Source organism: Heterocephalus glaber, unplaced genomic scaffold (assembly GCF_053883595.1).
Source record: "Heterocephalus glaber isolate CG9 unplaced genomic scaffold, H.glaber_assembly_v1.0 deba00000896, whole genome shotgun sequence".
Taxonomy (NCBI): Eukaryota; Metazoa; Chordata; class Mammalia; order Rodentia; family Bathyergidae; genus Heterocephalus; species Heterocephalus glaber.
In genome coordinates, this window is record NW_028258170.1 from 2471070 (window position 1) to 2543158 (window position 72089).

At 35.0% G+C, this 72089-nt stretch overlaps 3 protein-coding genes and 5 pseudogenes across 3 annotated transcripts; 1 reads left to right on the forward strand and 7 right to left on the reverse strand.

Moving 5' to 3' along the window:
* Nucleotides 1-7230: 7230 nt before the first annotated feature.
* LOC101719722 (olfactory receptor 8J3-like) lies at nucleotides 7231-8177 on the reverse strand (annotated as a pseudogene).
* Nucleotides 8178-24209: 16032 nt separating this feature from the next.
* Or8k5 (olfactory receptor family 8 subfamily K member 5) lies at nucleotides 24210-25136 on the reverse strand. The gene is given in 1 exon segment (XM_013067479.2): nucleotides 24210-25136. A coding segment is annotated over 1 exon segment (927 nt).
* Nucleotides 25137-30263: 5127 nt separating this feature from the next.
* LOC101725276 (olfactory receptor 5J3) lies at nucleotides 30264-31195 on the forward strand. Its single transcript, XM_004869898.2, is given in 4 exon segments — nucleotides 30264-30614; nucleotides 30616-30892; nucleotides 30895-31167; nucleotides 31170-31195. Coding segments are annotated over 4 exon segments (927 nt in total).
* A 1547-nt stretch (nucleotides 31196-32742) lies between these two features.
* Nucleotides 32743-33690, reverse strand: LOC147828878 (olfactory receptor 8K3-like; annotated as a pseudogene).
* A 3025-nt stretch (nucleotides 33691-36715) lies between these two features.
* Nucleotides 36716-37666, reverse strand: LOC101701004 (olfactory receptor 8K3-like; annotated as a pseudogene).
* An 11522-nt stretch (nucleotides 37667-49188) lies between these two features.
* On the reverse strand, nucleotides 49189-50130 carry LOC101700648 (olfactory receptor 8K3). Its single transcript, XM_004869063.3, has one exon. The coding sequence runs from the start codon at nucleotides 50128-50130 to the stop codon at nucleotides 49189-49191; it is 942 nt and encodes a 313-aa protein (XP_004869120.2).
* A 9393-nt stretch (nucleotides 50131-59523) lies between these two features.
* Nucleotides 59524-62929, reverse strand: LOC101718679 (olfactory receptor 8K3-like; annotated as a pseudogene).
* A 6953-nt stretch (nucleotides 62930-69882) lies between these two features.
* LOC101700286 (olfactory receptor 8K3-like) lies at nucleotides 69883-70814 on the reverse strand (annotated as a pseudogene).
* Between the last annotated feature and the right edge of the window lie 1275 nt (nucleotides 70815-72089).

Sequence of the window (72089 nt, forward strand, 5' to 3'; positions counted from 1 at the left end):
AGAGTATTGCCTCAATGTGCATCCATTTAGCAATAAATGTCTCTAGTTTCTTATTTTTGATGGCTGAGTAGTACTCCATTTTATAAAAAACCACATTTTCTTGATCCAGTCTCCAGTTGATGTAACTTTGGGCTCTTTCCAAGTTTTAGCTGTTACAAACTGTGCTTCTATGAACATGGGCACACATATATCACTGCGGTATGATTCTTTTAATTCTTTGGGGAAGATACCCAGCAGGGGAATAGCTAGGTCAAATGGGACTTCCAGTCCTAGTTCTTTGAGGTATCTTCATACTGATTTCCACAGTGGTTGAACCAGTCTGCACACCCACCACAAGTGGAGCAGGGTTCCTCTTTCCCCACAGCCCCACCGGCATTTGTTATTGGTTGATTTCATGATAGCAGCCATTCTTTCTGGAGTGAGGTGGAATCTCAGCATTGTTTTCATTTGCATCTCTTGAATGAACAGTGATGTTGAACATTTTTTCATATATTTGCCATGTCTACTTCTTTTTGTAAGAAAAATCTGTTCATTTCAGATGCCCATTTTTGGATGAGGTCTTTAAATTTGAGAGGTCTGATTTTTTAAAGTTCTTTATAGATTTGAGATAGTAGACCTTTGTCTGAAGGACCACTGTTGAAAATTTTTTCCCACATTGTATGCTGTCTCTTCACACTGCTGGTGGTTTCTCTTGTTTTGCAGAGGCTTTTTATTAAAAAGAGATCCCACTTGTTGATTGTGCTAGTTCACGGGCAACTGAGGTTTTGTTCATAAAGTCTTTTATTACACCAATGTCTTCAAGAGTTTTACCTAACCATTATTCCAGGAGGTTCAGCATTTCTGTTTTTATATTTATGTCTTTAATCCATTTAGATTTTAGTTTAGTGCATGGTGAGAGATATAGTTCTAGTTTTAGTCTTTGGCAAGTTGAAACCCAATTTCTCCAGCACCATTTATTAAAGAGACTATCTTTCCTCCAGTGAGGGTATTTGGATCCTTTGTCAAAGATGAGGTGGCTGAGTGTGTCTGGAGTTGTTTCTGCATCTTCTAATCTGTTCCACTGGTCTTCAGGTGTCTTTCTTTGCCAGTACCATGCTGTTTTTATCACAGTAGCTTGGTAGTATAGTTTCAAGTTGGGGTTTGTAATACTCCCTGCCATGTCTCTCTTACCTAGAATTGCTTTAGCTATTCTGGGTCTCTTCTTGTTCCAAATGAATTTTTGGATTGTTTTCTCAAGGTCCGTGAAGTATGCTGCTGGGATTTCAATTGGGATTGCATTTAATCTATATAGCAATTTTGGAAATACAGTCATTTTCACTATGTTGATCCTTCCTACCCAGGAGCAAGGGATATCTTTCCATTTTCTGATATCCCCTTCCATATCTTTATACAAAGTGTTATAGTTTGCAGAGAAGATGTCTTTGATTTCTTTTGTTAAGTTGATTCCTAGGTATTTCAGTTTTTGGGATGCTATTGTGAAAGGAATTTTTTGCCCTATTTCACTCTTGGTGAGTCTGTTGTTGGTGTAGAGGGACACTATTGATTTTTGTGTGTTGATCTTTTATCCAGATATTTACTGAATTCAATTATTAAGACTAGAAGAGTTTTGGTGGAGTGCTTGGGGTATTCTATGTAGAGTATCATGTCATCTGCAAATAATGACAATTTTACTTCTTCATTTCCTATCTTTATTCCATTTATTTCTTTCTCTTGTTTAATTGCCATGGTTAATGTTTCCAAAACTATAGGAGTGGTGGTAGTGGACATCCCTGTCTTGTTCCTGATTTTAGTGTGAAGGATTTCAGTTTTTTACCATTTAGGATGATATTGGCTGTTGGTTTTCATTGATGGCTTTTATCAGATTAAGGTAGAGATCATCTATTCCAATTTTTGCAGGGTTTTTTATCATAAATGCATGTTGGGTTTTGTCAAATGCTTTTGCTGCATCTATTGAGATGATCATATGTATTTTGTCCCTAGTTCTATTGATATAGTGTATTACATTGATTGATTTTCATATGTTGAACCATCTCTGCATCCCTGGAATGAATCCCACTTGGTCAGGGTGTATGATCTTCTTAATGATCTGCATTGTGTTTGTCATTATCTTAAGGACTTTTTCATCTATGTTCATTAGTGAGATTGGCCTATAGTTTTCTTTTTTGGTTGGGTCTTTCTCTGGTTTGAGGATCAAGGTGATATTTGCTTCCCAGAATGATTTTGGAAGTATTGCATCCCTTTCAATTTCATTGAAGAGTTTAAACAGTAGTGGCAGTAGTTCCTCTCTAAATGTCTTATACAATTCTGCGTTGAAGCCATCAGGACCCGGGCTTTTCTTAGTTGGTAAGTTTCTAATAATGTTTTCAATTTCGTTGATTGGTATTAGGCTGTTTAGAATTTTTAGGTCTTCTTCATTCAACTTTGGTAATTCATATGTGTCTAGGAATCTGTCCATTTCTTGTTTTCCATCTTATTGGTGTATAGGCTCTGGAAGTAGGTATTGATGATCCTCTGGATTTCTGCTGGGTCTGTTGTCATTTCACCCTTTTAATGCCTAATTGCGTGGATTTCGGCCTTTCTTTCCCTTTTCTGATAAGGTTAGCTAAGGGTTTGTCAATTTTATTTATTCTTTCATAGAACCAACTCTTGGCTTCATTGATTTTTTTGTATTGTTTTCTTAAACTCCATTGCATTGATTTCTGCCTTGATCTTTATAATATCCTCCCTTTGGGTTTGTCCTGCTCTTTTCATTCTAGAACTGTGAGGTTCAGCATCAGGTTGTTTAATTAGGCTCGCTCTGTTTTTCTAATATGATTATTCACTGCTATGAATTTCCATCATAAGACTGCTTTCGTTGTGTCCCATAATTTCAGATATGTTTTATTGTCATTGTCATTTATTTGAAGGAACTGTCTGATAGTTCTTTAATTTCCTCTGTAACCTATTGGTTATTCAGAAATGTGTTGTTCAATTTTCATATATTTATGAAGTTTTTGCAATTTATTTTGCTTTTGATGTCCAATTTCATTGCACTATGGTCTGATAATATACAGGGGATAACTTCAATTCCTTTGCATTTACCCAAATATGTTCTATGAGCGTGCATGTGGCCTATTTTGGAGAATCATCTGTGTGGAGCTGAAAAGAGTGTGTATTCTGATTTTGTTGGGTGGAACACTCTGTAAACATCTGTTAAGTTCATACGTTCAAGAGTTTGACTGAGTTCTAGTATTTCCTTGCTTGTTTTTTGTCTAGTTGTTCTATTTGTGACAATGGGGTATTGAGGTCCCCCACTACTATTGTATTAGTTCTCATATGGGTTTTCATGTCCATTAGTATTTGTTTTATATAGTTGGGTGCACTCATGTTTAGTGCATAGATATTTATGATTTCCATCTCTTCCTCTTAAATTGTTCACTTTACAAGGATATAGTGTCCTTTTTGTCTCTCTTAATCAGCGTGGGTTTGAAATCCACTTGGTCTGCAAAGAGGATAGCTATTTCTTTTTTGGGGATTCTTGTCACATGGAGTATTGTTTTCTACCCTTTAATTTTCAGTCTATGAGTTTCTTTTTGAATTAATTGTATTTCTTGTATGCAGCATATTGTAGGATCTTGCTTCTTTACCCATTCTGCCTATTTCTTTTGATTGGTGAGTTGAGACCATTAACATTGATGTTTATAACTGATACGTATTGAGTTATCATTGTCATGACTTTTTCTTTTTGTTGGATCCTCCTCCTTTGCTTTTAATTTCTTGTCTTGGCTGGTGGATTCATTCTGATGGGCTTCCTGTGGTTCTGATCCTTGTTGTCTTTTCCTAGGATTTTGTCTAAAATTTTTTGAAGTGCTGGTTTGGTATTCATGAAGTTCCTAAGGTGTTCTTTGCAATGAAAGTATTTTATTTCACTATGAATTTTGAAAGATAGTTTTGCAAGGTACATCAATCTGGGTTGGAGGTTGTTTTCCTTTAGGGCTTGAAACACATCACTCCAAGCTCTTCTTGCCTTGAGGGTTTGCACTGAGAAGTCTGCTGTGATTCAGGTGGGCTTTCTTTTGTATGTGATTTGTTTCTTTTCTCTAACTACTTGTAGAATTTTGTTCTTCTGTTGGCTTTCTGCAATCTTAACAATTATATGCCTATGTGTAGATTTTTTTCTGATCAAAGCTAGTTGGAGTCCTATATACCTCGCTTATCTGTATGTCAAATTCTTTTATTCTTTTCCCCAGCTTGGGAAGTTTCCTGCCATCACTTTTGTTTTCAGTTTTTTTACGTCATCTGCACTCTCTCCTGTTTCTTCATTGACTCCAATCAGTCTTATGTTATTTTTCTTTGCATCATCTAGCAGCTGCTGGATTGACTTCACATGGTCCCTTAAAATTTTAAAGAATTTTTTTCTTTTCCTGGTCACTAATTGCAATCTTATCTTCTATATCTGAAATTCTGTCTTCACATTGGCTCATTCTGCTGCATAGACTTTCAATAGAGTTTTTAATCTCCTGGAATTCTGTTTATATCTGTTTTATGGATTCCAATTGTTTCCTATGTGGGCATTCTATCATGTTCCTCAGCTCCTCTATTTTTTTATCTGTATCCTCTCTAGATTTATTAATCATGTCTTGCACTATGGGCACAATCTTTGCTCTTATGTGAGAAATTATCTCTGATTTCATTTTTTCCAGGTCCTCTTTTGTTGCTTGTTCGGGACATCCAGGTGGTTGAGTATCAGAGTGTTCCATCTTGTTTTCCTTTGGGGTTGCTGTAGGTGATCTGGAAGTCTGGATCTGTGGCTTGTTTACCTTTCTTCTCATTTTGACATGGGTGGAGCATGTTCCTGGTGCCCACGTGGCTCACCTCCTCTGTGCTTGGAGCCACAGCATGCCTACCCAGAAGCCTTGTCATGCCTGGGCACCATAGCATGCTGATTGCACTAATTTTATTAATAGGGAGAAAAACAGATTGAAAACTAAGCATGCTTTGTCTTTGTTTACTGAAGTAATTTCTTTTTTCATGAACAAGAAACCCTGGATTTTATGGATGATGATGTCCCTCAGAGCCTCTTCCCTGCCCTTTTCCTGAAGCTGTAGATCCAGGGGTAGAACCAGGTGCTCAGCATGGGTCAGAATCACTGTGGGGGAGATCGACACCCACTTCCCTTTTTGAGGGTTCAGACAGAGCCTGGTTTTTCTTTGGCATGCTATGGCACCACTGAGCTAAATCCCCAGCCCCAGAGCTTGGTTTTAAGCACAGAGAGGACAGAATGCCATAGAGCATGCTGCTGTTGGAAAGGCAGTAACTGAGGTGAAATGTAAGAAGCAGTATCACAAGTAGGTACAGCTATTAGGGTAGCTACAAGCTGAATGCAGAATTCTAGAGATGTTGCAACCTGCAGCCAGGCTTACAAATGGCCACAGAAGCCAGTAGCTAGCCCCAATCCATCACAAAGGCCAGAAAAGAACTGAGCGTTACATGCTAGAAAAACATTTTCATCATGCAAACTTCGCTCATATTTCATTTGTAATGATAGAAGCGTACCAGAAATGAGCAAGAGCTAGGTGAAGGAAGAAGTGCATTGGTGTGTTCAGTCTTGTATCCATTTTATTGTCCAGGATCAAACCTAGGCTGCCTGGTACCAAACAAAAGTTAACGGATAAGAAAAGCACAGAGAGGAGCACGCTCTTAGTTTTGTATAGTATCCTCCTATCTTAGGGATACTACTACATTTCCATTTCCTGTAATAAATCATGTTTGTACAACCACTTTCTATTTACAGTGAGAAGGGTAGTGTCTAGATATTTATGGATAGAAGAAGATGCCAATGCATTGTTTAGTTACGATAGCCATTAGTTTTAAACATAAACCATATATTTAAAAGTGAGTTAATGGAAATAACAGATGGAATTTAAGTGTAGTGATCTACAAAAAGAGAAAGTACAGACATGCTTAGGAAATATTCTCTGAATGCTTTTAAGAAGGAAATTCTGAAGATTAAGGAAGACAGTAAGAATTTCTTTCACATTTGGCATGGTGTTTGGTTGAATATTGTTCCTCTACTTCCAGGTTGAAATTAAATCAAATATGTTCAAGGATATTCTCCATAATACAGGTACATTGCTAGTTAACAGTTTAGTGAATTAATTTCAAACAAGGATAATTGTTGTTCAGTGGAAATGCCCAGCATAGTTACATCCATCAATATGAAAAGTACTACATCCATTTTTTTATCAAATTGAGTTAGACAGTGATATTTAAATTCAAGAAATGGGTACTGCATTTAAATACTTTGATTTGAAAATTAAAAAGCTACTCCTGTGTATAATAAATCTCATTAAATCCAATCTGTTTCACTTATGAGCCCTGGTTTCACATAATTTCATAGTCAACCTCTCCTCTTAAATACAAAATCTGCTGATTGGGACCACCTTAATTAGCTTAGCATATTCCACATTTTAATGGAAGACATAACTAGAAAATTATTCCATGCTATAAAACTTGGGTCTTTATATTAAAAAGGTACTATTATTGGATATATTTACCTTAAAGCTTCAGAAAACAAAAAAATAGGTACAGATACAGATATAGTGGTACCACAGCTCATAAACTTAATCCTTTCCATGATTCTGGTCCCAAACTGAATTGGAGGAGAACCAACTCAAATTTGCCCATAAGGTAAACATTGAACCTAACAATTGAATTTGATCCTGTTTTCATCCAATTCAGCTTGCGACCAAAATCATGGAAAGAATTAAATTCTTGAACCAAGGCACCAAGATACATATATACTGGTGCCTTGGTTCACAAACACCCCCCCATGTGTGTGTATATATATATATATATATATATATATATATATATATATATATATGGAGAGAGAGAGAGAGAGAAACACCAAAAAATGTATACACACTTCAGTAGTCTGCTGTACTAATGAATGTTTGAGTGCCTCTTGTGACTGTAGAAGCCTAAGACAACCTTTATTGATCTCATGATGTCTCAATAAATTTAGCATTAAACTATTTATGCAAGTTTTTCTTCTGATGTATGCATTTTTGGCATACTATTTAATTAAAAATAAACTGAAGTTCTTTGAATTTATAATGTCCCAAATCCTACCCTCTTTTAATTTGCAAAATGTCTGTAAACCCATAGGCAGCCATCTTACCATTTTTTTCTGTTGCATAAAGACAGCACATCTAAACCATATCTTCACTTATGTGTAAAGCTCTAAATCTACATAAGCTTATAGTGGTTGCAGGGATTTGTCATGAATCTCTTTAAGGCAGCCTGCACGTCCTTGTTGCACAGGCTGTAGATCATGGGGTTCAGCATGGGGATCACCAGTGTGTAAAATACAGAAGCCATTTTATCAGTGTCTAAGGGATAGTTAGTGCGGGGCTGCAAATACATGAACAATAGTGTCCCATAGAAAACCGCAACCACCGTGATATGTGACCCATGAGTAGGAAAGGCTTTTTTCCTTCCTTCTGATGACTTTATCCTTAGAATAGACAGAGCAATGTTGAAATAAGAATTTAGAACTATTGTCATGGAAAATACAATGTTTGAAGCTGTAGCTATAAAGACTATTGTTTCTGGAACAGGTGTATCAAAGCAGGACAATGTCAACAGAGGCATAATACCACAGAAAAAATTATTGATGACATTAGAAGAGCAGTAAGACACGGAGAATACACAAGGTGTAATGACAACTGCCCTACCAAAGCCATAGAGGTAGGTGAAGGACACCAGCAGCAGGCAGACTTATCAAGACACCACCGCCATGTAGTGCAGGTGGATGCACATGGCCACATAGCAGTCATAGGTCATCACGGCCAGCATGAAGACCTCGGCCACATGAAAACCAGGAACCCCCCCAGCTGAGTGGCACAGGCATAATAGTAGATGGTTTTCTTCTGTGCTAACAAATTGCTCAGCATTTTGGGGGCGATGATGGTGGAGTTGCCCAAATTGATGAGAGCCAGATGTTGGAGGAAGAAGTACATGAGGGTCTACAGTCAGGGGTCTACACTGGTGAAGGTGATGATGCCCATGTTCCCCGCCATGGTCAGCACATAGATACCCAGAAAGATGAGGAAGAGGGGCACCTTCAGCTTGGGGCAGTCTGAGACCCCTATGAGGATGAACTCAGTGACCTGGGTCATGTTTCCTGGGGCCATGCAGGTGTTGGAAATTCATCTGTTTAGGGAAGAAAAGAAGGAGTAAGGAATTTAAAGATCTTTTCTATGTACGTTATTAGATGACAACGACAATTCCTTGAGTGAGAGAATAGCTCAAACCTCATCTTAATCTACCTCAGCTAGTAAGCTTGAAGTTCTGGGAGAAATAATTATTGTATAGTTTCCCAAGGTTTCAGAGAGAGAGGGAGAGAGAAAGAGAGAGAGAGAGAGATAGGGAGGGAGGGAGGAAGAAGAAGCAGCGGAAGAAGAAGTATAATAAAATGATGATGGTCCAACTTCATGCAATATTCTGAGGATTTACTCCCTTGGAATTGGATGAAATTTTAATATATTCTTAGCTTTCAAACACATTTGTGGAAAAGACATTTGGATTTGATGGTTGTGGTATTATTGGAGGACAAGACAGATATAATGGGGAACACTGTGATTGGGTTATACTTTAAACTGGAGAATTAATACATTCAGAAACATCATAATAATTATTTAGATTTTATTCTAAGTGAATTATATGCTATTGGGAGAATTCAAGGTCAGGTAGGCAAATAACATGGTCATGTTTAAATTTTATAAAATTGCTCAAGATGTTAAGTAGATAATGGATTACTGAACTGGAAAAAAGTAGAGGTGGAATATTATTAGTAAAAAAATATAAAACAAAAACTGAAGCAATTGTTCTGGAGTTTCTGGTGAAATATAACATTGGCTTGAACCAAAGTGGAGAAACTGTGAGAGAGTTGATGAATTTGATAGCAGGGAGGTTAAATAAGTTGTTCTCCACATCATTCGTACAATACATTTTATGAACAATATATGAGGGATGATTGATAAAGCGTAGATTAAGGCCAACTTTTGTAGTCAATTTTTGCAATTGTGTCAATGCTCTTGACAGTTTTTTAAAAACTAGGGGACATGGCTTAGGATGAAATGATCACAGTGCTGTTTGATTATATTAATATTGAGCTTTAGATGACTCATTTTAAGACCTGCCTTGGCTCCTGAAAGGACAGCATACAAAGATGGAGACACATCTACTGCCAACTGGGCATTGGGGTTCAGTGACAGGCACTGCTGCTCTAGACCCAGAGCTCGAAGCAGAAGAACCTGGTGATGTGCAAATCGCCAGTGACCTTGTAACCAGATTGCACTGGGAACTGATCCTTTAAGAAAGTCTCTTTTCTGGAATTAACCACACAGTTTCAGACTTTGTCTGAGGCTGAATCTGTATAATTGAAGTGAATTCAGTTCTACTACATCTAAGGAACACAGTGATGAATGCATGTCTGTCAAAGTCCTTCAATACCAGTTGAAGGTACATTGTTGCAAAAAGGGAATATTTAAGAGTTATGAACTAAGGGTCTTGCAGTCAAATTAGAAGTTACTAGAGTGAGGTCCCGAGTCACAGGGAATACACCTAATCAGCCCTCTGCAGACTGGCAGGTCTGTGCATGCTCTATGAAGGTCCCAAGTCATGTGGAAGACACTGAATCACCCTACTGCAGACAGGCAGCCACCTGGTTCCACACTACAAAGACGCAAAGGACACCAGACCACCAGACCACAGTACTGAGTCCTGCTGCTCCCGGCCCAGAGGTAGAGGCTTCTGAGCCACCATCCCACTGCTTCTGGTCCAGAGGAAGGGGCTTCCCAGTCACCATCCCTCCCACTGCTCCCAGCCCAGAGGAAAGGGCTTTTGGGTCACCTACTGTCCCGCTGCTCCTGGAACAGAGAAAGGGGCTTCCGGGCCACCATCTCTCCCACTGCTCACGGCCCAGAGGTAAGGGCTTCTGAGCCACCATCCCACTGCTCCTGGTTCAGAGGAAGGGGCTTCCTGGCCAGTATCCCTCCCACTGCTCCCAGCCCACAGGAAAAGGCTATTGGGCCACCATCCCTACCTATGCTCTGGGACCCTATCCCACCTCTCCCACCTCGGAGGAGGTAATCCGTGCAGGCGCTAACAGCCCACCACCCCAGTCGAAATGAGAAAACACATAAATAAGTCTCAAAACCAGACTTCCAGATCACCTACAGCAACCCCAAAGGGAAATGAGATGGAACACTCTAATACTCAACACCTGGACCCACTGAACTGGCAACAAAAGGGGATCTGGAAAAAATGAAATCAGAAATAATTTCTCAGTTAACAGGAGAAATTGTGCTCCTAGTGCAAGACATGATTAATAAATCTAGAGAGGAGCTCAGGAATATGATGGAATCCCAACAGAGGAAACAAATGGAATCCATAAAACAGATACAAATAGATTTCCAGGACATGAAAAACTCCACTGAATGTCTACACAGCAGAATGAGCCAATGTGAGGACAGAATTTCAGATATAGAAGATAAGATTGCAATTAGTGACCAGGAAAAGAAAAATTGCTTCAAAATTATAAGGGAACATGAGAAATCAATCCAGCAGCTGCTACATGATGCAAAGAAGAATAACATAAGACTGATTGGGCTCAATGAAGAAACAGGAGAGAGTGCAGATGACATAAAAAAAATCTCTTCACAGAAATAATGGCAGAAAACTTCCCAAGTAGGGGAAAAGAGCTTGACATACAGATAAGTGAGACATATAGGACTCCAAATAGCCTTGATCAAGAAATATCTACACATAGGCATATAATTGTTAAGATTCCAGAAATACAACAGAAGAACAAAGCTATCCAAGCAGTCAGAGAAAAGAAACAAATCACATACAAAGGAAAGCCCATCAGAATCACAGCAGACTTCTCAACACAAACCATCAAGGCAAGAAGAGCTTGGAATGACATATTCCAAGCCCTAAAAGAAAACAGCCTCCAACCCAGATTGATGTACTCTGAAAAACTATCTTTCAAAATGGATGGAGAAATAAGATACTTTCATGACAAAGAGCACCGTAGGAACTCAGTGAATACCAAACCAGGACTCCAAAGAATTTTACACAATAGCCTCAGAACAGACATTGAGGGTCACAACCCCAGGAAGCAAAGCAGAATGAACCCATCTGGCATGTCAAGAAATTAAATGGAAAGGGGGAGAACCCAACAAAAAGGAAAAGTCATGGCAATGACAAGTCAATACATTTCAGTTATAACCATCAACGTTAATGGTCTCAATTCACCAATCAAAAGAAATAGACTGGCAGAATGGGTCAAGAAGCAAAATCCAACAATATGTTGCATACAAGAAACACACTTAATTCAAAAGGAAACTCATACACTGAAAGTTAAAGTGTGGAAAACAATACTCCATGTGACAGGAACCCGAAAAAAAAGCAGGAGTAGCTATCCTCTTACCAGATCAAGTAGATTTCAAACTAACACTGATTAAGAGAGATGAAGAAGCACACTACATCCTTGTAAAGGGAAGAATCCAAGAGGAAGAGATGACAATCATAAATATCTATGTACCAAACACTAGTGCACCCAACTATATAAAACAAATACTAATGGATATGAAAAGTCATATATGCACTAATACAATTGTAGTGGGGGACCTCAACACCCCACTGTCACAAATAGATAGATCAACTAAACTAAAATTAAGTAATGAAATACTAGAACTCAATCGAACTCTTGAACAAATGAACTTAACAGATGTTCACAGAGTCTTCCACCCCACAAAATCAGAATACACATTCTCCTCAGCTGCACATGGATCATTCTCCAAAACAGACCACATACTCACAAACAGAACATGTTTAAGTAAGTGCAAAGGAACTGAAGTTATCCCCTGTATATTATCAGACCATAGTGCGAAGAAATTGGAGATCATTATCTCTTCTTTTACAAGTCTTGTCTACCTCAGCAACATATCCCTAGCAACCACAACCTTATTGAAGCTAACCATGATTGTCAAGGTCTTGGCTGTTTGTTCAGCACTGGCCATCATACCCCCTGGCTCCCTGTCTTTTTCTCTTCTACTCTGTCTCTAAGTCTTTTTCTCATTATGCATCATAGCACCAAGCAGGAGATCTGTACCCACTCCAGGGATCTCAGATCATCAGTTAATTCACAAAGCAAAATATTTTTGTAAAACCTCCAAAAATAAGACACATAACATTTAATCAATTAAGTCCACTTTTTCTCTGCTTTCTGAGTTGCATTCCTTCTTGCTTTCATTGAAGTTGTCGTGCATTAAGGTCTACACACATTTGTAGAGTCCAAGTAATAGAGAATAGAGGTAAAGATATTTTATTTGGTGATTAGTGTATATGTTTATAATATACAAATGTTCTTGTTTAATAGTATTTATCATAAATTCTGCCTTTTAATATGAAAAAGGTGTTCAGCAATATCTGTAGATATGTCAATTTCATTATCAAAATTAATTAATTTGTAGATTTTATGTTGTTTTCACTATTTACACTTGAAGTTCTTAAATTCTTTCTCATTCTCAATAAATATTTACATTCATTAATCAGATTTTAAGGAAATTTGTTTTAATGAAAGAGAATCCTACACTACATTGGATTTTAAGACACAGATCTATTCTTGCTCATATATGTAGGTTTTTGTCAATGCACATGGATTTTGAGTATTTAATTTTATAGGCTTTATATAATTAAATAACACCAGTAAGATGTCAGATTTTAAATACACTGAAATTTTCTTCGTATAATTTTCATAACATATACTAATAGCATTTAAGTTATTTCTGTAATTTTATAATGGAACAGGGTATGACAGTATGATATTAAAATATTTCAGCAAAGAGTGTTACCCTTCATTTCACAAAGTTACTGTAAGAAGACTATCGATCAAGCAGAATTGAAGAAAGTTGGGGACTCTGTTTAGCCTAACCCCTTTAATTCTCTTCCTGACACATTCAGTATCAGGTCGTTGAAAACCTGGAACTGTGTCAATGTGATTTGCTGTGGAGAAGAAAAGGGATATCACACACTCTGTTCCAGGAATGCAGAATATGAGTGTTTATTGGGACTTCAGGGTCCCCCTGCACAGACACCAAGCATCAGGTTCTTGGAGCCTAGTGCAAAGTGGGCAAGCACAGCTCAGAGCAGCTGCCTTGCAGAGCACAGCAGACCCAGTGGGCAGGAGTTCCAGGAATCTGCTCACATTGGAGCCCATCTGCATTTCTGAGTCAGGAATTGGGGCCGGGCTTGTGTCTCTTCTCCCCAGTGCAGTCCTCATGGCTGCTTCCTTTGAGTGTCTCTCCTCTCAGATCTCTTCACACTCATGGATCATCATCTGTTTCCTTCTGAAACTTTAATTTTGAATTTGCGAGTTGCTGAGATCTGCCATTATAGTGTTTTACTATACGATAGAAGATGCATTTGATTGAGCAAAAGTATCCAGAATTTCAGTACCAATCTTATGAATGTGAAGTGCTTCAATTTTCCCAATAATTCTAGATTTTTTTCAGTCCATTTTAGTTTACATTTTACAAAACTTGAAGCTATATAAATTTCTTCACCCTGTGCAGCTTACATATATGAAAAAGAATATGTCTGGGCTCTTCAGAAATATCTCATTGTACATATTTTAAATATTTCCACTTGGATATCCACTAGAGCAAGCAGAGTACAAAAATTATGCAGAAGATCTGTTTTTCAATCTTTATGCATACTTACTTCAGTTAGCAATTATTCAAGGATCAGGGCTTTCTTCATAACTTCAAAACTCTTAAAAACATTTATATTTTTTCTGTATATTGAATGTTTGTATTATCCAGTATGAAAACAAAGCCAGAAATAACAAAAATGCAGAAAAAATTATCAAAAAGTAAAATATCTGCACATTTATGTTTTTGACCTACTTTAATAAAAAATATTTGCACTTTCTGAAATTTCACCTTCAAAATCTTGCCTTAAAATATTTTTCTAAAATAGTTATTATATATCTTTATTAAAGTGAAATTTCAACAATATAATATTTCATAAAATTTAAGTATGATTTGTCTTATATCTGAGAATCAAATTCAATTGCCTTTTAGTTAATCTGGAAATTCTAATTTTAATAGATTCTAAATGATGCAATCAGTAATTACACTTTATATTTTCTCTACCTCCTTTTTTTCTTGTCTTATCTATATGTCACATTAAATACTAACAAGTCAGGTAGATGTAGGATGTACATTCAGTTCATCAACTTTTATACCTAAAATAAAATACTTATCTGAGAAATACTTATCTGAGGTACAGTAGTTCATGACAGATACTGAATTTTGTAGTGCATTTAAAGGAATCAGCTGTCATTGACTGAGTGTCTGCAGTCAAAATCCAAAGGAAATGAAGACCTGTGAAAAACAAGTGAGCATCAGAAGTCAAGGAAATTCTTACCCATCTCCAAAGAAGAATCAGATTCCCTGCTCTGAAGTTGCTCTTTGAATTTGGATAAGAATTTAAGGATCCCCATCCTTTGTGTGATGTTCCCAGAGGAAATAGCACTTAATTCATTCAGTTCATTATACATGAGAGACTTACAATTTGTGCTGGTGACAACCTGTATGTCCCCCCGTGGGAAGGTGTCAAGTAGACTCAGGGACAGGAACAACATAAATGAGCAGAACATTTCTGTGGAGACTTCAAAGATTTGGAGGCATTTGTTCCCTTACATGGAATCAAACAGCAGAGCAGCAAAGGAGAAACTTTCACCCCACTTTACCCCTGTGATCTAGGACAGTCCAGCATCACCAAGAAATTTTAAATGGTGTCATCCTATCACTTAGGATTATCCTCACTCTTTAGTACAGAGTAGGCACTAAGTTAAAAATATGTAATTTACCTCTTACATGTGAGATAGAGTTTAAGAAGACTCATAAATGATAACTGAAAGATATGAAATTAAAGCCTGAAAGGTAAATGAGTGAGACGTGTTCTTTTTAGACAAAAACTTGACAATTATAATAAAGCAGTAATTTATTACAATGCCGATGCAGCAGTTGTATTTCCTGGGATGAAATCCCACTACTATTAGATACTGTTCAGTGAAATCATATTGAAGGTACAATCTACTATAAATGACATCACTCATCTTTCACATTTTAAGCATGGATTCTTCCTCTTTGACTTCCATTTTTAGAGAAATTAGGGCCATTTACACATTTACAAGTGAAACTTGGAATTTTACAGAGCAAAATATTCAGTTTTGAAAACAGTGAATTTCATGTTTACCTAATAGCTAAATTATGTTATAGATTTTTCTAGACAGTTCCCACTCTTGCTTTTTTATCTCCCACACCACAGGTCTTTCATCTTGAAGACATTTTCCACATATCTTACCTCAAACAATATCTCATCATCCTCAAGCCATTGTTGCTCTGAATTCTTTCCTGCATTATTTTCCCTGATTTGAATTTCATGTCTGAAATCACACAATGTATAACCTCTATTTTGTGTCATCCTTTTTCGAATTTTATCCATGCTGTGTCTGTAATTTTGTGGGTTACTCCTTTGCGTAACTATTTTAAAATTCCTTTATGAGATGTATTTGAGTTTAGGATTATTTTGATATATCTATTATAAACACTTTATGTAGGTATATTTGTTAACAAAATCATTAGTTACTCTTTCTTCTAGAAGATGCTTTGTAATTTCAGGATCATAAAGTAAATCCATATTTAAATTTAGAAGAAACTGACATCTCCAAAATTATTGCAGTAGTTTATATTAATACCAGCTATGTTGAAGTCCTATTTTCTACATCATTGTCAATATTTTATAAATAAAGGAATATTTAATATTAAATTTAGAAATGAGAAATAGCAGGGAATATTAGCTCATTGTTCTTTAAGCTTTCATTTACTTGATGTCTAAGGGTAAGAGAACTTTTCCACAGCCCCGTTGATCATTCATGTACCTGTGTCTTGCTTTACTTGCCCACTTTTGTTTTATTAGATTAATTTTGGGAATTTTTATATGTAATTTAGCTAAATCTAAGTCAATAATTCTACTTTTCAGGTATTTTTTCTAATAACTTTCATAATTTTTATTTTTAGGTCCTTGGCTCAGGTGAGCATAAACCGTTTTCTGGTTGAATGTCTGCTGCAGACTCCTGCGTACCACAGGCTGTGAGCACCCAGAACATTGTTTGACTGAAAGGGAAGTGTGTCCCAGGCAGTCAACACCAATGGGTTCTAGCTTGTGCCCCAAAGTCCCAAGCAATAGCAAGTACCTGGAGGAAAAGTTCCAGTTAAAATGAGTATGGATTTCAATGTGTTGCAGAGCAGTGGAGTATCACGTTACTGATGTGTGGATTGGACTTGCCAGATGGAATAGGAAGGACTAGGCAGAAAGTAAACAAAATCACTACTCAAGATCAGGGGCATGGAACCCTCCTGACTGAGAAGGGAGCAGAAGTAAGAATCAGCTTCTATTTGTACTTCATGTTTTGCTATAATTTCCACCAACATTTCAATGTTAAGAAATTTTGAATTATATTTTGGGCATGGTGACTTGTATAGACATACCTGAATTTTCTAACTACCAATGACAGTGCTGATTCAGTTTGTGCTTTTTTAACGAGAAAATAAACATGGTTTTAGTCACACAGAAAACTGTGTCTTGTGAGTGGCTATACAGCATTACTTCACATTTGTAACATTTCTAGGTTACTGGAATTTACCTCACACTTGTATGATTTGGGGTCATTGAATTGGGCAGAATTTGTTTAGGGAATATATATTTCTTTTCTTTAATGGTATCTTTTCTGTAATGAATCCACATTTTCTTGTGGCTATGGTGGTGATGATTGCATCTTCTTGTTCTTTTGGTCAGAAAGACTGCAGGTTCTGTATGTCATTTCGAACTTCAGGAAGTTAGCTGCACACTGCTTGTCACAATTACTACAATAATCTGCATCCCCCGCCCTGGTAGGATATAAGGGTTTACCATTCTTGACATGCTTGCCAACAGCTATCTATGTCTTTTTCAATAGCTATCCTAACATTTGTGAAGTGATATATCATTTCGATTTTCACTTGTATATCTGTAATTTCTTAGCATTAAGAACTTTTCTGTGTATCTGTTGGCCATTTATACGCGTTGTTTGGAGAAATATTTATTTGGTCCTTTGGCCATTTAAATGATCTGATTATTTGATCATTCCCTTGTTGGATTTTGTGAGTAGTTTATGTATTTTGACTATTGATCAGCTAGATAGTTTGCCTATATTTTATTCACTCAATAGGCGGGCTATTCATTTTGTTTGTTTCATTTGCTGGGGAGAAATTTTTTCATTAGATATAGTACCATTTATTTATGTTTGCTTTTGAAGCCTTAGTTTTTAATGTGATAGCCAAAAAAATTGTTTACAAAGCTAATGTCAATGAGATTTTTCAGTATTTTCTTCTAAGGGTTGTGTGGTTTTAGATATTCTGTTTGGATATTTGTATATATTTTTCTGCATGGGGCAAGATAAGGATTAAATTTTGTTCTTTTTCATGTGGAAATCCAGGTTCCTAGAACCATTTATTGAAAAAGCTGCATTGTTCTTAATTGGTATCGTTGGTGAAAATGAATTTAGTTTATGTTTGCATATATTCATTATTTCTCTATTCTGTTTAGTTCGACTATGTACCTGTTTCATTCCTATGAAACGTTGAAATACTATGTGAAATCAGCAAGTGTGATGTCTATAAATGTTTTTATTTCTCAGAATTTATTTGGCCATTTGGAGCCTTGGTGGCTATATAAATTTTAATATTATTTTCACTATATTAGTAAAGAAAATCAGTGAAATTTTGGTAGGAATTTCTCTAAGTCATTAGATTATTTGAATTTTATAGGCAGTTTAACAAAATGCATTCTAGCAATCCACAAAAAAATTGGATTTCCTCTCATATATGTGTTTTATTCAATTTACTACATTAGACTCTTAAAGATGTAAGTGTACATGTCTTTCACATCCTTGTTTAAATTTAATTACAGTTTTTATTATATTTGAAAACTTAGTACATATGTTGCTTTCTTTGTTTCTTTTTTTGGATACATTATTTAGGAGTACAGAAAATCCAATCTATTCTTCTATGTTGATTTTACCCTGAAACTTTACTAAGTATTATTTACTAAACCTAACAGTTGTTTTAACTTGTATGTTAACTTTTGGGGATTTCTCCATATAGATAATTTTATATTTTCTTTCTGAAATTGTATACTTTTTACTTATTTTTCTTGAATATTAAAAATTATTGTACTGCTGTCCATTTCATTCTTCATGTCTTCATTTATAAATGTGTGATGGGGTTGGGAACATAAAGATTTACAATGTTGTATCTTTTTAATGAATTGGCACTTTTATCACATACTTCTTTTACACCAAAATCAAAAATTAGAAAATAGGTTTACTTTAATTTTACGACTTCTTTTAAATCATGTTTGCTGTGTCTATTCTATCACCTTGATATATTGGTAGAGACTTTAGAGAGAGACTGAAAGATTGAGAACCAAAATTAATTATTCACATATTTTTTATGACATACAACTATAGGCAACATTGATAAAAATAAAATAAAATCCCTAAGATTATTAATGAGGAGACTTAAGTTCAGAAAATAATATGCATTTATCTAAGGACACAGGTCCATAAATCTTTCTATTTGCTTTTAATGAATACCAAATTCTCCCACATTCATTTTATTCATTTTTTTCCCACATTCATTTTAAACCTTCTATGTTTCTCAACCCAGATGTCAAGAAAATAAATTAGTAAATCACTGAGAATTATTTCACAGTTTTTATTGGGTTTCAGGGGGACTGATAGGTGGCAATGAACGTTGTGCTTTTTGGGTTGTTCCTGCTGACTTATGACATTAGCTCGATGGGGAATCATTCTCTTCTTCAGCTCAAATCCAAGTTCAACACGCACATGTACTGTTTCCTCAGTTGCCCTTTATTTAGCACAGCGCAACCCTTGTTTTTCTCTACTTGCATGTACAGCGTTCGTTTTGTGGAGTTTTCATTTACACAGAAGGCTTCTTGCTCTCAGTGAAGGCTTATGACTATTTGGTAACCCCCATTACTCTTTCCATTTAAACGTGTCCTTGTTTGGCAGTGGTACACGTATACACAGTGTGCGGTGCTGTCACTGGCCCTCTGCAGGTGGACAGTTACCTCACTGACACACACAGTGTGTTTGGGACACTGTGCTGTTGTGGACCCAATGTTTTAGGTCACAACTATGATTCCGTGCCATTGCTGATGCTGCCATGTTACCACGAATTTAGTTTTGATTTTAATGTTCCCTGGAATTATTGTCCTGTTACTTTCTAAATTTTGGCCATTTACCTCATGTTTATTAATTTTGTTCTTCTAATATCCACTCAGCAGTAGGCAGAAACTCTTCTCCACTGTACCTCACACACGATGGTGATATCAAAGCCTGTTGGATTTGTTTTCATTCACTCAGTAGCTCAACATTAACAGAGCCAGTATAGTTGACATTATCTTATCCTTCAATTCATGTTACAAATTTGATGAAACTGACACAAAATGGTAGCAATCTAAGAGGGAGAAGTTTATTTCTCTTGCAGACTTCTCTTTTGGGCAACAGAAACATCATCTGTTAAATTTTCCTCAGCAGATTTCCTCCTACAAGTATTATCTAGTAGCTATCTTTACAAAGTTCTTCTTTTCTTCAGTTTTCCTTTCTCAGTGTGGCTAACTTTCCTGGGTATGAAAATATTAAATAGAAAAATCTTTTTCAAAAGAATGCCTTCATTAGCATGGTCTTGACTGCTCAGTGTCAATGCTTGTTCTCTAGGCTCCACAATTTATTGTAACTCTCTTCAAACTTTGACTGCATCCATATGTTTTGTGATGTCTTTCTGTTTGAGCAATGTCATTAATCTAGAATAGTCTAATTAGCTTATATTACTGAATCAATTCCTTTACTGATAAAGTATGCCTTTCTTGAATTCTTTTCTGTGTTGATATATTCTAAATATTCATTGTTCTTTATATATTGTATTTTAAACTGTTAAATGACATTATACTTTATATATTCAGAACAACTAAGATGATTATTAGAGGTACCTACACAATGTACCCCGATTACCACAATCTAATTTACTAACACATTCGTTACCATCCATAGTTAAACTGTGTGTGTTGCAGGGGGAGGACACTTCATATCTGTTCTCTAATCAAATTTCAATTGAACAAAGAACTATGAACCATGGTCACCACACTATACAATAGATTCCATGGAACTTACGCATCATATAATCAATCCTCCTGCCTTTTCTCATCAGGGTGACATTGGTGAAACCAAAAGAGACAATATAAGATAGTTGTTAAGAACACAAAATCTAGAGATAGATCACCTGTTGGTGAAATCTGTTTCTAAAATCTAGTGCTTTGGTAAACTCCATTTATTCACCTTTCCAAATCTTCCCTACTTTATTACCTGTATAATAATGGAACTTTTACAACTTCTTCCAAAGCCTATTTTGATTACTTACCTAATGCATAACTGATGCTTATGATACAGTACTCATACTAAATAAGTGTGAGATAGTACATAACCAATGCTTATGATACAGTACTCACAATCAGTGTGAGATATTAGTACATATCTAATGCTTATTATACAGTACTCACAATAAGTGTGAAGTATTAGTACTGCCTGATAGTTCTGATGTCTACCTAAAAATTAATTGTAGAGACACCAACAATTTGGTAATATTTATTTGCAATTGTCAATGTACTTTATACAAAATAAAATATTTTCACTTAAATTATACTCTCTATCCTTTTGCTACTCAGAAAACGATTGATTTACACAATACAGCAATCGAAGTCAATGTAAATATAGCACATAGCCATATTGATTGAAATTTAGAGCTAGCACCCCTCTGAAAGAAGGGTAAAGAAGTTAATTTATTGCATCATCATGCTCTTACTCAATAACACATACAAAAAACCTGAAATGTATCTCTTAAAGGAGTCATTACCTTTTTGCACATAAAATCCATGAATCAAAGCAGTCAGTTACAAAGTGAGAATAACTGGGAAAACAAACGAGAGGTTTTATAAACATATTAAACATTTTGTCATCTACATTGTATCACCTGATGTCAAAAATTGAGAACATTGAGGAAAACGTTAGGTACAATCAGAACCTATGAATTACTGACATAAAATATACTCCACTGACAGATCTGAAAGGAAAAAAACTGAATGTATTCATTAGAAAAGATGTGTGATCACAATGTTGGGAATAGTTTTCTTTGAGCTTACTCCTATGACTGAGTACATAATGTCTTCACATACCCCGAATATAGCCAGCATCAGGCACAGTTACACAATACATCAGTTAAAAATGTGGAGCTAAAGACAAAATTGATGAACTTACATACACAGGAAGAACACCCCAAGAGAGAGTGCTGCAAATTTTTTGCAGTATGTGATAAACACAGAATTCTTGCTACTCCCTGCTGTGGCTAGCACTGGTCTTCACTTTGACTCAACATATGGACTTTCCTTTTTATTTTTTTTCTGATCTATGTTCATCTTGCAGTTTCTATAGTGCTATAAAATTCACTTATACTACCTCTATTTCTTTGAAGGAAGTTAGAGAATTTTACTGTTTGGTTCATTCATTTATTTTTAGCCAAAAGCCTTCCCTGGTATGTAAAAGACAGTGTATCTTTATGCATTATATTTCCCATGGAGGCAAAATTTGATGCTTACACTCTAATAAGAAATGTATATATATTGAAAGGAAAGAAGGGAAAGGAAAAATGATGAGAAATGGAAAAAATGGAAATAAAGTCTTTGTAAATAGGGAAGGGTGGAGGGGGTGAAGGGAGGGCTAGGAATGGGGAAAAACTAAGAGCCAAGATGCATCATGTAAAGGTACAATTCCCAATGAGAAATGTAATTGTGTTGTATACCTACAATGTACCAATAAAAGAATTTAATAAAAAAAAGAAATATATATATATATATATATATATATATATATATAATTCTACAATTTCATGTAACAGAATATATTTTAGTTTTGGTTCCTGATATTATAGATTAATAAATTCTACATTGAATAGAGTATAAAATACGTAGGCTAATTTATCAATGTCAAAGGAATTAAAGGACTAAGACCGCCTATACCCAAATACCCTTGTCCTGTAGAAAACTGTGACAGCTGCAATCCACAGGGCAGATTTCCGAGTGGAAAAAGGCTTGGAGCTGCCCTGAGGAGATCTCACCCTGAGAATGGCTATGAGGATGAGGAGATAAGACACAAGGACAACTGGAAGAGAAAAATCACACTGAAAACAGATAATGATCAGAATTATCACCTACAAATCATGAGTGTTGAATTACAGGAAACATAAGGGGAGTCTGCCACAGTAGAAATCACAGGTGATATGTTTCACACAGAAGGGTAACATAAAATTTTATGGTTACTAGGGGATGCAAAGTACAGAGAAGAGAGAACGATTGTTAGGAGCATCTAACAAACCCTTTGTGTCTTCACAACTATATAGACAGGGTTACAAAGTTACAGAGGGAAATAAATGACAAAAGAAAAAGATCACTAATGATGAACACAAGAAAGAAATATATTTTCTTGTGATTCATAATAAAAATTACCAACATTTTGGGTTCCACAATAATAAGGTAGCAACAGCAGTCAGAATGGCATCTGAGCAAATAAAAAAGTGATGTTTTATTTCCCAGAGTCCCCTTGGTGAGGCTGCTCATGTCCAAGTCACCCACCACTGACTTTGGTAGACAGTGAGTGGCAGTCTGGAAAGGCACCTGCAGCTGATCCTGCAATCACTCTTAGAATGAGTCCATTCACCACCATTAGATGGATACTACACCCTGTCCCACCAAAGCCTATCTGGTTATAAACATCAGAATAGGAAAGAGATTTCATGTAGTATATCTGGGAGATTTTTTTTAAGTGCAAATAGAATATGAAGAAGATTCTGCGAAAATATCTAATACATACTAGTTGAAAGTAAACTCATCTGTCACAAAAAATGCTTATAAGTAAAGTCAAATGTAGAGACATAAAGTATCAATGATTGTCAGCTGGGGTGGTTTTACTATTAAATATTATTCTTGAATATCCAGAGATATTCAATTCCAAGTGTAAGGGAGAAGTGTAGCGCTATTGACATTTAATATTTATAGGTTAATTATGCTGTTAAATGTCCTGCTATTTCCCATATGGAGAAGATAATATCTAGTCCAAATTATCAATACTGCTAAGTTTGAGAAACTTTGAAAAGTAGATGAAATTTATGTTTATAGATGTATAAGCAAAAATAAGAAAATAGTTATTAAAACTCTATAAGTTAAAATATGCACAACTAAAGTATAATTCTTTAATGTTTTTTAATTTATCATATATAAAATGCAACTATAAAATGACATTTTATTATAATTTAGTCTTTTTCAGCAGGCTTGTGGATTACCATATAGAAATTCACAACTACAATGTCTGGTCCAAAAGTCAAGGAGATTATAAAGTGGAAGGAAGAATGAACAAACAATAATCATGTCCAACATAGAAAACCAACAGCGATATGCAAAAGAGCATGCTCATTATCTATAATCAAATGTAATTAAATTGATCTCATCAATTAGAGAATTTTGGTAGATTTTATATTTTAAAAAGTATTATCAATACCCCTTCAAATGAACCATACTCTCTGTAAAAAACTCAATGATTTTATATTTTTGTTTTAGATTCAGGTAACACAATTAAAACAGATTAAGGAACATACCTGTCCCTCCAAAATTGACAGAAACAAACATATAGTTTACTGATGTAGAATTTCATAAGTATTCAATTTATCTGTAGAGGACACATTGACTCAGAACTAAGGAGTGAAGGAGTATTAAGAGAAAGTCACATTTAATTGATATTTAAACCACAAGGTTTAGCTTAGCTAAATGTGACAGAAACAATCTACTTGTCTCTCTATTGCAGTCTACTCTGGAACTAAAATGTATGTAATCATTTTTATGAGAAATATTATCAAGTGACATTTGCCTTTATTATAATTTATTATAACCATATGAAATACTGAACATTGAACACAAAGCTTGCATCAATTTTTAAAAACCCTATGGAAGGCATTTTTTACCTCTTTATTCCTAAAGCTGTAGATTAAGGGGTTGAGCATGGGGATCATTAACATGTAAAAGACAGAGGCCAGTTTATCAGTTTCCAAGGAGTGAGTGGATTTGGGCTGCACGTACATGAAGAGAAGAGTCCCATAGAAGACCACCACCACCATCAGATGGGAGGCATGGGTGGAGAAAGCTTTCCATTTTCCCTTTGCAGACTCCATCCGACATACTGCTAAGAGAATCAGCACATAGGACAGAAGAACTACCAGGAGGGAGATCAAATTGAATGCTCAAAACAGCATGGTCAACAGCTCTGTTTCTTGTGTCTGTGAACAGATCAGAGGAGACAAGGGCACAACATCACAGTAGAAATGACTGATGACGTTAGAGCCACAAAAGGTCAATGTGAAATACTTGATAGGGAACAGTAGAGCCTGAAAACTACTGTACAGGTACAGAATGCCCACCAGCACATGGCAAAGTCTCTGGGACATGATGGCGTTATAGAGCAGAGAGTGGCAGATGGCCATATAGCAGTCATAGGCCATGGCTGACAAGATTGACAGTTCACGGACAATGCACATGATGAAGAAGGCCATCTGGGTGGCACATGCATAATAAGAAATGGTATTTTGATCCACAATGAAATTAACCAGCATCTTGGGGCAAATGACAGTGGAATTACCAAGGTCAATGATAGTCAGATGTCTGATAAAAAATACATAATACATGGGTGTGTGCAGACAGGTGTCCAGCTTGGTCAGTATGATCATGCCCAGGTTGCCCACCACTGTGACCATGTAGATGAAGAGAAAGATCCCAAACAGGGGAAGCTGCAGCTTGGGCAGGCTTGTGAGTCCCAGCAGAATGAAGTCAGCTGGCCCTGTTAGGTTTGAGTGGCCCATCTGGGTGATACAGTTCCCTGTGTTTTAGGAAGAAAAAGGAAGGTTTATTAACTGTCCCTTTGCACCATAAAAATGGAGTATTTATAGAGAAAATTTAAATTTTAATACATAATAGGGGAAAGCCAATTAAATTCTACATCTGATTTTGAAATAAGGATCAATGATAACATACTCCACTTCCCAAAGTTAAGGATCCATGTGTATCGCCTAAATTAATATGACATGAATTAAACTCTAAATAGAATGAGTTTGGAAAATGAAGTTTGGAAAATATCCATTGAAGGCAAAACCATATGGGAAATGATAAAAACTGACTTTATTTCATCTATGCAATGACTGAACAGTTTTCCCTTTGTAAACTTTAATTTTTATGAATTGAAATGAATTGGTAAACAAAATAGAACTGCTTTGATTAAAGATACTGAAGCTGATTTATCTTAATTCACATGAATGTTCTGCCTATGACATTTGGTTTATGTTCAGTGAAAACATGGAACTCTTTATGATTTTTTAATTGGAGTAAGTGACTATCACAATATTCAGTGTAGCAAAATGCAGGATGAAATTACTATGACATAATCCAAAACCAACTTGAACCGGGGCAGCTCTCAGTTCCAAAGCCTCTGAGCTCACCACAAGTCCAGAACTGGAGGTGAGAACCACTGCAGTGCCAATGCACCTTGTGGCCATGGGCAGCAATTTCAGGAAGCTGCCCTTGGTGTCCACCCTTCCTTTCTGATATAGGGAGTGGAGCCTGGGGAGGAAAATGCCCCTAGAGTTTGCTTAGCTATTTAAAAATCTTCCTCCAGGATGAAGTTGTCTACTCTTTCTCCATTGATTCCTAGTATTGTTTCAGATCCCTTCGTCCCCCTCAAATAGAAACCACAGTTTCTATTTTGAATTTGAAGTGTTCCGGGGTTGCTGCCCTAGGGTTTAATGTTAGAAAGTGAGATGCACAGGATTAAGGAAAGAATTCAAAATTCCAGTACTTGTCTTACCATCCTAAAGTCTTCAGGGCCTTCCTCAGAATGACTATAGCATATTGATTATATCTCCATTTGCAGTGTCAGCTGCTGTCTAGTTCTAAGGGTATCTGCATGCGTTTACTATGAATATTGTATGGAAAAAAATATTTCATGTTCGTGATCTGGCAAATTTGTTAGGAGGAATTTCTCCAAAGTTCTATAACTCAATTTTTTTTCTCATTTGTCAGTTTATAGTAAATATTTATCAAAGAGTAACCTCATAGTAAGCAACCCAGTAGCAAAAAAGTCCAAGACAAGTATTTGCAAATTGATGTATGCAATATCATTACATAAAAATCTTGGAATTTATGAAATATTACTTGGTAAATACATTTTAAATATCGCATCATATATATTAAAATTATACTTTTTATTTGTTACAGATTGCCTATGATATATCCTACAATGGATTGTTCTTTATGTGAAAATCAAATATAACTGAATATCTTATTCATGTGGAAATCTTAATCTTAATAAATCCTAATAAATAAGATCTGTGACAATGTTTCAGGTATTTGTAACTTCTTTTTTATTTGGAATTTTCGAATATCCATATCAACTTCCACAACTCATTGGTTTAGGATATACATTTAATTAATAGCACTTAAAAATGAAAAAGATCATGCTGCACCAGAAACCCCAATTAGCAAAGGAGCTAATGTGTGTTTTTTGCCTGGATTTGAAGAAATCTGTCAGTTCCCATAGAAGTCTATGCTTAGAAGCCTGAACTAATGACAGATCATAAAAAAGAAAGGCAATTCTTACTCACCTTTAATGTTGGATTGATTTTTTTTATATTACACATATTTTTACTTTTCATTGGGAGAATTTATGGGTTTCTCTGTCTTATGTTGTTCCCTGAATAGTTAACATTTAATTCATTCAGATTATTATGCCAAATCTTCTGACTTAATAAAAGATGCTTAATATACTAGGGAATTATTTAAGAACTCAGCATATTGCCCCTTGAGAAATGTAAGGGACATCTCAAAAGGGGAAACGACACACATAAATGATCTGTGTAATTCTGTGGAGATGTACGTGTCTTAAAGGCATTCCATTACAGTGGGAGAAGAGTTAAAGCTATGTCTATCCAGGTCAAGAAATACTACACATGGATAGAAATTTTATTAATACACTGCATTAAACAATGTTAATGCAATTATTTGTATTAGGCATGTAGTCATTCACTTTAGGTACAATCACTTGGATAAGATTCAATATAACATTATCAAAATTAAAATCTACTGTTAGATAACATTGTATCAAGGGCCACTTTTATGATTGAAATATTTCTCAGAATGAAGAAAAATTAAGTGCAGAGAAACACAGATCTAAACTATACAAATTGAAGTATCTTATTAAAGAGAATGTTTCATTTCTGTTCATTAGTAGTTAAAGATAGAGAAACATTTTCAAAACCCAAGAATATTTTATCACCATGCTTTAAATTTTGGATGTCCAATTAAAAAAGTACTCATCTATTCCCTTAGTGTTTAATGCATTTTAGAATTTTTTCCCAATTTTTCAATTTTTTTACCTCTAGCATATTTGTTAACCATGGAATGGTTTTTCTATCATAGCCCATTTGATCATTACCAGAGATAATAAGGAAATCACATATTTGTTTTCAGTTAGAAATTATGTGTTCGCATGATACAAAAGTATGGCTTGGTTTATTTTTAATGTTTTAAGTACTTATTCATGTCTCAGGTTTATATTGTTTTATTGCAAACTTTGAGTTAACCTGTATCTTTTATTTTATTTTTGGTATGTTATGTATTTCCCACAGATCTGTCAAATTTTGCAATGTTAACTCACTCTCTCTGTATATAAATGTGAGTGTTATTTCCCCGTGTTCAAACCACGATTTTTTTTCTGCAATGTCTAATCTGCCCTGAGGATCAACAACAGAATAGTTATTGCCATTAGTACATTTATCATTAATAATTCAATTGTTTCATTATAATATCTGTTTTTCTTTTAACATCCGTGTTTATTCATTCAATCATTGCCAGTGATCATAACTGTTTTAAAGTCCTCGTGTGTGACTTCCATGTCCCCATTGTGACTTATCTACTACTGGTCATTGATTGTTCTTATAGTATGGGTAATACTTTCATATCACTTCAAAATACAAGTACAGAATTTTTTGGATGATAAACAGAATCATTTTGTTGTTAAAACTCTGAATTTTAAAAACTTCTTTCAAACAGCATTAAATTTTCCTTTACTAGGCAGCTTATTTACTTGAAAATGACCTTATTCTTTTTGAGGTTTAGCATCGTGATCTGTATGATTGGATATCAGTTACCTGTCTCCATATTCGTGTGCAGCAGTTCTACTCGCTTCTGCTGTCACCCCCACAGTTTGTTTTTGTGTAAGACTCTTCACTAGAGTTTACTAGAACCTGAATATATTCCAACTCGGTGTGAATTGGTAGTTACTCAGCGTGCAGTTTCATGGTTGGATTTTCTTTCACGGGTACTTGTTAGTGTGGCCTTATGGAGTGATGGAATTGTCTCGTTCCAGGATACCACCAGGGAATCTGTGGGTGAATTCACCGAGTTGCTGGGAAGGCCTGGTGAGGAGAGATTAAAGATGATCTCCGGGACGTGCACTCACTGTGTGCCAGGTGCTCCCTGCTTCTGTAGACAATGAAAGAAAGTCTCCTTAAAATGTTTATTTCGATGTATGCCTTGCAATAGCTTGACCGTGGGAGCAGAACCTACTGTTTCCATTTGTGTAATCTCTGTAATGTTTCGACTTCTTCGTAACTAGTGACATGTAGCAGTTCACTGTGCAAGATATAAAAAGAGGAACAAATGAAGATCTTGGTTTTTGCTCCTTGAAGCTCTGACCCCCTGGACCTCCCTGTTTTGTGTCTTTCTTTTCTAAATAAGTCCCTCTCCCTTCTGGACCCCCGACAATGGAGCCTTGTTTTAATACGTGCAGTTTAGGAATTACGCAATTCTCAGGCTCTGCGCTGACTTCTTAGTCACTTTCCCTGTTAGGTCTCTCCACAGAAGGACTCAGTTCGGTGGATTCCATAGATAGATACATATGGATACAAATGTCTTCAGCAGCAGTTAGCGACATCCGTGATTACATTTTCAGTTACAGAGATTTTCATGGGCCCTTGGAATTTTATACCAATTTCTCCTAGCAATCTAATATTTTTAGTATCCTCAATTCTTTTCCCTGCTTTTAACGATACCAATTTTAATGCATATTTTGTACCTTTATATAGTCTTTTGTAAATATCATAATGCAAGGGTTTTGAGAGAGTTGTTAAGTTCCATCTTTATTTATTTATTTACTTACTAACTTATTGGTACCAGGGATCAAACTCTGGACCTTACATTTGCAAGGCAGGCACGGTGCCACTGAGCTAAATCCCCCACCAGTTTCATCATTTAAAAAAAATAAATATTGATCATTTTTGACACCCCCTTTATTCTTAGTGTGCAAAATAATGCCTTAGGTATATTATGCATTGGAAAAATTATTTTGATGGATATAATTCTCCAAATGTACTCTTCATATTAAATTCTAAATACTGAGATTGGCGATCCAGCTGGAAAACAGGTAGCCCAAACATCACATTTTTCCTAATATTCTCTTGTATATGTGCCTGTGTATATGTGAGTGTGTGTGTGTGTGTGTGTATGTGTTGCTTTGAAAACTGCCTTTAGCAATGATGGCATTTGTCTTTTTCATCTATCTACATAAAACCTACCTTGCACCTGGCTTAGTTACATCCACCCAATTAGCACATATGATGTACAGTTCTGAATTATTTTCTGTTATCATTTCTATAACATTTTACCGAATTCAAGAATAGCCCTTAGGTGCTTGCTCTTTTTTCAGGTATGGGTGGTATTTTAGTTAATTACACACTTTAGGGATATACACATGGCATGGAAAATTCCATCTTCCCTTGAGAAAGAGGATGCTTCCTAATGTTTCATGTGCTAATCCATATGAAACATAAGCTATGGGAGGACTCATGAGAGGTTGGTATATATATATATATATATATATATATATATATATATATATCAGTGTTTTTATTTGAATTTGTCAGATTTCACCAAAAGAAATGGTTGCAGGCAATTTTACTCTTGTTACCGAGTTCATTCTTTTGGGACTGACAGATAAAGCAGAACTGAAAGTCATGCCTTTTGTGTTGTTCCTGGGGATTTATGTCATTACCTTGGTGGGAAATGTGGGCATGATATTCTTAATCCAAATCACCCCAAAGCTCAACACACCCATGTACTTTTTCCTGAGTTACCTCTGATTTGTAGATGCCTGCTATTCCTCCGTTATTGCCCCAAAATTGCTGATCACCTTCTTGGTGGTGAGGGAAACCATCTCGTTCTCTGGCTGCATCATACAGCATTTGTTTTGTGGGGTATTCATCACCACGGAAAGCTTTCTACTCTCAGTTGATGGCTTACAATAGTTATGTGGCCATTACCCACCCTCTCCTGTAGAATGTAGCCATGTCTAGGAGAAAGTGTGTAGCGCTTGTGATTGGGTCTTGTACCAGAGGACTGACCAACTCCCTGACACACATAGTAAGCTTGGGGAGACTGTCCTTTTATGGGCCCAATGTCATGGGTCACTTCTGTGATAATCCCCCTCTGATAAAACTATCATGTTCTGACCCCTTCATGAATGAGTTTTTGCTTTTACTCTTTCCTGGAGTCATTGCCATGGCCACTTTCTTGTGATCGCTTCCTACATATTCATTGCCTTTGCTATTCTGTGAATCCGCTCAGCCTCAGGCAGATGGAAAGCCTTCTCCACCTGCGCCTCTCAACTGACTGCCGTGACCATATTCTATGGCACCTTAAGTTTTAATTACATTCATCCAAGCTCCTAGTATTCTGTGCAACAGGAAAAGGTGGTTTCTGTGTTCTATACGTTAGTGATTCCCATGTTAAACCCACTGATTTACAGCCTCAGGAACAAAGCGGCAAAAGATGCTGTGAAATGGGCCATAAAATGAAACATTCCTCATGTTAATTTCAAGTCCGTATTAATTATGTACACTTCTGCCAGTGAGTCTTCGGCCACTGACATTCACATGAATTCAATGATGTTAGTTTCTTGTACTTTCATAGATCACTGTGTTATGCATATTCATTGTTCACAAGAGGACAGAAGAGGCTAGAAAGTTGAAGTGACTTGGTGCATAATTTCATTCTAGCAAAATTAAAATTCAACTTTACTGAGATATTAGGTCATTAATATTCAAATCAACCAACCTAAGAACTGCATGTATCTTCTACTGTATGGAAAATTGAATAAATACATGAGTGTTTGTATGCTTGTGGACATATAACAAAGTAGGGATAATTCTATGAAATTTTAACATTTGTGTTTTTGATTAAACTAATTATATGACTGATATTTGCTTTAATATTTAAAACTTCCCATTAATTTTCAAACATCCATATATCTCCACTTTACAGATCCAAACAATTTAAAGATTTTCATTCATCCAGTTACATAGTATCAACTATTAAAGTATCAATGGAAAATTTGACATAGGCTTTATTGTAGTAAATCTGGAATGCTTCCAAAGCCATGGTGCAATTAAAGTGATGTTATTATTATCATGTAAGATTTCTGTAGATTATTCCTCAAATAAAATATGTAGCAGATAAAATATGTAGTGTTAAATTTTATTGCTTCACCTGTACAGGTTGCATATTGTTATTCCCATATTCAGAAGACACATAGCTCTTAAGTTGCTTGCAGTCATATAACCTATAACGAGATTATTTGGAATCAGAATCCTATCTCTAAGTTTGCAATATGCTTGCCAGTTCTTTCATATGGCAAACACAGAACTATTTTTTTAGTGTTGCATAACTTGAGTGTTTTTATACTGATTAAATTGTTTTCCAGCAGTCACTGATAGAACAGCTCAGAATGAAAAACACTACAAATTTACAAAGAAAAATATACATGATCAATTAAGATAATTTTCAGAACAACGTGGCTTCACACAGTCCTTGGTTGCTCTGAACAGGGCGTGACCTCTTAAGAAGGCGGCTCTGCCTGGCCTCTGGTGGGTTTGGTTTCCCAGGTAAAGTCGCAGAGTTGTCAACATTTTTACTGACACTGCTGGTCCACTGGCAGAAATTAAAAGGTGGCAATCCTTGTTTACCCATTCAACACTGCCAAGGTCTGAGGGACAGCCTTGCAGGGAAAAGTCACAGAAATGGGGTACATTTCTCTCTGGCAGTTGTGCAGATGGAAGCAAGTGTTCATTCTGCCTCTCTGGAGTATCAGACCCCCAAAATGGCAGATCTTGAGCTTCCCTCCTCCAGCCTCATTATCCCCTTTTACACAAAGGAAACCAAGGCCAATGAATCTTGCACGCATCTGGACAAGTCCTGATTCTTATAGTCTACCCCTGTTGATATTGCCTTTTCGCTGCCTTTGGAGGATGAAGAGGCTTCTTGGTCCCCTAAATAATTTCTGAGGAGGAAAAACAGACTAACCAGCAACAGAGCAGCAACAGCATCTACACTAATCTCAAAGCATAAACATTGATATCCATATCAAAATTTACTAGAATTATTTTGTACATAAATTTTAAGAAAGAAAATATTGAGTAAGTTATTCCATGTCCTTTGTAGAGCACATTTTACATCTGTGTTCCTCAAGCTACAAATCAAGGAACTCAACATAGGAATAACCAGAGTGTAAAATATGGAAGCCACTGTGTCATTATAGAAGGAGTGACTGGACTTGGGGTTTGCATACATAAGTATAGGTGGCCTGTAGAACACTATGACCATGGTTAGATGAGATCCACATGTGGAGAAGGGCTTGTGCCTGGCCTCAGTCGACTTCATTCTGAGAATGGCTATGAGGATGAGCACATAAGATACAACAATAAACAGGGATGAAATTAAGTCAAAAATTGAAGGGATGAGAATGATCAATTCAAATTCATGGATGTTCGAGCAGAGCAAAGATACTAAAGGGATACAATCACAGTAGAAATGGCTGATGATGTTGTAACCACAGGAGGGTGAAGTAAAAATATTTATGGTGACCAGAAATGGAAGACATGTGCTCCAGACACTTGTCACCAGCACCTCACATACTCGGTGACATAGCCACTGTGTAGAGCAGATGGTCATGTAGGGGTCATAGGACATGGCTGACAGAATATAAAATCCACTAATGATGGAAATGATATAGAAAGCAGTTTCCATGGCACAAAGATTATAGGAGATTGAATTATGATTCACAACAAAAGTTACTAACATTTTGCATCCCACAGTTGTTGAATAACCGAGATCAGTGAAAGACAAGAGTCTGAGAAAAAAGTCCATAGGTGTTCATAGCTTGGAGTCCACCTTGGAGGGGGTAATGATTCCCAAATTCTCCACCACTGAGATCTCATAGATGATGAAGAACAGTGGAGCCTGAAGCTTGGGACGATCAGTGATGCCCAGCCGGATGAACTTGGCCACTGCTGAGAGGTTCCTTCTCTCCATCCAGACTTTTATAAAAATCTATTCTTGAGATAGCAGAATAGTCAATATCTTTTAACAAGTACCAGCAAGTAGTGATATAATATACAAAACTATAACACATTAAATAAATTCAAAATTTCAATTTACTGCATCTTAAAACAAGTCCCCCTTCTAGGAGTAAAACATATATAAATACGTAAATAGAAATAGAGATTGAGTTAGTGATAGAGAAACAGAGGTAGAGATAGATTTGGAGATAGAGATATCTTACTGGCATTCAGTTGAGGAAGCTTTGTTCCTTAAAGAATGCTTGATAATATTTGAAGCCACTTAATGTGACATATTTAGAATACCAGTGATAATGGCTTTTAATTATGAGAATGCAAACATGGGGCCAAACATTTGTCAATAGGAAATGTTAATACAGACAAGGTTTAAAAATCATTGTAGATGACATAGATATAAGTGTAGATATAGATATAAATGTAGATTATATAATTAGGAATGTAGATATAAATAAGGAAAGATAAAAAAGTAAGCATTTTATATGTTATGTATATAAAAGTTTATTTAATTTTTCTGTTTTTATTTTTATAATGAAAATATAGGATTTCCTTTATGAAATCACAATCACAGTATGGCATGACCCGTAAGTTGATTGCATAACAGCATATGTAAAATCAAATATAATGGTGCAATTGTATTGTTAGAACTCCTACATTTAAACATAGACTTTGAAAAGCCTTACACGTAAAAGTAGCACAAGTTTAAATGTTGAACAAACTTGAGTGATACCAGACACGAGTATGTAAATAAAGAGATTCTAACAAATCACATTAGAGAATATTTGTTTCATAGAGGCAAATATCCCAGGAAACACATTTGTGGTATATAATACATAATATTTCAGATAATTTCTGTAAATTGCCTCATTGTCTTTATATATATTAACAAATTCCACTTTTCCTTCCAGGGTTCCTGGAAGAAGTTACAATAAAAGGTATCAATGTAGTTATGTGCCTGGTATTAGGTCATCAATAGCAAGGGCATAGTGCATGCTTTCTTTTGGTTTTAATTGGAGGCAATGTGTTAGGCAAAATGAATATTTTCTTACATACATATAAATTGTTATGCAGTTTAATTTCTTCAGATTGTGATAATAGGCAGAGTAATATGTTATTCAAGAATATAAGACTTACTTTTTCCACCTCTCCTTGTAATTTGACTGTCTGATGTTCTTTTGTATAATTGATTTTCTGATTAACTTAAATTGAGAGAATATGAGAATATAAGCACCTAAAATTGGTTTAATATAGTGAAGCTTCATAAAAATTCACTTTCATTAAAAAGATTGTTCTTCCTAAAGTCTTAAAATCACCCATAGCATACTAGCAAGTTAAATACACATACATATTTTGGTGTGTGTATAGTTTTGGTTTGGTTTGGAAATGTGCGTTTAATTTTCACATTTAGGCCACTTAAAACTCATTCATGCTATGATTTATCATTTAATCTTGACAAACATTCACATAGGCAAATAAAAATGTATCTGAGTATGCCTAGTAAGTCACCATTTCAAAACTTTACCAAACTAAAATCAAGATGTCAGGCTAAGTTAAAGCAACCAGTGGCTTAAAAATTTGTGGACATCAACAAATTATTTATTTATTTTTCTTAAAACAGGGTCTTGCTATGTAGTTCAGGCAGTCCTTGAACTCGCTGTGTAGCCCAGGCTGGCCTTGAAAATACAGCGATCCCCCTGCCTCAGCCTCCTGAGTGCTGGGATTACAGGCATGAGACATCACACTCGACTAACAAATTGTTTCTTTAAAAAACTAAATTGTTCCTTAATAGAAGACAAAGAACACTTTCACAAACGTCTGAGTGAGCTATAAGAGAGCGAATAGAAAAATTGTGTTTATAAAATTAACCTGTAGGATATCTGCTTTTGACTCACATGAAGCATTGCTTATTGAGCTTTGATATCTTAACTTGTTCTGAATCACAGTTTTCTTTAGTTAGAAACACTGAATAAAATTTATAAAAAATATGTCTGCAGCTTGACTAGGAAGCATATATATCTTGATATATGCACGGATGAGAGATTCAGGAAATATTTTATAAGGGCCATGTTCCTTTAAGATGGGGAAAGTAGAACGGTTTCTCACCATCTTTAAAGTTCAGTGTGACATAATTTTCATAGTTTCTTTTCTATTTTCATTATCTAATTTTGTTTCTATCAATACACTCAGAAAATTATATCTGTCCTCAGTTAAATTCCACTGGAAATTGAACATTCTCTTCCTCAGAGGATCCTAAACTTTCGTGACCCATCTTAATATGAGTCAGAAACATTTCTTTAATAGTTTCCTTTCCAAAACATCAGAAAAATGTACATTAATAAATATTTTTAAATATTTATAACTTTGTTTGTGGAAAGATATAAGAAGGGCCTGCAGCCCTTAAATGACAAAGGATTTGGAAGAATATCAAATGAGATATTGAATACTTAACTTTGACAATTTTGCCATTTATATTTTTAATTGCTGATTCCTTACTAAGGCTTTGCTTATTCCTACTTTGACCTCTATTTTTTCTATGATTAAACATACTTAAAGCATAATTACTACATAAGGTATATATGAATGACATATCACCATACTTATAAGCATTTGTAGAAATTAATGAACCTTTCTATGAAATACTTCCTTATTAATTTAATTGACAAAGTAAATTACTTTGAATTTCAAAATCAATCTGAAAATAAAAACTTATTTGCTCAGTTATTACTCAGGTCTACAATGCCCAGAAAAGAAACTGAAATCCTGGTATTTTTTATGCTTATTTTTTCCACAGATACTGAGACTGAGGTACTAGAAAATATTTTACCCCAGTTGTCAATATCAACTTTCTACTTCAGTTTCCTGACTTTTTACCTGAATATGATTTCCTGTTCAAGTTCTGCATAGGTTCCTTTTAAGGTTTGTTAGGTATAATTAATGGCAGTGTGCATCCTGATTTTGCATACTTAGATGCTATAGTGAAATTACAAACAAAGTTTGCACAGATTGCTCCATATCCTGTGCAGGGCACCTTTAACCTCCTTGTTCCTCAAACTGTAGATCATGGGGTTCAGCATGGGAATCACCAGGGTGTAAAACACAGAGGCTAATTTATCAGAGTCAAAGGAGTGGCTGGACTTAGGCTGCACATACATGAAGAATAAGGTCCCATATAACACGACCACCACTGTCAGGTGAGATCCGCAGGTGGAGAAGGCCTTGTGCCTACCATGTGCTGAGTTTATCCTGAGGATGGCTGTGAGGATCAGAGTGTAGGAAACAAGGACTATCAGAAGAGAGGAGACCAGATTAAATGCTGAAAAGATCAGTACTATCCACTCAACCTCTTGCGTGCCTGAGCAAATCAAAGTTAACAAGGGAAGACTGTCACAGTAGAAATGATGAATGACATTATTGCCACAAAAGGATGAGATGAAAATTTTGATGGTCGTTATCAGAGAAAGAAAGACGCTGTAGAGATAAGGGATTGTCACCAGCACCCAGCACACCCTGTGTGACATCACCAATGTGTATAGCAGAGGGTTGCAGGTGGCCACATAGCGGTCATAGGCCATGCTTGACAGAATGGAAAGCTCACTAGTGATGAACACACTGAAGAATGCTCGCTGGGTGGCACACCAATTGTAGGAGATTGTAGGTTGATCTACCACAAAATCTATTAACATTTTGGGACCCAAAGCTGTTGAATAGCCAAGATCAGTGAAAGCCAAGTGTCAAAGGAAAAAGTACATAGATGTCTGCAACCTACAGTCTATGTTGGTGAAAATGATGAAGCCCAAGTTTCCCACCACTGAAATCATGGACACAATAAGGAAAATTCCAAAGAGTGGAGCCCGCAGCTCAGGGAGGTCTGTGATTCCCTTGAGAATGAATTCATCCAGCATTGTTAAATTGTGTTTGTCCATCTAGGCCATTTAGGAAACCTACACCATGAACAAACATGAGAAGAATCATTAATTTCCAATAAATATGACTCAAGAGTACATGTACAATTATGCCCTTATATACAATAGTTTTGTTATGGAATGTGCATATATATATAATATATATATGTGTATATGCATGTTCATGCATGCATCACTGTAAGAACAGTTCATATTTCCAACTTCAGGATTCTGGCATAAATCATGAAGATTGAGAAATTAAAGCTATTATTAACATCATACTTATTAAATTTATAACATCATTTATAAAACATAAATTTATAACATTAAATTTATAACACTGTATATATTAAATAATTGTTTAAGCTTCTGCAGACATATCTGCATGCAGTTCAGTGTAAAAAGAACATAAGCTAAACCAGGAAAATACCTGAAAATTTATCATGATCTTTACTGAGTAATTTTACTATGAATGGGCAAAATTATTTTAGCACACAATATTCATGTTCTGCCCCAAACTTATCCCATATATCATTTGTTTATTAAAATACAGACTCCAAACCTTTGAAAACCTATATTCTTTAGCACCTTAATCAGAAGGTTAACTTTACATCACAAGTACTGAAATGATTTAAGGTGATAAAATCTGAGTTATGCACAATCATGTGAAGTATTCATAACAATGTTTTAAAAATCTAAATATAATCAATACTTTAGATATTACTATCAGTTTACTTTAGATACAATTGAAAGAAACATAAAAGTCACTAAAATAAATTATATCAAAGTTAAAATAAATTAATGAACAAATAAATGAATACATGAAAACAGCCCATTAAAAAGGTAGAAATCAAAAATTTGGAAAGGAAATCCTGAAATTATCTTCATTCACAGAACACATGACTTTCATTCAAAAATTCAAAAGATTCTATACCAAATAAAGTAAAAAAGCTTTTAAAATTAACAAAGAAATTTGGCAAACTTGAAGAGAATAAAATTGCAACACAATATCAATGTTGTGTCTTTGTACTAGCAAGGATCCATTCAAAAAAGTTAGACAGCTGATTCAATTTACATCTAAAAGAAATACGGAAAAATAAAGTTATCTGAGCAAGGGCAAGCTTTGCAAACTGAAAACTACAAAATATTAATGAAATAAGTTGCAGAGGGTATTTTTAATGAGTGAAATGACAATTTTTTTTCATTGGTTGGAAATATTAAATAGTTAAATGGTAAAAACCATTCAAATTTATCTACAGAGTTTAACAACTTGACCAAATATGCAGTGGCTGTTTGCAAGAAATAAAAAATTCAATACTAAAATTCATATGGAATAACAGTCCTCAAATAATCAAAGGCAACCAACCAACCAAACAAACAAAAGGAAAAAAAAACAAAACACTTGAAAATAAATTCACATTTCCTTAATTTAAACCTTAGTACAGGTTACAGCCAAAAAAGCTATGGTATTGACGAAAAATAAACATATAAATGAATGGAATGGGACATAAGAAGAAAGTACATATATCTTTATAAGCAATTTATTTTTGACTGGGATGGGAAGCCCATTTAATGTAGGAAGAATAGTTTCTTCAACACATTCTGGTGCTACCAATGGATACCTAAACAAAATTTACTTTCAATGGGTCAAAGACCTAACTGTTCTGGGCAAACCCAAAATGTCTAAGAGCAAATCTGGTGCAAGTCTTCATATCCTTGGGTCTGGAATGGATCTGAGGAACCCAGTTCCTGATTAGAAACAATGTGTGACTGTTCCAGAAATTGCAGAAAGAAATAGAGACACAGAATTCGGATAAAATAATAAAAGTTTTACTTGAAAGCAGATGGGACTGCCAGAAACCAGTCTGCTCAGTGTCCATGCTCTTTGTTCAGTTTTTCCATTTTTATATCCTTTTTTGCCATTATCTCATTCCTGGTGGTCTTTGATGTGTAAATACAATTCCAGTTCCTATTTACAACTCGTTCCTGTTAATGATAACAGTCACAGACACATGATAAGCACATGACAGTTAAAACACGTACACTGTGAATTTACCCAAGCATTGCAACCTTGTTCTTCAGAATTAGGATGTTATCTGTAGGAAGGCTACAGATCAAGAGTCATATAACCTTCACTTTAAACAACCAGAGCAATGGGCTAAGGCAAGTTTTAAAGGGATACACTACCTATTTTGCTTCTAGAACTACTTTAATAGTTAATTTACTAAGCTGTCTCAAACCTTTTTCCCTATCATAACATGGTGGCCTGGGCACAGGCTCAGCAAACAGTCATTCCAGGCAGTCCTTAGCCTTCCCCAGCAGGCCTGTGAGCAGGCTGATCTCTTCACAGCAGGGTTTGGGCACAGTCAGTGCAGGTCAGATCTAAAGGTCAGCACTTTCCCAGACTCAGGCCCTCCTGGTCAGTGATACTTTTTTATATATTTTCATTTCTAGTCCTTTTGCCTTCCTTCATTCCTAGATCTCTTTACCTGAAATGTAAACAAAAGTCTTTTCTAGATACCAATTTTGAGAATATTCTTGGGAAGAAGATGGTGAAACATTTAAAACAATTCCCCGTTACCCAGTATTTTCCAAGTCTAAACCTCACCCCACCAATTTCCCCTCTCTATATACACAACCACCTCAGGGTCCATAAAACACCCAGTCAGTCATTCTTAGGCTCATTCAGCAATGAGACAATTTCCATTTCTCTGGTCCACTAAAATTTTGGCTGACATGCCAATTTCATGGAGGAGACGGAAATGAGAGTCAGTGGTTTCTCCAAGTTTAGATCCAGGTTATACCATTGAAGGACACTGTTAAAGCTTGATGCCTTCATTTACAACCTACTGTTTTAATTTGCTACAATGACATGTGTCACCCAATTCTTCTTCTCCCTATCCAGGTGAGTTCCTGGCAGTTTTTTGAAGTATGACTCAGTTTTGTTAAAGACATGAAGGCAAAAGCAAAATGAATTAACTAATTAATTAATTTTGACATATCCAAAATTTCATGACAATAAACATTTCTTTTAATGAAAACATCAATTGTGATAAAATAATCTTGATTTCCAGTCCAATAGACTTCTAGAAGATCAGAAAAGCACATTTCAAGGTGTCTGTGTTTGGAGTTCATCAGAGACAAGACCTTAGGGGTGTATCTGCCCCCAATGCCTTCCTTTCTGATATTCTTCCCTTGCTCTCTGCACTTAGATGCCATGTCTTTCCAGTGTGATGTTCTTCCCATGGATCAACTAAACATGGACTAAAGCTCTGAAAGTGTGAGCCAAATATACCCCCCTCCTTAAAGTTGTGAGGGTTCTGACCCAGTTTTGTCCCAGTTATGGAAAGCTGACTAATAAAATTGGTTCTGTGGATGGGATCCTTGTTGTTATCTGTGCATGTGGTTTGGAAGACTTTGGAACTTACTTGTGGTATGAGTTGTGAAACGTTTAGAGAAGCATATTACAGAAAGTCATGAATGCTGTAATCAGAGCTCAGTGAGTAGCTGTGTCAGGCTCAGAAGCCCAGAATGCCAATAGGAATGTGGAGAGAAAGACCAGGCTCATGACATTTTTGTTGACAGTTGGGACTTTATTGAGAATTAGACTAAAAGGCATTCTGGCAAAGAAGTTATCCCCATTTTCTCCATATCCCAAAAACTTGTGGAAGGGTGAATTTTAAAGTTAGTGGAACTATTACTGTGGAAAAAAAAAATCAAGGCACCTCAGTGTTCTTGCTGTGGCATGAGTAATACTGGATGCTTTTAGTCATATTTATATGGAGAATCAGGACAAAATCAGAGCAAAAAACATGAAAACCTTGCAGTTAGGCCAGAATGAAGCACATGTAAAGCTGAGCCAAAGCAGCTGAAATGATTAACACCTTTGAAAAGAGACCTTGGACCCTGGGCCAGTAGAAGAAAGATATCTTGAGGAAATAATCACCAAGATTCCACTCATTACACCCATATGGCTACAAAGTGAAGCCTTATCTCTGTGTGTGACCCCAAGTCCAGAGCCCCACAGTGGGGCATCACCTGTAGCCTGATCTCCCAGGTGGCCTTTCTCTGGGACCTAGGCCCATTACTTTGTTCTTTCTGACCCAGGGGGGAATAAGGATGAATGACAGACTCAGACTGACCTTAACATGTGGGTAGTCAGGGGGCTCCTACCCCTAGCAGGTAGAGAGGTCCCAAACCTTTGGCTCACCCCATTTTATATACCTAAACACTATCACAAGCAATCAAAGTTACACAGGACTCATCTGGTTTTCAATATCATTAGTACATTCTCTCATAAACAACTTAACATCAGCTGTCTTAACTTTTCCCTATATGCATCACCCCTGAGTGCAGCCTTTCTCCTTTGTGCTCAGAGGAGGCTAGTTAGGCTTCATTTCTTCTTTGCTCCTCAACACTCCTGATCCTTATACTCAAGAAGGGCCTCAAAGGAAATCAGTTCCCTGAATTCATTTTACAATATCCAGCTGTGCAGGCAGTCAGAGCTGCCATGATTCAAGGGGGCCTGACTATTGCTGAAGATGGCAGAAGACCGCACTCTGCTCCATAGGATGCTGGTTTTATAGGCACACAGAATTCAAGAGTTATATGGTTCTGGAAGTTTCCTCAAGGTTTCAAAAGAAAGCCTGGAAGACTAGGCCAATATTTATGATACGGTCACAGTTTCTGCAGGAAGCTGCTGAGAGGTTGGTGTATGAAACTGGGAAAGTAAAAACAAAGCTGCAGGGGAGACTCAAGGAAATTGGAGATGCGGTAAACATTGAAAATCCTCTGAGGAAAGCTGCAGACAGTGAATACAACCAGCTTAAAAGTGAAGATGTGTGTTATGCAACCAGAAAAGCTAGGAAGGTTCTGTAAACAACCTATACCTCACATCTTACCTCTATGTGTCCTGAATGCTGGTTATGGAGCTACAAGCCTTGGTGCTTTCCCTGCTCAGGTTCAGTCTTGCTTTGCTCTAATTCCTGACTATCCATCTATTTCTTCATGCCAGAATGGTAATAATTAGCTTGTGCCATAGTATTTGTAATTGCATAACTTCCTTTTTGATTTTTATAGGGTCTCAGAGCTAAGAGTCGCCTTGTGTATCAGAAGACATTGTGGATTTGGACTGTTTTCATTTTGTTTCTTTTTCAGTACAGTGAACTGAATTTACCTTTGACACTAGGGCCTTCACACTGAGCTGGTTTCTGGGCATTGTCTCTCTTTTTATTTAGAGGCAGGGTTATTATTATGAAAAAAAAAGACCAACAAAAGTCTCATGTGCTCAGAGCTGGGGCTTTGGGAAGATGATTGTATCAGGCAGTGCTATACTAGTTGGCAGCTTATTCTACTCATTAGTTCAGGGTCTGCATGTGACACTAGGAGCTTGGGCCTATTCGGAAGTAGGTCACCAGGAGCATGAACTGAGTGGATTTCTTACCCTGCCTGCTCCCTTCTCTCTGGTTCCCATGAAGTGAACACCTCCTCCACCAGGCCATTTGTTCCTTGGGAACAGCCAACCATAGACAAAACCCTCTAGAAATGAGCCAAATCAACCTTTCTCCTTTAAACTGCAAGTGTCGGTGTTTTGTGCCACTAAGAAGAAAGTAAGTAATAAAGAAATTCTCTAGTGTGAGAAACTGAAAGTGCCAATAAGGACTAAAAGGTATAATAGATAATGTGAAATAGGAAGAAAAAGGGGCAAAGGGGAAGGGGAAGCGGGAGGAGTGGGAAAAGGAGAGAAGGGAATGGAATTAATATGAGAAAATGAAAAAATGGAAACAAAGTCTTTGTAAATAGGGAGGGATGGAGGGGTTAAAGGGAGGACAGGGGAAGGGGAAAAAATAAGAACCAAGAGAGATTATGTAAAGGTGCAAACTTCCAGTGATGAATGTCATTATATTGTATACCTAAAATGTACCAATAAATTTATTTTTAAAAAGAAGAAAAAGAAATCCATGGGAGAGAATGGAGCAGTGAAAATTTTGGCCTGAAAATTTCATTTCAAACTACTGAAATATTTTTAAATATGTGTTTGGCTTCTAACATCAAGTTCTTCTTAAGACAAAGTTTACAGCTCTCCAAAGCTTTTCTTTGAAGCAGAACTGTATGGCAATTTCTAGGACAAATGCCATTCACCTTAGAAGCTTCATAACGATGTACTGTACAAATTTGTAATGCAGAGAGGCAGATACTTGGGTGACTACTAATTTATTTTATTCCTGTGATGGAGTTGATATCCACACCATGTCAGATCTAGCTACTTTCTCTGTGAAATAACTGCACTTTATGTCATTTAACTCCTTTGACCAATATGGGAAAAAACGCACCAGAGAAAGTGATTCAGTGAAAACTTCAGTTCACATTGCATTACCATTCTGAAAAGTATGTTCAGCTTCTGATCTCAAGTTCATCCAAGGACAAATTTTACAGCACTACAGGCCCTTTCCTTGAACCAGAAGTGTATAGAAATTTCTAGTCCAAATTGCCTTCCACATAGAAGCCTCATAGTTGCACTGTAAAAAATCTGTAATGCAGAGAGAGAAAAACAAGAAAGAAAATCTATTGTAGGAGTGGGCCATTACTGTGACTATATCTGATCACATGCTTAAAAACCATTTGAAACTGGTTTTCAGGAGGCATCTGGAAGGTTTTGGAGATCTTGGGTAGAGAAGTCTGATTTTGTATTCAGTGTGAGATGCACACATCATTTCCTTGGTCTGGATGGAAATGTTCACTTTTTCTGTCCACATTGTAGGTTCTTTGTATCTGTGTTTTAATGTCAGTGACTTTTGTGAGACTCAGGATTATCAGGTCATGACATGTGTGCCATGAAGACTGGTGGCAAAAAAGTAAACCGAAGCAAAATAATTGTGATTGAAAGTATGTTACAATTTCATGAAAAAGGCATAATGGAAATTTCAACAATGTGATATTTAAAATTCCATGCTAAAATGTCACACACCATTACCAATAATGCCTCGTGTGTCCATATTCAATTGACGATTTAAAACTCTTTCAGTAAGTACCACATACTATAATTCTGCATTACAGTTTATTACTCTTTTGCGTTGTTTAAAATGAAATATTTTTGTACAGCTAAATTATTTTGCTCTCTTTTAATAAAATGGCACATCATGGGCATTGTGAATTTAGAGCAGCATTAGCATTCTTTTAGTTATTTGGCAGAGAAATATATTTTGATTCTAGGACAAATTTGTGAAAACAAGGTATTGCTCGCTCAAATGAATTATGACATGAAAAAAATGACCATCCAATGTCATTTTCTGCCCCTTGTTGACACATTCTTGGCCTGTTTAGGTACATTGAGTTAATTTTCAAGATATGATACATGTAGTCTCGTGTTAAAACAGTACACACTGTGCTGAATTAATGACAGGTTGGAAAATGTGTTTTTTTCCCTAAATCCATGTTAGTGGATACTTTCTCTTGAAAAAAATCTATTATCTGTTTCTCTAACCACATTTTGGGTTCTCCATAAAGCACAACCTCTTTTTACATACATATATTTATATTTACGTTATGTTATTGCATGACTTTGTTGTGATTTTTTTAACTCATTTTATTTTTCTAAGACTTTCGTTACAAAATGAAGCAAAGTGAAGAAGTTAGAGAGGTTCCCTCATTTTCAGCTGTTACCCTCCCCACAGTGTGAGTTTCATCACCAACATAACTGATAATATGTGGGTTATACAGTGAGAAGTGAAAGAATATGTGCTTACATCCATTGATTTAAACATGAAAAAAGACTGGAGAATAAATAAAGCTAAAAGACATCTCAATTTTAAATTCATATTACTGCTTTGTAATTTTGAGAGGTCTGTGCCATTAGATATCATTCAGAGTGTCTAGAGGCAGATTAATTACACTTCAAAGAATTCTCTGAGCTTTCAGGTAAGGCAGTGTAACATTCCTCTTCCAAACCACCAGTGATGTTTAGTGCATACACCCTGTAAAAAAATACTACAGTATTTTGATTCTGTAACATCCAACCAAAAGTGGTAGGTGGTGGGAGTATAATAGCCCTGACACCTTAGTCATTGGAGAAGATTTTTACAGCTGTAAGTACATTTCCCAGTTCAGATGTTAGAAACCAGTGAAGAGTCCCTGTACCTCTGAGAGTGGTTCAGAAATCAGTACTGTCTACTCACCTCTCCTGTGGAATCGCCCCACACTCCCCATGTGCTCTTGCATGACTATGTAAGATTAATTTACGGGTTTCTTTCTCCTCTAAGGCTCTCCCCAAGGAGAGGGGCTGCAATTTGTTCATTATTCCCAAGCATCAGAATGTTTCACACAAAGTCAATGAGGTATCTGCTAATTACACAGTAGTCCTTTATGTTCTCACATAAGTAAATGTGTTAGATACCTTACCCTAGCTTTTTAGGTTAAATCTTCTCTACTAAAATCCAGAGATTTGGAATCAAAATATTGTATTGAGTAAAACGTTAATAGTATAAAAATGATAGTGTTTTTTGGTGTTTTGAGGGGTAAGAAATACTTTAATACTGGTTAAAGCATTGTTTTAGAGTCTTGTAAGGTAAAATGATAGATATATACAAAGTCTGCCAAAAAATGTGTACATGATTCACAAAAAGAAAAATAGTATGATGTTGTTTTCAACAGTGTTACTTTCACATGGGAGATGCTAGAGGGTGTTGTATATCATAGAAAACCCACTAACCTGCCTCCCCTTAGAGAAGAAATTTAAGATGTGTGTGCAAAAATCTCAATGACCAAGCAGCAGTTCACTGTACTAATAAATGTCTGGAAGCTCATAGACACCACTTTGAGCAGATCTTGTTATTGGAGAGGCCAGAGATAAATTGTATTAATCTTGGGATATTTCAATAAATTTAATATTAAAATATTTATACAAGTTTTTCTTTTCCTGAAGTGTGTATACAGTTTTGGTGGGATGTCTCTATATGATTATACATATGTATGGCTCTTTGCTTTATTTGTGGTGGCTTACCTTTATTAATATATTGTACTGTGGTAGAATATACATATAAACAATAGCAAACCATACATTTTTGCAAAGTTAACAAATAAGTATAGAAATAATCCAAATTTTCCAGCAGCAAGACCAGCAAATAGAATATTTTCAGAACTGCAGAAGGGTCCTTCACTATCCTTTATGTCATGACCTGTTCTAACACCTCAGTACAAAAAATGTAAAACCACCAAAATTAATTTAAAACCACAATTTTCAATTTGTTAAAATGAAAAACTTTAAAATTACAAATTATTATTATAATGTATGGGCAATTCAATACATGTATCATATGAATAATGATCAAAGCAAGGTAGTTAGCATTTTCATTTACTTACATATTCTTAAAAACACTTTCTTCTGATGTAATAAATATGCATATCTAGGAGATACTATATATTTCTTGTTATGTATATAATATAAACTGATAAATCGAGATTGTGAAGTATTACAGAATTTATTCCCTAAAACAAACTGGTTTGTTATCCATTAAACAACTGTTACCACTTCACAGCCCATCCCATCCCATCACATCCCATCCCATCTCATCCCATCCTATTCCACTCCATTCCATTCCACTCCATTCCACTCTTCTCTTTTCTATTTCATCACATTCTACTCAATTGATCTATTTGTCTCTTCTTTCACCAATGCCACACTATCATGGTAACTTTACTTCTATGGAAATTCTTTTAGTTATATATACTAGCCCTCAAGCTTTATTTTCTTTAAATATTGTGTTGATCCTTTGGTGTCTTTTCCATTTCCATGAAAACACTAAATCTATTTTGTTGGTATTCACAAAATGACTCATTGGACTTTGGGATGGCACCTATAGATTAATTTGGAAGGAACTGACATCTAGATAATAGAGGGCTTTCCATCTATGGCCATGAAATATTTCTGTGTTTAGTTCTTTGTTTTCTTTCATCAGACTTTGGGAGATTTCTTTGTATATACCTTATACCTACAATGTTACATAGAAAGTATTTCATTTTTGTGGGGTGTTAATGTAAATGTTATTGTAACTTTGATTTTAAATATGCCAGTTGATCACTGATGTGCAGGAAATCTTCTTCCTCTATATATTCATTTAATACCTGTCAACCTTGCAATAATCACTTATTACTTCCAAATGATTTTTTTTTCTGTCTGTCGAATGTTCAACATAGATTATCATGTGACCTGGTAACAAAGAGCATTTTATTTCACCCCTCCCTCCAAAATTCAGATTTTTGAATTTTGACCATTTGGACCAACACATAATTATGTCACAGCTATTAACACCATTGAGTTTTTAAATATATTTTTATATTTTGACTGTTTTGCTATCCTTTTTGGTGAAATGTTTCTTCATCTCTTTTGGCCATTTTTTTCCCTGTGGTGAACCCTGTCTATTATACTAATTTGAAAATTTATGCTTTGTGATTCTTGTTCTGTGTTCTTTTTTTCTTTCGAATCACTGTTAGCAGTGCATTGTTTGCTGCATGTGTTGTAAATGTGAGTTTTCACATTCTCCTATGGTATACCTTGATGAACGGAATTAATTTTTTCTTTTTTGTGTTTTTATTGAGGATAATTCTGTGTTTGTGTTATTATTGTTGTGCAGTGTTTTAAGGCACCCTTTTTTCTTTCCTTCTTTCGTTTCTTTCTCTTTTTCTTTTTTTGAGTCAGGGTCTCGCTATCTAGCCTATGGCCTAGTCTGACCTCAGACGTGCAGGAGACTTCTTCTTCAGCCCTCTCATTGCTGGGATTACACACATGCACCACCGTGCCTGTCTTAAGACATATTGTCTTATTCAAAGTTATAAAGATGGTATTTAACCATTCTTTCATAGAACAACTTTATAAAATAAGCCAGCTTTCACATGAAAGCTTATAATATTTCTCACTTTAATTTTGGTACTTTCAAAAGTTTGACAGGTATATTGTACATTTTAAAGATGTATAGCATGATTTTTGTTTCATGTATAAATCTGGGGCTGGATAAACAGACTATTTAGCATGCGTTATGACATAATACATAATTGGTTGATTTTTGAATTATGGTTCAAGTAAATTACTAAATGTAAATGTATTACATAGGAAACCCAATTGAATTAATATACTAAATATTGTTTCTAAATTCTAATGGAGTTTTTGTATTAAATTAAAACAAATATTACATGTGGAAGTCTCTATTTTTATTTCTTTTAAAGTAATGGTGTGTAGAACACAAAGGAAAAACATACATGTTCAAGACCTAAGATGTGTATAGCGAAAGAAAGTCTAAGAGGAGAGGTGTAGAGAGAGGCTTCCCTTCAATTGTAAATTAAGGACTTGGCAATGTGAGAACCATGATACAGACCCAGGCACTTGACACAAAATGTGAGGACAAATCAAAGTGAAGACCAAAGGAAAAATTGGTTTTTAAACATCTATGTTTTGAATATGATTTCCTGTTCAAGTTCTGCATAGTTCCTTTTAAGGTTTGTTACATATAATCAAGGGCAGTGCACATCCTGATTTTGCATACTTAGATGCTATAGTGAAATTACAAACAAAGTTTGCACAGATTGCTCCATATCCTGTGCAGGGCACCTTTAACCTCCTTGTTCCTCAAACTGTAGATCATGGGGTTCAGCATGGGAATCACCAGGGTGTAAAACACAGAGGCTAATTTATCAGAGTCAAAGGAGTGGCTGGACTTAGGCTGCACATACATGAAGAATAAGGTCCCATATAACACGACCACCACTGTCAGGTGAGATCCGCAGGTGGAGAAGGCCTTGTGCCTACCATGTGCTGAGTTTATCCTGAGGATGGCTGTGAGGATCAGAGTGTAGGAAACAAGGACTATCAGAAGAGAGGAGACCAGATTAAATGCTGAAAAGATCAGTACTATCCACTCAACCTCTTGCGTGCCTGAGCAAATCAAAGTTAACAAGGGAAGACTGTCACAGTAGAAATGATGAATGACATTATTGCCACAAAAGGATGAGATGAAAATTTTGATGGTCGTTATCAGAGAAAGAAAGATGCTGTAGAGATAAGGGATTGTCACCAGCACCCAGCACAGCCTGGGTGACATCACCACTGTGTATAGCAGAGGGACACAGATGGCCACATAGCGGTCATAGGCCATGGCTGACAGAATGAAAAGCTCACTAATGATGAACATGATGAAGAATGCTAGCTGTGTGGCACACCACTTGTAGGGAATTGTATTTTGATTAGTTACAATATTTACCAACATTTTGGGTCCCACGGCAGTTGAGTAACCAAGATCAATGAAAGCCAGGTGTCTGAGAAAAAAGTACATGGGTGTTTGTAGTCTGTTGTCCACTTTGGTGAGGATGATCATGCCCATGTTGCCCAGCACTGAGTTTACATAGATGATGAGGAACAGCCCAAAGAAGGGGGCCTGAAGATCAGGGTGGTCTGTGATGCCCGTCAGAATGAATTCATTTAGTGCTGTCCAATTTCTGTTGTCCATCCAGTCCGCTAAGGACCCTTACTGTGGGAAGAATCATTAAAAGCCATCGGATTCCAAGAAGCATTGCGTATCAAAATCTTATCACTGATCACATTATCTTTATATGTAAATCTACTTTTTTGACCCAAAAAATGAAAGATAACTCACCTCTGTGATTGGACCTAGAAATATATTTGGACAGCATTTAAACATAGGGTAGACAATAAATATTTTATTTTTGTGTTATGTAGTGATTATTCTTAGAAAATATATACAGTCTCTTGTGATTCTGTTACAAATGTATTGATAAAACGAGTTTGACCTTGATTGAAAATTCTAATTTTTTCAGAAACAACTATTAGTAAAATCCATATAATTTTTCAAATATATAAATTATTAAAAGAACTTTTAATGAAAAGTAACAACCTCCTCTTTCTTACTCTTGAAACTTCAGTCCCAATAATCAAATGAAACCATTATTAAGCCAATTTTAAGATTTTGATTTATTTCTCCTCATTGTACATTTTCATATCAAGTGGTACTCTCATTTCTTTCTATATAGTCTTTGAAAATTACATTTTCAAGCCAGTCTATTTTGTATACTATAAACATATTCAATACTATTTTATAATAATAATGAATAATTTAGCTTAATTGCAGCAGTGCTGATATAGGCATTCTCAAAATGCAAAAAAAATTAATAATGTATTAATTTTCTCTAGGCCAATATATCCAAAATTTAACAGTTGAGGGCAATCTTTGTGATTTTCTGTTTTGCATGTCAACTAAGTCCTATATCTATAATTTATTCAGTCTGAGAATAAATGGCTAAAAGGCATCTACAAATTTGCTTCAAAACTAGCAGTAATATCATCCTAATACTGTGTTTTATGTTGCAGCTATATTTTTCAAGTAGACTTTTAAAGAAGGAAACTTTAAGATAAATTTAAGATACTTTAAAATAAGTGTAAAGAAAGGATATCAAATTTATGTGAAAATTTACCACTTAAAATTGTAAGATAATCTACTAAATATATATATATATATATATCTCCAATGAAAAACATTGCCCTAAGGTATGGAATACTATTTTCAATGTATTTTAGATAGGCAGATGGTACAATTTTATAAAGTATATAAAAAAGGAAAAATAAAATGGGGAGCTGAAAGAACTAGATATTTTATGATTAATCTGAATTACTTAATTTTACTTGCTTAAATGTTCTTGGTCAAGACAAACAATTATTTGATCTAGAAAAATAAAAGTAGATACAGTCTTGATACAGAGTAAATTTAATATAACTTAATTTTGAATAATGTACATTTTCCATGAAATACATTTCAGAGTTTTGAGAACACATTGTAATTTAAAGACTGCATTGTTTCCTTGTCTACTTTCCTCACTGTTTCGACCTTATAGTCTTTTAAAGGCAGCTGCTTCCAAATATTCACAAAAACAATCATTCATACAGTAAACTGACCCAAAGAATTAAAAAATGAAGATTCCAATGCTATTCATGCCAGGAGTTCAGAGAAACCTAAATTGTAAATAAGTTACATAGTAAGAATTCCAAGACCCTTAGAACTGTGCTGTCCCTTATGAAGATGTGAAAATCCTAATCAATAAATGTATCATTGATCTAAATTTTTAAAAATATATAAAATGATACATTTCATTCAACTTGGAACAATCTCATGTTTGGCTAAAGAACTTGATTGTAGCTCATCTTGTGAATTATATCACATACTGAGGGTTAGAATAGATGATTAAATAATCCCATTAAGAAATCAATGTAAGTTTAGTATAGAAGGAACATTGTATGATTGATAAAATATATTGTAAAAACTAGACTGTACTATTTTTAAAAGTGTACTTTAAAAGATTTTTGAAAATGTCTTGCAAATCTTAAATACATTGGTAGGCACTCTATGTTCCTGGATTTTTTAACTGACTGATATAAAATTCTGATTCCTTTTCAATTTTGCATAGAGATGAATGTTAATAACCCCATTAGTATGTAAAGGTAGCATTGAGATTGATGTATGATAAATGCTCCAAATGGGATGAGTAGAAATACCTGTCTTTTCAATAACTGCATATTCTCACTACCTAACTTGACACTTTTGAGACACATATTGTTTACTTTAATTCTAGTGACATTGACTTCTCATTGAGAAACTACATGGGGAAAAATGTCTAGCCAGTGGTAGAAGAAATCAAAATCCACCACCTATTTTAACCAGCTTATCTTTTCCCTTTATATCAGTGTGTAACACATCATTTCAAGATTACCAGATGTTATTAAGAAAAAATCTTTGACACTAAAGATAACTCTTCCATGAACAGACATACTTAACCTTGAAGGAAGTTTGTTTTAAAATAATACAATGTATAGGTATATTGGAGCAATTTATTAAACATGATGATGGTATTAAACAAAATGATGGTATTTTAAAATGCAGGAAATCTTGTGAATCTTAACTATGATTATTATAAAAATGTTACTGGAATCATGAATCTAACTTTATAAATGGAGGTCTAAAAGATAAAAAAACACAAAATCTAGAATACAGAGCAAAAATTATTGATAAGTTGGTTTAGAAAAGATAAAAATGACTGCTTCAATGAATATCTAATTAAGTTTCACAAGAAGAGAACACAGGAAATAAAGGAAGTAAATAGTAATAAATGAAAATTTATAATATGAAAATGCTATATTTAGATTGGAATAGTCTCTTGTCTAATATCAATGAAAATAGATCTCTATTCAGACTTATGTTGAGGATAATTCAGATTTGTAAAGATAAATTTAAAAGCTTTTAGATAAAGTGTGGAAGTATGGAATTAAGGAAATGGAAAGTCCTTGTGGCCATGCAAGAATGAAGGAAAGAAAGAAGAAAACTAAAAGAGAAAATAGAAAATTTGATTGGTTTAAATACACTGAAACTGTTTATATTAGAATGTACTGCACTGTCTTCAAAGCTGAAAATGTAAGTTTGAACATGCATTCTTACAGCTACCCTTAATAGAAATTTGAAAAAGTCAAGTGAGGGCTAGGGATTTAGCTCAGTGGCACTTCACCTGTCTCACAAGCATGAAGTCCTGAGTTCGATCTCTGATACCAAAAAAGCAAAAACAAAAGTCAAATGATCAGATTGCTTAGCTTTTCGTGTCATTCTGAAAAAAAAATTTACTTGACGATGTACTATGCATGATTTGAAAGGCAACACTACAATAAAATACATTACATATTGATAAATACCAAACATAAAACAACTCATTATTAAAAAATTACAGATTTACAGAGATAATTTTAACAAGAAATTGTATCCATTGCATAAATATAAAATTAAGAGCTATAATGTTAACTGTATAATGAAAGCATATGCTTCTATTTAAAAAGTTACTGTCACACTCAACTGAATATTGCTTACCATGAGATATAGGATCTGCTTTAGGGACAGGTGCTTGTATCATTCATCTTTGTATTTTAAGTACCCACATATTTAGTATACATGAATGCCTTGTAGACATGATTTATTTCTACTCAGCCAAATCAAACTATTCTCCATTCCCCTAGGTAAACTGCCACATCTGCCCTGGAAAACAGAATAAACATTAACTTCCTTTCATACTCTCCCTCCAGATAATTACTAAATATTTTTATTCCCTTATTCTTCAATGAATCTTCAATTCACTGAATGTTCCAACTCCATTGTATTAGGCTGGGCGCTAATTATCACCCAACTAACTGCTCTCAGAGAACTTTTCTCTCCTTCACTTCATGTTGAGCTCTGCTTACTCACCTTTCTCAGTGCTGAGACACAATACCCAACTTCTACACCTTAGAGGAAGAGAGCTCTAATTTATCTCATGGTTTAGGGGCATTCAGAACATGGTCAGCTATTTCCAAAGCAGAATACTCATGATGGAAGGGCATGGCAGAGTAAAATGCTTCATAGTAGCCAGAGAGCAGATAGGGGAATGATTCCAGAGAAGATGTAGGCCAGGAATCATATATAACACTCAAGTCTGCATGACTGACACAGACACATTTAAAAGTAGGAATCGGTTAATCCAATCAATTTAACACATGATAATTAACAGTCAAAATCCACCCCTTTCCAATTGGACAGCAAAACATATTTCCTTAAACCATACTTAATTTCCAAATAGACACAATATTAATATGCCCAACATGAAACAACTCTCTTGTATGTACAGAAAACAAAATAATCTCTTCCCCAGAGATGCAATATTTGCAGTATTTTTCAAAAGTTCAAGTCACAGTTTCTTCTGAGACTCAAGGCAAAGTCTTAACTGTGAATCTATATAAAAATTAAAAGTGAGTTATATAATCTGAAAAAGTCTAAGCATTCACATTTCAAAAGGGAGTAACAGGAGATAGAAAAGAACCAAACCAAAGGAAGTTAAAAACCAGCAGGGCAAACATTAAATCCCAGCGTGTGGTGGCGAAATGTGAATTATAGAGAGCTTAGATAGCCCCATTTATAGGGCCCTATTGCAGCACACAAGGCCTATATCTTAGACTGGCTTCACATGTAGCCTGTAACTTTTCTTGACATTCCATATTCCTGACATCTCTGGTTTCCTGTGCTCTTCACTGTACCTTTTACTTCATTCCTGTAGTTGTAAGCATTACCTTCTGAAGGGCTCCTTTCTTAGATTTCCAGGCCTTCCTTTGAAATCTGTATGGAGGTTGCCCTGGACTCAGAACATTTGCATTGGCAGTAAAATCAGAATCATGAGGTTGATGCTAAGGTCTGCTACAGGAAAAACAGTACCCAGACCCTCTTTGACAATGGTATCATCATCATCTGAGTTTCTGGATGGTTGAGCCCAGTGTACTGAATCTCATGGAAGCAGTTCTATAGGAGGCTCTTTTTAAAAAGAGGTCCCATGGATTATCTCCTCATCTCCTCAAATGAAGGGTTTACACTTTCACAACCTGAACATGTGATGTCTGGTGTCTTGCTAATTCTCGAGATACCTTCAAGTCTCTTTCTTTGTGTTCTTACACAAAGTAGAGGGTTTCTATTCAATGGCACCAATTTCTTCTGCAACTATACCTCTTTCAGTCCCATTTTTCATGTGGTTCCTTCTGGGAAAATTTTAGGTTATTCAAATTTCCCTGCTCTGGTTTTTGCCCTCAACTCTCATTATAAATTTGGCTAAAAGCAGCTAGCATTACCCATCTCATGATCTGAATGTCGGGCTGTCTTGAAATTTCCTCTGCCAGATAAATTACCCTGTCACTTTTAAATTCAATACTATATGAAATCTTAGAACAGACAAAATGAAGACAATTTGTTTGCCAGAATATAACACTCATGGCCTTCCTTCAGTCCATTTTCCAATGGAGAGCTCATAACCATTTGAAACTTCCTTAGTCTGGCTTCACTCATTCCATTCTTATGAGCATTCTAGCCTCAGTGCTCTTTCCCAAGGGCTGGTTGCAACTCAAATTGGTCAATGAAGGTCCAGGCTCCTCTACACAGCCTTCAAAGTCTCTCTCCTGTACACAGCAAGATCTCAGTGTCCTTTGAGAGACATTGGCCCAGGATTTCTCAAACCCACATAGGCAAGGATGTTGTACTGCTCCTTTCAGAAGTCTTTAAGGGTTAAATCTGTACCTGAGACCATCTGGAAGCACAAGTGGCCAGCATTCTGGTCATAACTCAGGAAATTTTTGAAAGTTAAAACTAAAATTCAGGTTATAACCCAAGTTGTACGGACGTTATGCCAGTCATAATTTGAGGGTCCACTGTATTTGATGCATATTGCACTGGCTCTATCTTACCTTTGTCTCATATACTTTATTCTCTCACATTTGCTTTGTGGAATTACCAGGCAAATAAATATCATACACCAAATCTTTTCTTCAGGAGTTACTCTCCTTTAGCATTCTATAGCATTAGTAAAGGGAGACCACAGATTGGTATGTCTTGATGAAACTCTAAGGATGGATGATAAGAAAGAAAATGACAGCATTACCTTACTGAATAACCAAAAAGATATCTGAATTTGAGGTAGTCATAGTTAATCTACCTCTATACCCCACAGATAAATAGTGATATCTTTGGAGAACAATTCAAATGGAAAATTCAAATTATACTTATTAGCTCTTGTGATGTTCATTGTTTAGGACACCAGCGTAGTGCAATTATAATAATAAATAGAAGCAGGTTTCATTTTTTCTCATGAAGATAATAGTTTTAAAAATACATTGTTGTAGTTATAGAAGAATATTAGTAAGTTTGCTAGAGTATACTTAGTCAGCAATTTGTATCTACAGTTTATAATTGTGTCTATATGTTAGTTTAAATTGAAAAAAATTATAGATAATCACTGGAACTCATTTGATAATAAGAATGACTAGTTCCAACTACTCACCTAAAATGAGAAATGAATTCTTGTTCCCTTGTATGATAGCTAACCAAAAGCATATGGAGAATTTATGACTGCTCTTCATTTTGAAATGTACCACTGGGATTTAAATGTAATTTCTTCAGTACTCCCAAAGCTTCTAAGATGAGCCAATAATGGCACTGTATTTTTCTTAATTATTGATAGTATCTTTAATTTCCCTACTGAGGAATTCTTACATACATTATTCAGGGACTTTCCTTTATTATTGCTTTCAACTACCTGTGCAAGTATTTTGATTTAATTATATTAGCTGTTGAAGACATGATTTATTCACACATAATTTCAATATTCAGCCTTTTCAACAATGCCTTTCAAGTTTTATATCTGTGAACAAGGACAAAACTCTTTACATATGTCCAATCCTGATTAAAATCCAGAAAAGTGAACAAATTATAAATATATATGTAACTTTAATATTTTAAACTTAAGAAAATTAACACTTAATGAGACATTAATTCTATATCTTAAAATGATCATCGGTATTGATTACTCATCCCAATTCAGTTCTCCTTTCATCTGTCTTGGTATGAAGTGAAGATCTAGCCAAAATTCAAAAAATATACCTTCTCTCTGGAGTTTGGAAAGAACTTCTAGGAATTTTTGAGCTTTTTAAAATACAAGACCTAAGTACATGCACATGAGTGGTAGAGAATAATTTTTTAAATTTGTAGTTTGAAAAGTTATTTTCATGCATGAACTTTTTTCTAGGGTATCTCTAAATAAAAAATTACAATGCATCATTGCTAATGATCCTAAACTCCACTGCAGATTACAGGAACTTTATGTGTCCCTAAACTATTGTATATTTCTTATGCTAAACTACTTTGAATTTTCCAAAAAATTATTGTATGTAACATTAAATACTATGATTCCTACCAGCTTAGCAATAGTTTTGTTAGATCCCAGCTTCTGGTTTTTAAAATTTGTTTTATGTCATAAATATAAGAAAATTCTGAAATAAATTATCAATACTTATTTGTAAAACACAGACTAACTTTTAAAATCATGAAATTTTTACCCAATTTTAGGTGTCAAATATTTCTTTTCTTTTTACTTTATCATTTCAGAGACTACCAAAAGTTACACCAATATTTATATTTAATAGAAATATTTAATAGAAATGTGAACCAATATTTAATAGAAATGTGAACTTGGATCCATCTTGGTCATATTTACACTTAGAAATGTTCATCTTTCTCTTCTGAAACAAAATAGTTTTATACATGTTATAAATAGCATAGGAAGTTAATTGGGTAGAAAAGTAACATAGACAAATTTAAACATTTTTATACTTTATGGCCACCACCAACACTTCATTTTTTTCCTCTTGCATATTTATTTTCTGGTAAATTGGAATTTTTTTCTGTATATTTAAGATTATACAATTTTATATATTCTATATAGTATAATTATAGAATTTCATTATAATAATATTTAAGGATACACAATATCAGATACTCTTTATAGTATGCCATAGACTTTCATCATCATAAAAATTCATTTTTAAATTCATTGATAATATGTGTGTCTATATATGGCAACATACATATTATTTAATTATTCCATGAAATTATTTTATTCACATTTTTTAGCTACACGGATAATTTTGTTACAAAATGACCCACTAAGAAAACAAATCTATCTCTCTATTGTGTAAATACAATCAGAGAACTGTTAAAACAATACAAATAATGAAGAATACATGAAGAATTGGAGTGTTACAGATGACATACATGCAGATGAAATGACAAGTATGGATATAAAACATAGGATACTACGTTTTGATTCCAGACAGAGTTGTGGAAATTATGGAATTATTTCTCCTTGATTTCTTCCAATCATATTTTCAAATTGGGGCAAAGGTCCTTTCCCAAATAGTGCACCATCACATTAACAAGATTGAGGGTTGTCAAGCCACAAGAAAACCACAAGAAAGAGAAACAAGAAAAATACTTCTCATAAGTGAGGCATCATATGCAGGAATAAACAAAGGTAGAATATGACTTTTTTTTTTTTTGGTACCAGGGATATAACACAGGACTTTGCGCTTGCAATGCAGGCAGCAGCACCAACGAGCTAAATCCCCAGCCAGAATATGACTTTGAAGCAAGCATTTTCTTCTTATTTAGACAGTGAGGAAAGAGGGAGCATGCTCACTGAGAAAAATGTGCAGTAAGGAATCAAGATCAAGCCAACTGTGCAGAGGGATATGCAAAACTCTGGACACCTGGGTCAGAGCTCCAGAAATATATTTTAATTGGGGTATGTGCTCATAACACATATGCAATAAATGGGACAAAATTAAATGGTTCATTTCAATATACAGACAATATATATTCTTTTGATCTGTAGGATCCATATATGAAGACACAAGAATCTATGAGATAAAAGAAGAACCCTAAAGCCCCCAGGAGGACTTTTGAGCACATTATTAAATTATCTCACTTAAATGAGCCTCCTGAAGGCCGGGGATTTAGCTCAGTGGTTCCAGCGCCTGCCTCGCAAGCGCAAGGTCCTGAGTTCGATCCGTGGTACCAAAAAATAAAATAAAATAAAATAAATGAGCCTCCTGAAATGGCAATCACGTTCATCTTTAACAACATTTGTAAAGTATATACAGACTAAAAAGAAAGTATCCTGCTTACACACACATAAAGGAGCTCACAGGCACACTTGGACACTGGAAATTTTATGGTAATGTTTGCAAAACTCACAAAAGCCATTCCATTTCCATACCAACTATTCTCTCTGATTGTCAAATGGTGCAAAACGCTGCGGCCTCCCCAAAGTGTCTGTGAACTGTAAACCAATTCTACTTCTCTGTCACACTGTTTTCAAGTATTCAGTCTACAACAAAGGGAATTTTCACATTTCCCACCATTTTATAGGAATGTGTCTAGTACTAGAGCTATAAATCTAAAGAAATAAAAGTATATAATGAGCCAATGTGTTTGGTATATATTCTAGAGGAATAGAAGAATATGTAGGAATGATAATGCAGAACATTTTTTAGAAAAGATATCACATAGTTTTTTCCGTGATCTTTGTAGGGCACATTTTACATCTTTGTTCCTCAAGCTGTAGATCAAGGGGTTCAACATAGGGATGACCAGGGTATAAAATATGGAAGCCACTTTGTCAGTGTCAAAAGAGTGACTGGACTTGGGCTGCATGTAAACGTCAGCATCCCATAAAACATGGTGAGCACAATCAAGTGGGACCCACAGGTGGAGAAGGCCTTGCACCTGCCCTCTGCAAACTTCATCCTGAGAATGGCTTTCAGAATGAGCAGGTAGGACACCAGGACCACCAGAAGAGAAGAAATAAATTCAAAAACTGAGAAAATCACAATTATCAATTCAATTTCATGGGTATCTGAGCAGACAAGAGACAACAAGGGGATAATCTCACAGTAGAAATGACTGATGACATTGTATCCACAAAAGGACAAAGTGAAAATCTTTATGGTTACCAGAAGAGACACAAATGTGGAGTAGAGCTAGGGAATCCCCACTAGTACCCAACACAGCCTTGCTGACATGATGACAGTGTAGAGAAGAGGGTTACAGATGGCCACATAGCAGTCACAGGACATTGCAGACAGAATAAAAAGCTCACAAACAATGAACACAATAAAAGAAGACAGCTGTGTAGCACAACCATAATAGGAGATTGCATTTTGATCCACCACAAAATTTTCCAACATTTTGGCCCCACAGCTGTAGAATGGCCAAGATCAGTGAGAGCCAGGTGTCTGAGGAAAAAGTACATGGGTCTTTGCAGCCTGGGGTCCACCTGGGTGAGGATGATCATCCCCAGGTTGCCCAGCAGCGAGGTCAGGTAGACAATGAGGAACAGGAGGAATAGTGGAGCCTGCAGCTCAGGGCAATCTGTGATACCCAGCAGGATGAACTCGGTCACCACTGTGAGGTTGGGCCCCCTCCATCCAGAGTGATCAGGAAACCTAATCAGGATAGAAATAACAGTGGAGTCAATAGTTTTTCAATATTATTTACCACCTAGGAAATTTTTACTATGCAGAACTACTGCATATAAACTCATTCAAAATTTCCCATTTAGAATATTTAAAATAAACCCATTTTTCAAAAATTACACTGGGGGGGTGTCTCAGGTGGGAACATTACTTCATCGAACTGTAATGATGTATGGAAAGTTACTTTGGATGTGTATCTGAAAGTCTTTATTTTCATATAAAAAAACTAACATGTCCTTACAAGTTTGAGGGAAGAATAGAGAAAAACCTGGGTTTTCAGTGAAGTTTATGCTGTCTGAAAATAGCTCTCTCAAGTTCATGAATATGCTTATTCTTGGCATTTTAGAATTGTTAGTGATGATGGCAACATGACATGATCACTTTGTGGAGCAGAGGGTCGCAGATGCCCACATAGAGATTATTAGCCATTGCAGACAGAATAGTGAGCTCACTAATTATGAGCACAATGGTGAACAAAGTTTAGGGGATTGTTTTTCAATTAGTTATAAAATTCACCAATATTTTGGCTCCCACAGCTCTTGAGTCACCAAGATTAAGAGTACTGAGATGTGTGATAAAAAGTACATGCGTGCTTGTAGCTCATGATCATGCTACAGCTGCACACTGTGCAGTTACATAGATGAGGAGGAACAGCCCAAATTAGGGGCCTGCAGATCAAGATGGGGGCTGATGTCCCTTAGAATGAATGCTCTTCCACTGACACATTTATCTCGTCTATGCAGACCACTAAGAATGGAGACTGTGGGCAAAACCATTAAAACCCATTGGTCTTCCAGAAGTATCACCTGTTAAAATCTTAGTAATCAATCCATTAATTATAAGATAAACTAACAAATTTTCCCTAATTGAAAATGACTTGCCTCCACCACTGAACCTAAGACCACATTTAGAAACCTGTGAAACAGGGTAGCTCGTGAACATTTATTTCTCTGCTATGCAGTGATTATTATTACAAGGTACACTACATACAATACCTTTGAATCTGTCAGCAATATATTGCTTAGAAAAAATTTAACCTTGATCGGTAATTCTGATATTTCTACAAAGTAATTCACTAAAAATTCAGAATTTATTCTAATCTTTAAATTTTTGTCAGAATTATAATGAAAAGCAACAGCTCTCTGCTTTTTCAGCTTACATCTTCAGTCCCAATCCATAAGTAAACCACTATTAAGACAATTTTAAGAGATTTTGACTTTCTACAACCACCTCATTGTAACTGAACATATCAACAGGTATTCTCATTCCCTGGTCTATTAAATCTTTGAAAATTGTATTTTACACTACCACGTTTTTATATGCTTTAAACATTTTAATGGTATTTTGTGATGATGGGGAATAATGTAGTTTGTTTGTGGGAATTTCCAAAATGGGCATTCTACACAATAAATATTACATAATACATTCATTTGCTCTACACCAGTATGTCCAAACTTTAACAGTAGATGACAATCTTTCTGGTTTTTACTAAGCTGCATGTCAACCAAGTTCTGGATCTTTAACTTACTCAGTTTGAGGACTAGCAGATATTTCCACATCTGTCTTGACCTTAGCAGTAATATCATCACAATAATTTGTTTTATGTTCCAGTTATAATTTCTCCAGCATATTTTAAGATACATAAAAAATTTATTTAAAATTTATTTAAAGATTTATTTTAAAATTTACCAAATAAGATAGTCAGATAAGCTACTATAAATATTTCTCAATGAGAAATGTTATTGTAAAGTACGGAATGCCATTTTAATATCCCAGAGGGAAGCAAAATATACCATTTTATGTAATTTGTGGCTATAAAAAGAAAAATGTAGCAGAGCAAATGTATTAGACATTGTATGATTAATTTGATATACTTAATGTTTACTTGTTTAAATGTGCTTAGACAAGATAAATAATTTGATCTATAAAAATAAAATTTGATATAGCATTGATTTGAAGTACATTTATTTTATTTTATTTGTGAATATTACTCTTGTAGCTTTATAGATCTTCCATTAGATATACATGAAAAGTTTTGAGCTAACAATAGTGTCAAGATTTTATTTTCTCCACATCTACTTTTCTGATAGTTTTCTCCTTCAGACTCTTTTAAAGGCAGTTTACATCAATATTGAATCAATATTTATTTCAGTATGTTATATATTAAGGTTATCATTCAGATTCTGGTAAAATAAACACATTGATGAACAAACATATTTAAATATGTGCATATATACACACACACAGGGAGATTTGTCTGTATTTGTGGTGATGTAAGAGTGTGTTCTTTCGGGAATTCACGAGCCTGGTTGACTTCCTGTTGTCCTTTCGGTTTCTACAGGTTCCTTCTCTAGGGCAAGGATGTCATTACTCATCCGGGGGAATTCTAGGGTTTCTCTGCAAGTAGTTTGAGTACCCAGGCTTTTCCTTACTAATTTCTACCATATTGTTCCACTTCATCTGCTCAGCAACAAGGCAACACTTCCATGTTCACCATTCTTAGTGACTTTCTGAATCTCTGCATTCTCCTACTTTATCACACTTCATTTCTCTGGTCAAGAAAGACTGAATTTTCATATGAAGTTACTCATTTCAGTTCCACTAATTACTGGAATTACTCCTTCTTTCTGAGGACTTTTCTATTTTAACTGGGTATATTAAGTGTATTATAATTTTGTACACTAGTGTAAAACTATATATTTCACAATAATTACAAGAGCCCAACATCTACCAACACAATGAAATGATAAACACTTGAGGAGATGCAAATAATATTAACCCTAATTTGATCTTTACACACCATGTACGCCTGTTTCATTTTCATATGTACAAATTTTGTGTCTATTACAAGTAAAGATCAAAATGTAAAGACAAAAACCTAGACACATAATTTACACAACTACATCTAACAAAACAAAACAAATTGGCATGTTTCACTTGCAGTGTTTAATTGGAAGAAAAAGTGATAACACGAAATAATTCTTAATTTCTAAGTTTATTTCAAGCTTATATTCTGCTGGTCTCTATCCTGGAAATTATCTTGCATGCATGTGTGTGTTTGTGTATTTGTGTGTGTATGTACCAGTGTGTGTTTCAGCATAAAGATCAAACCTGGTGGTCATTAAAATTCCTCCATTAAACTGAATTGCTCAGCCCTTAGAATTATCTTATTCTTCATTAAACACACACATGTGTCACTGTATTGGGGACAAACATTGAATCTCCTTAAGTTTATCAGTGAACACTGGGGCCAGAGAAACTGTCTTTGGCACCAGAAAAATTTTCCGTTTTAGGATTTTGTACTCTGGACAATGCAAAACTCAAGAAGAGCAGAAAAAACTTTTTTATTGACCTTCGGTAATTGTCTAAGCTTTTCTTAGAATCATGGAATCATATTTCAGGAAAACTTACAAGGTGTCTGTCCTATCTGATACAATCTCCTGTAACACACAGGCTGGTTGTAAGGCAGGTAAGATTTCTGCATATGGTGAAATATATCCCTGTAATGACTGTTTTCTGTATAAACACTTAAGCAGTTCAGTTTACTTTATCAGTGGGGACTTTGGACATCATAGTTTACCTTCTACCATGTCTCCTGACACATAGTAATCTAGGGGTAGATATTCGATTATTTGGAAAAGCAGATGCATTATTTCATTCAATCTTGAGTCTAATTGAAATTGAAAAAAATTCAAAGACACTTAGACCTTACATTTAGACTTTGTAGTAAGTAAAATATATGCTGTAACCTACCTGTGCAGAGAGGTCTGCTAAGACTCACAACCTGAAGATAGTCACACTGAACTATATACATTTAAAGGTTCAAGTCCAGGAGCCTGAGGAACAAATTCCCAAATGCAGCCTTAATTTCCCAGGGAATGAAAGGACCAAGGCTCATAGTTAATTCTCCTCTGAAAACATGACACAAAGTGAAGTGCAAAGAATGGTAAGGGATTCACCGCTAAGCAACCCCTGGAGTAATAGAAGAATGCAATGTTTGCATTTGCTATTTAACTCTTCTACTGAACAGTAGTACCCTAATGCCTATATTAGCTGGGAAGGGCTGCTGCTGGCCTTTGGATGAAGAAAATGCAGCAGTTAAGAAACATTTGTGTACATTGCTTAAAAAACAGATGATACAGAATATGAATTCAAAGTGTAAATAATTGTGAACAGATCAAATACTGATTTTCTGTTGAATTTGTAAGGCACCCATCATATATACCTAGTCTTATTTCTAATTTTTAATTAAAAACTTTAGAGTATAAAATGCATTTCCACACAAATCATCAATCTTTCCTCAGTGCACATTTAAACACTACAATTGACTAAAATAATTTTTTAAATTTTCACTTGTATTAAATTACATATTCTAAAAGCAATATAAATGCAAAAGTATATCTGGAGAGTTTGCTTATCTACTAGCAGCCTTTAAAGTAATTCTCTGGAAAGCATAGATATTCAAAAGAGATTTATGGACTGACTTATGGAAAACATGACTGTATGAGTGAAGAAAAGAACAACATATCCACCCTAAAATTATGCTCAGACATTAATGTGTTTTCCTAATGATTTAATTCCTTATTAAGATCTATTTAATATCATAAATCATGTGAAAATTTACATTTCATCTTCTAGAATATTTTGGCCCTTAGAGGAGAGAAATATTGTTCACCTGAATATTACATAAAAATAAAATAATTAAAATCTAAATGTGATCCAGCAGTTCTACTTTGGAGTATTTATCTAAAAGAATGAAACTCAAAACTTCAAAAGACAAATGATGGCTTGTCATGTTTCTTGCAGCACTATTTGCAATAACTAAGAGGTAGTTACTGCATACATGGCCTTTATGGATGAATAGATCCTGAAAATGTGATATATGTGTGCAAAATATCATTATTTAACCTTCACAGAGAAGGGTATCCTAAAGTATGAGTCAATATGGATATGCTTAGTGAAATAAGCACATTTTACTTTACCATTTTACTTTATTTTTAAGGTTAATGAAAATAGTCACACTCATACTAGTATATAGTAGCATGGTATTGATAAGAGGTTAGGGAAAAGGGAAAGGAGAGAAAATACTGAAATTACAAAGTTTCAGTTACACATTTTGAATGATTTATGCAGATCTGGTGTACAAGAAAGGAACTATAGTTAAAAATATTCTTTTCCATACTTTAATTTGTAAAGAAAATAGAACTTATGTTAACTTTTCATGATAAAATAATTTATTTTAAAAGGAATAGTGTACTTAATATGTCATACAATATGTATGAAAATTGAAACTATTACACTAAATGATATCAAGTAAAATGAGGACAGTATGATTCCGTTTTTGTGAGCTATTTAGAGGCTGTGGTTTTCAGGACATGGAAAACGAATGAAATTGTGCAAGAGATGGAAAGGAGGAAGGCAGGAGAAAAATCCCTCAATAAATGCCCATGAGTGCTGGTAAGATCTTGACTCTATGTAGAAGTGTTGGCTGAACAAAATGTGCATATAATGATTCCTGCTGAATTGTTCAGTGTAAAGTACCTACTGGTATATCGTGGGATTTTACTTCAACAAATTATTTTAAATGAATTTAGAATTAACTTTAATAATTTGAAACATAAGGATTTAATTATTCATGTCATTAAGTGAATTTGTGATTTCTGTCTTCCCTGTCCATTTTGCATGAATTTGCTTTGATACATTTTGCATATTATTTTCAATTAAAAATGTTGACATAATTTGCTTTGGTGGCTTTGCTATATAGGTGTTTTCCATTAGATTGAAATTGCAATGCAATTAATCTTATGGTAATTCAAATAACTCCATAGAATTAACTCTACTTACCATAACATTTTCAAATTTCTGAAAATGTTTCACATGAATTTACTGCTTAATTAACTCTATAAATTTACCCTATGACTATGATTGCTCTAGCAAATGTTACCTTTATATTTAACCACATTCATTCTTACAATAAATCTTATATAGAAATAGAACAGCTTTACTTATTCACATTAGTCAGTGATTTATTTTTTGTCATTAAATTTTATGTTATGTAAAAGGGAAATTTTGCACTTTCTTTTCTTCCTGAATATCTGTTTTCATCATAACGTGCTTTCTCTTTCCATTACTAAGCCTGATCTACAATTTTTCATTCTTATCTGTCTTTGTTAACTACATATTCATGTCTTTTAAAAAAATCTGTGGTATAAATTTGTACATGTTTTAAATTGAGTTTTCAAAGATAAATTATCTAACAGTGTAAATTTATTTTTTCACTTAGGTATATATTTTTTTCTATTTACCAATATTTTTTGATTGGAATACACAGTGTTCCTTAAATTGTGGCATATGAGCTTATTAGATGTTTGTGATGCTTTCCTAGAGCCTATGATCTGTATAATCAGTCATTAGAGTAGGAATGTTTTCTTTACTCCTCTATTCACCATTACTTTTCAACACTACATATTTAAACTTTTCAAATTTCTGAATTTTCAGAAATGTTTTCATGGGAATTTACATCAACATTTTCAGGGTATTATTGAATTGTTTGAAAAAATCATGAGATAGTTCTTGTTTCGTGAATTTTTATGTATATTCACTTTATTTTTATAGATTATGAGGCAATTACTTATTAATTAAATTTGTGAACTATTGTATTTATTCTTATTTCCTAGTCATGGTTTCTACTTTTATTTTATTTGTGGTTTTTTATATTTTTTGAATTTCTAAATCATCAATTCATCAATTTTTCATGTTTATCTTGTGTTTGGGGTTCATTTATGCAAATCCATGCACACACAAACAGGGACTGTCTTTTTTTACATACCTGGGACAGGCATGTTAGTGCTATGATTACACTGTGATATTTGAAGAGTCACCTGGAGGAATGGCAGGGAAGAGAGGCTCCCAAACTAAACACACACTGTGGTAGGAAAACATAACGGGAAGAGATGTTCTGCTAATATACATTTGAGAAGTTATTTAAATTTATTGATCTGTAGAAGGGATATTATTCATAGATTTGTTTTGAGGAAGATTCTTTTGTTGGAAACAAAGATGGATTGTTAACTTGGTCAAGATTTTTATCATTACTACACCTTAGAACTTTGAAATTTTATTCTCAATATATTATTTGAAAACATACTATTTCATTACTTTTAATGGAAAATTCTTACAAACTGGTTAGGGGAAGTCTCTCTAAACATTTACTTGAATTCACAAATGAAGCCTCCTGAACTTGATTTTAAGGTGGGAGTGGTTGTTTATGCACATTTCCATTTTGCGATCTTAATCATCAAAGATTTCTTTTGCTAGTACTTTTTGTGCCCATATAATTGAAAAACACAACACATCAGGCTTACAGTTGCAAACTAAAATATAGACTGATTTTTATAGGCACTCCCTGATTTTTTGGCATTTCTTATTTTTAGTGCCATTGAAATTTCTGAGTTTTATTGTCCACAGTATCAAACTCTGCTGACTCAAAAGGTTTAGCAGTAGTTTGATTGAATACTAATTCCTCATTTTAAAAACTAATATTTGTGAATATAATATGAAACTTTCAGAAATGATTTATGAACCACTTTAATAATAAATGTAGACCAACTTTCAAAATGAATGAAATAGCATATATAATTACAAACATCAACAGCAACTTTTTTGTTTATATTTTATCATTTAACTAATTAACAGTTATGCCAAGATTTATAATAAAATAGCATAATGTTGTTATATTAAATCATGCTTCAATTTCATGCAATTAGGGACTAGAAAATTTTATATTTATTTTACAATAAATTTCCAGTCTTATGACCAACAATAATTAATATTAACATGTAATTGTTCATTTTAAACTTTTTAAAAAATATTACAGTAGTTTCACACACAGATACACAGAATAAAGCTTCATTCTACAGTTTATCATACTAAAATAATCTATTTCATTATCTTTTCTGTAATATTTACTTCAGTGTGACAATGTATACAGCCTGTCATTATTCCAAACAATTTTTATTCATATGTGTTGATTACACAGATAATTCTGTGGCCTGATGTTGTACTACAAAAACAGAATACCTCTTCTATGACACAAATAAAACTCCAAGAATATTGAATCATAATTTTCTGAAAAATACATGGAGAAATGAAGGCTTATGAAATAAGTATGTTGAAAAGACAAGCATATATACATGTTAAATTACACTCAAACTAGGAAGCTAATATAAAATTCATGTAGTCCAAGGATAGAATATTATCAAAAAACAACAACAAGGCCAAGATTTAGCTCAGTGGCACCACACCTGCCTGGCAAGCTCAAGCTCCTGAGTCTGATCACTGGTAGTACTTTTGTATTTTTTTCCTCCTAATTTTCTTTTTAATTCTGATTACCCAAGATTTTCATCCTTCCTACTCCTTAAAAAAAATCTTTAAAAAAAAAAAATAGATTGCTAAGGAAAAAGAACAAAAATGACCTCCAGGTATTATTTTTTTTTTGGAAATTGGGCACTAATTTATTAAAATTATTAAGTAATAAAAACAAAAACCTCAATACATGATTTATATGGCAAGCCTCAAGAAATTTATCTGAATTGCTGCATTTGCTTTTCTAAAAGTCAATAGATTTAGATAAAATCATTTGCTACCCTGAGCCGATGGGTTGCTGTATTGCCAGACATGAGGACAGGGGCCCCTGACCGCAGAGGCCACCGCAAGGAATAGTGGCATTTGAGGCATTTCTCCCAACACTTTTCCTAACATCAGTATACCACACTGAGTCTCCTGAGAACAAACACTGTTTCTAACATCAGCACACCACACCGAGTCTCCTGAGAACAAGCAAGATTCATTTTAACACAATCCATTAGCTTGTGTAGAGCATAAAACAGAAAGATTGCATGTGCTTACCCAAGGCTAGAAACACACACACACACACACACACACACACACACACACACACACACACTAAAGATCAAAATAATTGAGAAGAGCTCAACGGCCATTCACTCCTCTTGTTGCTACGACTTGACCTCACTCCCACTCAGCAAACAACGCATATTCACTGGAATTAGGATCTCTGTGTTCTAATCCTACTTTACCACATTTTAACATTTCTTTATTATGTTTATAATTCGTTTCTCTTCCTCAAAGAAGGCAGTGTTAGTTGTTTTGTTCACTAAATTTGTATTAACCATGTAGAAGTTCAACTGCTACAAGAAGGCCAGGTTCTGGATACATCTCAAGGCCATTTGTACTCTCTTTACATTGTGCACTTAGAGAGCAGGTTCTCATGAATGCTCATTTCTGTGACTCCTCCTGTATGTATCTTTCAAAAAATAATGGATATCTTTTTCTATGTCCTTTGAAGAACATATTTTACATCTTTGTTCCTCAAGCTGTAGATCAGTGGATTCAACATTGGAATAGTCAGAGTATACAATATGGAAGCCACTTTATAATTGGCAGTGAAGTGACTGGACTTGGGCTGCAAGTACATAAATAACAATGTCCCGTAGAACACAATGACCACGGTCAGGTGGGACTTGCAGGTGGAGAAGGCCTTGCACCTGCCCTCTGCAGAGTTCATCTTGAGAATGATTATAAAGATGAGCAGGTAAGATGCAAGGATGACTAGAAGAGAGAAAATCAAGCCAAAAGCTGATGCAAGCAGAAGTATCACCTCTAAATCATAAGCATCTGAGCAGAGCAATGATAACAAGGGGAGACTGTCACAGAAGAAATGACTAATAACATTGTGGCCACAAAAAGACAAAGTGAAAATCTTCGTGGTGTGTAGAAGAGACACAAATGTGCAGTAGAGATTGCCACTAGTATAGAACACACCCTTGGTGTCATGAGGACAGTGTAGAGGAGAGGGTTTCAGATGGCCACATAGTGGTCATAGGACATTGCAGACAGAATAAAAGGCTCACTACCCACGAGAGGCCCTAAGAAAGCCAGCTGTGTAGCACAACCATAATAGGAGATTGTATTTTGATCCACCACAAAATTTCCCAATATTTTGGGTCCCACAGCTGTGGAATAGCCAAGATCAGTGAGAGCCAGGTGTCTGAGGAAAAAGTACATGGGACTTTGCAGCCTGGGGTCCACCTGGGTGAGGATGATCATGCCCAGGCTGCCCAGCAGCGAGGTCAGGTAGACGACGAGGAATAGGAGGAACACTGGAGCCTGCAGCTCAGGGCGATCTGTGATGCCCAGCAGAATGAACTCAGTCACCGCTGTGAGGTTGTGGTTTTTCATCCAGATTTACAGCAAAATTATTCTTGTTAGAACTTTCAATATAGTCAATAAAGGTCCAAGTTTAAGACCTGGGGGAGTTTATTATGCAAAGGTTGTATCAGTTAAGCTATATCTAATGTATCTGATATAAATTATTTTAAAATAAACTCATTATTACAAATATGTTATACCTTGAAATGGAGACATACAGGATATAGAAAAGAATTTCTCAACTAAGGAGATTTTACATATAAAAAGATATTTCCCTGTCCATTCATATTTTGATTGTCTCAGATGGAGAGTGAGCTATAATTTTTATCTAATGGCTAGTAGCTCCTTAAGCAGATAAGCATCTCATTATATCCAATATCTAGTCTATAATAATATCCAATCAGTCCCAATTATCAACCTTTTAAAGTTTCAGAAACCCTGATAGGTTTCTGATAGGTAAATCTACCCTGATAGGTAGATAGTTAAATAGAAATATAGGTGGATTAAAATGTTTAAGCAAAAAATCATTTAATATTAAACATTGTAGAAATTTGGTGTTCCGGATAAATAGATAAATTTATGCTATATTTCACATTTTCTCTTTGCCATTCATTTAACTACAATCATGTAGTGGCACTCAATAATTGTATTTATTGTATGGCTTAATATATATGGTGTCTATATAATAAGACTTTCTAATCATAAATTTGAAAATTGCATGTAACTCTCTACTTCCAAATACAAAACTATAAAGGCCTTACAACTCTAAGTACAGCTGAAAGTGTTAAAACATTTAATAGAATACAATCACATCTTCTTTATCCAGTTTCCAGTTGATGGGCACTTGGGCTGTTACCAAACTTTAGCTATTACAAATTGTGCTGCTATTAACATGGGTGCACATATATCGCTGTGGTATGACTCTTTTAATTCTTGTGGGAAGATGCCCAGCAGGGGAATAGCTACTTCAAATGGGACCTCTAGCCCTAGTTCTTTGAGGTATCTCCATACTGATTTCCACAGTGGTTGCACCACTCTGCACACCCACCAACAATGGAGAAGGGTTCAATTCTCCCCACACCCCTGCCAGCATTTGATAAAATGGAGTACTACTCAGCCATAAAGAATGAGAAACTAGAGTCATTTATAGCTAAGTGGATGCATATTGAGGCCATACTCATAAGTGAAATAAATACGACACACGTGTAAATACCAAATGTTTTCTCTAGTGTGAGAAACTGAAAGTGAAAATAAGGATTAAAATGATTAAAACTAATAATTGATAATTTAAAATAGGAAGAAAAG

What these genes read in the sequence shown, in the direction of transcription:
- LOC101700648 (XM_004869063.3), bottom strand. Translation starts at nt 50,130, where the DNA reads ATGGACAACAGAAATTGGACAGCACTAAATGAATTCATTCTGACGGGC.